This window comes from Miscanthus floridulus, chromosome 17 (assembly GCF_019320115.1).
Source record: "Miscanthus floridulus cultivar M001 chromosome 17, ASM1932011v1, whole genome shotgun sequence".
NCBI lineage: Eukaryota > Viridiplantae > Streptophyta > Magnoliopsida > Poales > Poaceae > Miscanthus > Miscanthus floridulus.
Genome location: NC_089596.1, coordinates 67,504,425 through 67,576,513, shown reverse-complemented (window position 1 = coordinate 67,576,513; position 72,089 = coordinate 67,504,425). Strand labels below are relative to the sequence as shown.

General features: G+C 44.3%; 3 protein-coding genes and 1 pseudogene across 3 annotated transcripts; 1 reads left to right on the top strand and 3 right to left on the bottom strand.

The window, feature by feature from the left end:
• The first annotated feature begins 13,629 nt into the window (after positions 1-13,629).
• On the top strand, positions 13,630-14,157 carry LOC136515741 (uncharacterized). The gene is made up of 2 exons (XM_066509249.1): positions 13,630-13,717; positions 13,814-14,157. Exons 1-2 carry the CDS (start codon positions 13,630-13,632, stop codon positions 14,155-14,157), a joined length of 432 nt encoding a protein of 143 aa, XP_066365346.1.
• Positions 14,158-24,525: 10,368 nt separating this feature from the next.
• Positions 24,526-27,913, bottom strand: LOC136515740 (uncharacterized; annotated as a pseudogene).
• A 5,135-nt stretch (positions 27,914-33,048) lies between these two features.
• LOC136515739 (uncharacterized) lies at positions 33,049-33,549 on the bottom strand. Its single transcript, XM_066509248.1, has one exon. It carries the CDS (start codon positions 33,547-33,549, stop codon positions 33,049-33,051), a length of 501 nt encoding a protein of 166 aa, XP_066365345.1.
• Positions 33,550-39,436: 5,887 nt separating this feature from the next.
• Positions 39,437-46,578, bottom strand: LOC136518890 (uncharacterized). Its single transcript, XM_066512585.1, has 14 exons — positions 46,451-46,578; positions 46,263-46,364; positions 46,112-46,147; positions 45,944-46,011; positions 45,616-45,713; positions 45,385-45,436; positions 43,691-43,783; positions 43,111-43,221; positions 42,515-42,704; positions 41,573-42,015; positions 41,089-41,198; positions 40,848-40,906; positions 40,430-40,617; positions 39,437-39,746 (listed from the first exon to the last, which is right to left on the bottom strand). The coding sequence occupies exons 1-14, from the start codon at positions 46,506-46,508 to the stop codon at positions 39,558-39,560; spliced, it is 1,797 nt and encodes a 598-aa protein (XP_066368682.1). The 5' UTR covers positions 46,509-46,578; the 3' UTR covers positions 39,437-39,557.
• Positions 46,579-72,089: the final 25,511 nt, after the last annotated feature.

Here is a 72,089-nt window from a genome sequence, read left to right as displayed (position 1 = left end):
AAGATCAAGTGGCTAGTACATCATCTCAACCCAATGATCAAGTAAATACAAGCAATCAAGTTCCAATGCTCCAACCAATAAATATTGCAAGGGATCATCCATTGGACACTATCATTGGTGATATTTCAAGAGGTGTGCAAACTAGATCAAGATTGGCTTCATTTTGTGAGCATTTCTCATTTGTGTCATCCATTGAACCAAAGAAGCTAGATGAAGCATTGAAGGATATTGATTGGGTGAATGCTATGCATGAAGAATTGAATAACTTCACAAGAAATCAAGTATGAGAATTAGTAGAGAGACCAAAGGGACACTAATGTGATTGGAACCAAATGGGTCTTTAGAAACAAGCAAGATCAAGATAGGGATAGTAGTAAGGAACAAAGCAAGATTGGTAGCACAAGGCTATACACAAGTTGAAGGTCTTGACTTTGGAGAAACATATGCCCCAGGTTGCTAGATTAGGAAGTAATTAGAATCTTGCTAGCCTATGCTTGTGACCACAACATCAAACTCTATCAAATGGATGTTAAGAGTGCATTTCTCAATGGTTACATCAATGAAGAAGTATATGTTGAGCAACCTCCCAGTTTTGTAAGATGACAAGAAGCCCGACCATGTATACAAGTTGAAGAAGGCATTGTATGGCTTGAAGCAAGCACCTAGAGCATGGTATGAGAGATTGAGGGACTTCCTACTCTCTAAAGGGTTCATGATGGGACAAGGTTGACACCACTCTTTTCATAAAGAAGATTGGAAAAGACTTATTTGTGTTGCAAATCTATGTTGATGACATCATATTTGGATCAACCAATCAAGACTTTTGTAATGAGTTTGGAAAGATGATGGCTAATGAGTTTGAGATGTCCTATGATTGGAGAATTAAGTTACTTCCTTGGTCTTCAAATCAAACAATTAAAGAATGATATATTTGTGAGTCAAGGCAAGTATATCAAGGACATAATCAAGAAGTTTGGCATGAGTGATAGCAAAGCTATTAGCACACCAAAGGGAACAAATGGCAACTTGGATAGTGATGCAAGTGGAAATATGGTGGATCAAAAATTGTATCGGTCTATGATTGGAAGCCTACTCTATGTGACCGCATCAAGGTCGGATGTCATGTTTAGTGTATGCATGTGTGCAAGATTTCAAGCCTCACCAAGAGAAAGTCATTTGAAGGCTACAAAGAGAATATTGAGGTACTTGAAGCATACACCAAATATTGGTTTGTGGTATCCCAAAGGAGCAAAGTTTGAGCTAGTTGGTTACTCCGACTCAGATTATGTGGGATGCAAGGTTGAAAGGAAGAGCACCTCAGGCACATGTCAATTGTTAGGAAGATCACTTGTTTCATGGTCATCAAAGAAGCAAAACTAGTGTTGCATTATCAACTGCCGAAGCCAAATACATATCCGTCGGTAGTTGTTGTGCACAAATACTTTGGATGAAGGCCACTTTGAGTGACTTTGGAATCAAGTTCAAGAAAGTGCTATTGCTATGTGACAATGAGAGTGCAATCAAGTTGACCAACAATCCAGTTTCAACATGCAAGAACAAAGCACATTGATGTCCGCCACCATTTCATAAGAGATCACCAACAAAAAGGGGACATTTGCATTGAGAGTGTAGGCACCGAAGATCAACTTGCCGATATATTCACCAAGCCATTGGATGAGAAAAGGTTTTGCAAGTTAAGAAATGAGTTGAACATATTGGATTTCTCAAATATGTGTTGATGCACCTCCCCACTTATATGATATGCCTATCCATCGAGCAATCCAAGGTAAAAGTTGATTAGGCATGGCATACATCCTTGCTAAGGACATGTTTAGTGCATCTAGACATCTTTCACATTTAATAGGCTCATTCATGAAAATCAAATGAATTTGATGATTATATGGTACCACTATTGCTTCTATGCTTATTTTGATCTAGTGGTAGCATATGACATGTTTGTGGGCTTGTAAACCTAGTGTTTGATCTAGAAAATGAGCTCTAAGTGTTTAACTCAACATGGTACAAGATAACCCTTATTTGGAGGTGTGAAGAAGCTTGTCCTTGGATCAAACCGAGTTAAATATCTTTGGCAAATATTCTAGTTGAACCAAATTTGGAAAAATGATCCTCACCCCATTGATTGACATTGATAATCTCAACCTATCTACATTTTAAACCTTTGTGGTCATTGATGACAAAGGGGGAGAAATAGTGCACAAAGATAGTGAAAAGACAACAAAGGGGAGAGAAATAAAGATATAAGTGATAGGGGGAGAAATATGAAAAAGGAAAGGAATAAATTAAAATTTTGAGCACACAAGTAGGGGGGAGCAAGCTCATGAGCTTGTATGGTGCATTTTAATGTGCATTTCATATGTTTGCTTGCATGGCACAAGTTTTAAATTTCAAATATCCATGCTTGTGTGGTGTATGCTAGTTGTAGGTTTGAATGATGAAATGAAAAACTAGCATGCATAGGATATCTAATGATTTCATTTCCAAGTGTTTCCAAGTGGTATCAAGCTAACCATGGTGCTAAGGATGGTATAATGATGCACTCTGATTGGTATCACGCTTCAAAGGTCCATCTTTTATACCTTAGCATCATTTGGTAGACATTGACTCCTATATTTCCTATCTAAGCATATGTGCAAGCTACAATCCAAACTCTTAGCACATATGTAGGGGGAGCAATTGCTACCATATGGGATTCATGAAACTTGTCCACATCCTTTTACACATGGTAAATATGCTTGGACAAGCAACATGGATTCAATTGAATTTTAATACATATCTTTGTGAAATGGTTGTCATCAATTACCAAAAAGAGAGAGATTGAAAGCTCTAGTTTGGTTTTGGTAAATTGATGAAACCCCAAGTGCTAACCTAGTTTATCAAGTGATCATGAGATAGGTAGCACGTTCCAAGTGGTGAAGCAAATGAAGATCATGACATGATGATGGCGATGCCATGGTGATGATCAAGTGCTTAGGAATTGAAAAGAAGAAAGAGAAAAACAAAAGGCTCAAGGCAAAGGTATAAATGGTAGGAGCCATTTTGTTTTGGTGATCGAGACACTTAGTGAGTAGTGATCACATTTAGGATCGATAGTCCGTACTATTAAGAGGGGTCAAACTCGTATCGGAATACGGTTATCAAAGTGCCACTAGATGCTCTAACTCATTGCATATGCATTTAGGATCTAGTGGAGTGCTAACACCCTTGAAAATGTTTGTGAAAATATGCTAACACATGTGCACAAGGTGATACACTTGGTGGTTGGCACATTTGAGCAAGGGTTAGGAACTTCACCGGTGGAGTGTCCACCCATAGAGTACGGACAGTCCGACAGGTGCCACCGATGCCCTAGATAGAAAAGACGGAGGTCACTGAAAGTGATCGGACGCTGGCCTCGGTTGGACCGGTGCGTCCAGTCAGTAGAAGCTACAATGACGCTGGCATCGGTCTCTGACCGAACGCTGGAGGGTTGCATCTGGTCCTATTGATGTGGCAGTGCACAGGGGAGTCGCCGTGTGACCAAATGCTGGGTGTGTTCGGTTGAGCATGACCGGACGTGCCCGGTCATGAAAAGTCATCTCTAGATGCTTACTGAAAACTACCGGATGCTAGGGTTCAGCGTCCGGTCACTTTAAGCTACCGCGTCTAGTCGTCACTTGACCGTTGAGATTGGGCGATCGACATTTGAAGAGAGGGGACACGTGACACGCATCTCATGACCGGGCGCTGAGGTCCAGTGTCCGATCAATATGACTGGAGTGTCTGATCACCCCGCGTTGTGCCCAGTGAAGGGGTACAACGGCTCTATTTCATGGGGGCTTCTATTTAAGCCCCATGGCTGGCTCAAGCTCACTATCTTGGCCATTTGCATTGACATAGCAACCTTGTGAGCTTAGCTAAAGCCCTCTCACTCATCTCCATCATTGATTGATCATCTTTGTGAGATTGGGAGAGAATTCAAGTGCATCGCTTGAGTGTTTGCATCTAGAGGCACTTGGTGTTCAGTGTTTCGCTGCAGGGATTAGCTTGTTACTCTTGGTGGTTGTCTCCACCTAGATGGCTTGGACCAGCGAGGATCAGTCGAGCGAAGGTTGGTGATTGTCTCCGGCTCCGATCAGTGGTGATTGTGAGGGGTTCTTGACCTTTCCCCAGGCGGAGAGTCAAAAGTTACTCTAGTGGATTGCTCGTGGCTTGTGTGATCCTCATCTTGTGTTGGTTGTGCGGCACCCTATTGAGGGTTTGGCGTGTGATGCCAATTAGCAGTGTGAACCTCCAAGTGAGTGAATCGCCACAACAAGGAGTAGCTTGCCGGCAAGCAAGTGAACCTCGGTAAAAATCATTGTGTTCATCATTTGATTCTAAGGTGATTGGTCTTCATTGTTATTCATTCTTGTGATTGATTGGCTCCTTCCTCGACACGGCGGTATAACCTTCTTGCTCACTCTCTTTACATTACCGCAAACTAGTTGTCAAGCTCTTTAGTGTAGCTAGTTGTGAGAGCTTGTTAGTTCGGTTAGTGTGGCTCTTTAGTTAGCCTTTGAGGGCACACTAACTTAGTGTAGTGACATAGCTATTGTGTGGATAGAAACTATATCAACTAGAATTGTGGTAGGTGGCTTGCAATTTAGTAGGCTAGCGCAACACTTGCTTCACCTCATTATTGTCTAACCGGTTTGTTAAGTGTTGTTGTAGAAATTTTTAATAGGATATTCACCCCCCCCCTCTAGCCATTAGGACCTTTCACTTACTGCTCCTCGAGCTATGTCATCTGAGATCCCACACTCACGATGACCTACCCCTCGCATGAGCAAGATATCCAAGTTATCATCAAGATTATCACATTAGGGATATTATTCCTTAGCTAGGTTGGTTAGATAGGTCAAGTTGTACCCTCACTAGTTTTAGTAGTTAATTATCCAGGTATAGCATCCTACACGCGCGAGTATGAGTTCCCTTCTCATGCTCGACTTCTACCGTTGCCCAAGCAACTAAGCAATAAGCATTAAGCGTTCCCATTCCATTGTTAAGATGAGAGGCTTCTAACAGATTAAAGAGTTACTCTAAGTGTTATGTGGAAGAGTTCATTATCCAACTCTACACGCAATGCATAACTCATAATGCGACTTGATAAGTATTCAAAGTAGGGTTCATAGTAGTGGGGTGCCTGCTTGTTAGTGTGGCCGATCTTGACGATTCCAAGCTAGCTGGTGATGACTCGCACATGATCCTCATGAAATGAGATATCTGAACCTGAAATAAGAGGATCCGAGGATTGGAGATGGTCGCATGATAGATAGGGAAACTAGGATCTCTACTTAGGACTTAGGAAGAGACATCTACTGTCGAACTATAGTTGTGGGATAGGATCTAGTATTGGTGACCCATTGAGTGCACTTGCTGACCAACCTCACATTCACTGTGACTGTCAAACACTCTAGTCCTGCTGACAGGTACTCCGCTGTGCCGAGGTGAATTGCCTCTGTTGGCTCTGGCGGATGCTCTGTGGGAATCGCGAAGACTCTAGTAGGAATTGGGTGCTCTCGGGTTCTCAAGTCATGGTTTGGTATAATTCATCAGAGGCTCCGCCTGTGGTTATGGATGCATGCTCTGATATTCTCACTCATCAAGAGACTTAGGCTGTTGGCGACTAGGCTTCAGGTTTGGTGGACACTCCGTCCTATTGACGGACAGTCCGTCATTCGGGCGACAGAACTTATGCTCCTAGGGTTCTTGGGTGAAGACTTGGGGATTCATGCCTATATCTTGGGTAATGGCCTTCATGCATGTGCAAGGCATTTCTATGGTGGCTTAGGTGATTTGCTAGGCTTAGGATAGCTAGGCCTGGGTTAACTAGTGTAACTAGTGATTCCTTAATTAAGAGAAATCCTAGAGATAAAGAGAGATTGGGCACGGCAACTTAGCTTGGGTTCACAGTGAGTTCCTTGTCACCAGGATTGAGGATCCGATACATGCCCCTTTCATGATCCATCCATGCAAGAGAGAATGCTTAGATTAGGGTTGAAGGATTGATCTCAAGATAATGAGAAGAGAGGGCTCTTGAGCTAACCATGGGATGAGAGGTTGTTGAAGCTCAAGTGCTTGACCTAGGGCTGATCTTGTTGCCTCCTAGCACCTTGATTCTCTTCTCCATCTTCTTCTCTCTTTCTCACTCTAGTTCACCCTTCCCTTCCCTTGTTCTTCCTTCTAGAGAGAGTGTGTGAGGGAAATGAGGAGAGGATGAGTGGAGCTGATGGTCTGGTGTTGGGAAATATCTCCCACTCATGCTGACATGTGGGCCATGTCCCATAGTGGATGACAACTCACTTCCCATTCCATTTGCTGTCTCTGCATGTTTATTGGATGGTCCGATATACGTAACAGATCGTCTGGTAGTTTCGGAATTTGCTTAACCAAGCTCAGAAACTTGATCTCGTGACTCTTGGATCCACCTTTGATCTTACGGTGACCTACTGGTCTTTCTTAATAGCTAAAACATCGCGAGCTGATTTCTTGGAGTTATATCCTTCTACTGGTAGCCGGTCAGTTGACTCTAGTTGACCAAGTAGTTGATTTGAGACGTTGTCGATTAGTTTGTGGTGATGTCGATGCTTTCCTTCGGTTCGGGTTGCTTGAGATTAGTTAGGGAATTCCATCTGATAGGAACTCGGGTGACCAAAATGAGTCTATGGTGTATCGTAACTCGGGTCGTTACAGTTTCTATTGCCACGGTGATTTGGAGTTGTAATAATCTTATGTTGTGTTGTAATTGTTAGGTACTTATATTGCAACCAGAATTTAGAATGGATGCAATACTTGTTACTATTGCCACGGTTTTTTTTGTTATTGCTATAGACTGATATATTTGGTGGGCCTTTCTTGTGTAGGGCCCAATAGTATTAACATGTACGTGATGATCACCCATCCCATGTTGGCTCGATCGCAGCTCAGACTCCCTAGACAAGGAAACGTCGGCACACTAGGGCCGAGGCCCAAGGTCATCACTTGGAAACGCCGGCGCCCATAATCTGGAGGGTTGGCACGCACCCATCAGCAGTAGGCCGGTGCCCTATGGGTCGTCATGCAAACGCCCATCATCAGGAGTCTAGTAGGCCGGCACCCATCGTCAAGAGGCCGGCACCCATCGTCAAGAAATTCCAGCAAGACACCATGACAATGCCACATCTAAATGTAATTTTTTTTTTTGCGCACAACATCTAAATGTAATTGTTTGATATAAAATTACTTAGTAATATATAAATTTCTTATAAATTAATGAAAATTTCCAATGGCAGAATCACATCAGAAAATATTTACATGATCGTACACATCTCACAATCCGCCTGAATAATCTATTAAATATATAGAAGTGGAATATATAATGCATCGACGGAATTCCTTGTGAGCCATTAAAAAATATCGCAATTTCCTGTGAGCCACTAAAAAAGTTCGGCGGACTTCAACGTCACTACTTTAATTTTTTTGAGAGAATTCCTTATTTGACATCAGACAAATGACTCGTTCCTTTTTTGGCCCTCAAAAAATTTTTGTTCCCTATTTGACACCGAGTTCAACTTTCATTCCTTATACGACACTCCGTTAGATTTTCCATCCGGGAACCGTTAACTGCCCTGTGTAAAGACGATTTTGCCCATATGGTGTTGGAGATGACAGTTAGAAAACCTAAAGTTTTTTTTTGAAAAAAAAGAAACAGAGGCTCTTGTTGTAGGGAGCCTCTGTTTCTTTTTTTTTCAAAAAAAAAACTTTAGGTTTTCTAACTGTCATCTCCAACACCATATGGGCAAAATCGTCTTTTCACGGGGCAGTTAACGGTTCCTGGATGGAAAATCTAACGGAGTGTCGTATAAGGAATGAAAGTTGAACTCGGTGTCAAATAGGGAACGAAAATTTTTTGAGGGCCAAAAAAGGAACGGGTCATTTGTCTGATGTCAAATAAGGAATTCTCCCAATTTTTTTTTGCCCACCATGCCACTGCCATCGGATTGAGCTCTAACGGTGTCAAACTACAGGTGTGAAAAATCGAAAATACCCTTAGGTCTAAATATGTCATTAATTTTGTTTTGAGTATCTTAACGACTTCAAATGGAAACACTCAAAACTAGAAAGTTGTAGATCTCGTCGAGATCTACAATTTTCATATAAAAATTATCTTCATTTAATATCATAAAAAATATGATTTTTCTAAGATATATTAATCATATCTTTTTTTATAGAATTAAATGAAGATAATTTTTATATGAAAATTGTATATCTTGTCGAGATCTACAACTTTCTAGTTTTGAGTTTTTTCATTTGAAATCGTTAAGATGCTCAACAAAAATAGTGGCATATTTAGACTAAGGGCATTTTTGACTGTTCACACCTGCAGTTTGACACCATTAGAACCCAATCTGACGGCAGTGGCATGAAGGGCAAAAAAAATTAAAGCAGTGGCGCTGAAGTCCACCAAACTTTTCCAGTAGCTTATAAGGAATTATGATCTTTTATAATGGCTCAGAAGGAATTCCCTCTTCAGCACTTCTCTTGGCATGAGGTGTCTGAATCCTATCAACTATCTAATCAAGTCGAGCATTTTCTACCATGCGTTCCATGTTGCATTGGCCTATCCGGCTACAGTGAGCTCTCAGTGACCAGAAGATCGTCTACTGCTGATTCCTGGAACGAGCTTGAAGCCTATTATCCAATGGAAGGCTGCACACAGAAAACTATTAGCTGATCAGTACACACATGGAAATACCAGAATGAAACGTTAAGAACTAACGATCAATGGCATTAGGTGATAGATAAGTTACTCATCAAGAAAAATCCCACACGCAAATCTAGGGTAACAATTAAAGGCACTTAGCTATGACACTGTGAACACTAGTTATGTAGTTCCTTTGTACTCCCTCCATTCCTGAATTATAAGTCCTTTTGGCTTCTTTAGATACATAGCGAAGTCGCGGGGTCGAAACCATGGCAAATATGTTGTTCGAGTCGGTGTCCGAGTATAGGGTCTCCGGTGGCTCGGGTGGACTCAGGAACACAAGAATCACGCAGAGAAGACGCAACGGTTTATCCCGGTTCAGGACCAATTCGGTCCCTACATCCAGCAGCTGATGATCCTTATACTCAAGACCACCTAAAATCTGGAGGGTTACAACAGAGTCTAAAGAAAGAGAGTTTGGTAGGGGGTTAGCTCGGTGCTAATCCCAAAGTTGCCTCGCCACCGGTGGAGTCTCCCCCTCGTCGGAGAGGAAGGAGACGGCGGGATGCGGTGGAGGAGAGGCTCTCGGTGCCCCTCTCCCGGTTGCCTTGCTCTTGGTGTAGAGCGGAGGCAGATGGAATGGAATGGAATGGAGTGTCTGGTGATCGAACTAGGATCTCCCCCGTCTAGGTCCGACCTTATTCCCTATATAATGAGATAGGTCAAGGTACAAGGCGGTTTGGGGGTTCTAGTCTATGGTCTACGTGCACTGGAGTCTAGGAGGGCCTTGCAGTGGTGCGACAGTGACCGTCGAGGTGTCTTAGAGCCGAAGAAGCCTAGGCGTCGTCCGACTGCTCTATTCTGACACTCTGCGTGTCAAAGGGTGTCGACTTGGACCGGCCTCCCTCAGGTGAGACCTTCTGGAGTCTTCTTGGTGATGAAGGAGGTCAGCTCCAGGGGCTGACGTGCGGGCCCGGAAGCCCCCGAGCCCCCGAAGGCCGCAGAAAGCTTTGCCTTCTTGTGTCACGCCCTAGACGTGACCCTGTCGGAGGAGCAGTTAGCAGGGGCACACCTTGGGAGCGACGCTAGGGAGCCCCCGGGCATCGATAGCCTAGGGGTTTGTCTTCTTGTGCTGGGGCCTTGGCTAGCATCATTAGCCGGACAGGAGCCAAGGACCGGGCTTGATTGTGCCGTAGATCGGGAGCCCAAGGCTTGGGGAAGCCCCCGAGCCCTAGGCAGGAAGCTGCGGTCGAGTTAGGATTGGTCGGGTCTCTTTGCTAGAGGGTGCGCGTGAGCATGCCCGATGGGCATAGCCCCCGAGCCCCCAGGCGATCCTGGAGGGGTCGGTCGGAGGGCCTTCTTCGTTCGGCAACAATTGGACCCGAGGCTTAACACACCTGTATGTTAGGATCTCGTCACTATGCACCTAGATATACATTATGTTGAGATACATAGAAAAAGCTATATAGTAACAAAAGACAGAACGACTTATAATTTAGAATGGAGGGAGTAATATTCAAGGGAACATTTCAAGTGTACTCCATGGGAAGCTTAGTCTTCTTGTGTCATGCCCCGGACGTGACCCTGTCAAAGGAGCAGTTGGCAGGGGCGTGCCTTGGGAGCGACGCCAGGGAGCCCCCGGGCATCGGTAGCCTAGGGCTTGTCTTCTTGTGCCCGGGTCTTGGCTAGCATCGTTATACAGGCAGGAGACAAGGACCGGGATTGGTCATACTGTAGATCGGGAGCCCAAGGCTCGGGGGTGTGGCTTCGTGGCCTCACCTGGCGTGATGGCGACGAAGGGCTGAATTCGATCTTCTGGTGACCGAACCCTCCTTGGCAGGGGACGGCTTCCATTGGCGAGAGTGTTGTACCCTGCTTGGGGCCTTCTTCACCTAGTGTGATGGATGATGCTCGGCTATCGAGGCAGAGCTGATGATGATGCTTGATCCCTTCGCAAGTCCATGTCATAGGGGTCTTCAACTTGAGCAAGAGCTTGATGGACTCGTCTGGGAGTCGCTGACCGTAGGCTCGGGGGTGCCCTCCTGCCCGATCAGAGCCTATCGTGGGCCAGGTGATCAAGAGCGCTGGGCTCTAGGCTTGGGGCCATCTGATCATCCGGAGCTCCACTGCCCTTATAAGGGCTTGCAATAATAGGTCCCAATCCTCTTGAGCTGGCCTTCTGCGGCCTGACCCTCTACAGCCACAGATCGGGGAAGCAGGGAGCGCGTCGAGGCTCGGATGGAGGCCCTCGTTGGGCCCACTACTCAGCGACTCCCGACCCAACTCCGAGGAGTTAGTTGGTTTTTGAGGGATGCGCCACCCGAGAGCTTGTTGATCGGGGGTCGGGCTGCTCCATCTGGGGAGCCAGCACAGCCCCCGAGGCCATTGTGGGGCCTCCTTGCCAGCGAAGGGGGCAGGCTTCTAGGCATGACTCGTCCGCTGACGCCTTGTGTAGGCGGTTGATGGTGTCTGGGCCATCGTGTCTGATGGACTTATGATGCGCACGCGCCCCTGCGATGTCCCGTCTCATCTAGGGGATGGGAACATCGGGGCCACATGGAGCAGATCTAGTGGAGGAGCCGTGGCACTTGGTGCACGTGGATCTGAGCCGTCGATGATAGCCGGTGGGCTCGAGGAGAGGCGGATCCCCCCAAGTCCCACGAGGAGGCATGCACGAAGTGGGCAGCGTGCCCGGGCCGGCTCGTGTCCACACCTACATGCTCGGGTTATAGAAAGGGTCGGATTGAGAAGAGAGTGGGCGTACCTTTCTCTCCTGCTTCCTCTTTGCTTCTTCATCCAAGCGCCGCCGCACTTACTTGCGCCTCCCCAAGGTTAAGCTTCAATGGTGGAGTCGAAAGCCGAGGGCAAGATGTTGGAGGTGGCCCGAGCATGGTTGATTCTTCCCCCCTCCGGATGGAATCTGCCAGATCCGGAGGCGTCAGAGCCCGCGCCCAGGGAGTCATAGGTCGTCTCCTTCGTACCCTTTCACCTCATCGGGTTTGGGTCCCCACGCATCCGTTCGTGGGGAGGTTCCTTCGCCACTTCGGGCTACGGCTTCATGACCTGACGCCGCACGGGTGGCGCACAATGCAATGTTCGTTACTCTCTGTGAGTGCTACTTGGGCATTGAGCCCCACTTCGACTTGTGGAGGTGGATCTTCCGCCTAAACCTAAACAAGGATGGTGACGGATCCATGCAATGGATCGGCGCCATCACCATCCAGCTGCGCAACAATCTGAAGTTGCGGTACCTAAAGCTTTCCTTCCCTGCCTTGAAGAATGGGTGGCACCAGAAATGGTTCTACCTCTCCGACCCCTCTGGGTCCCTTTCGGCCTTCTCCCCAGACCGCCTGGGGTCGGTGATGCCTCCATCTTGGAAGAGCTTGCCGGAGGGGCCTGCCCTCGAGGTCATTGAGGGGCTGCTAGGGCCGGATCACAGACCTGAAGGATGTCGGGCTGACCGGCCGGATGGTGCTCTGGGAGTTCTTGTTCCGTCGAATCCTCCCGTTGATGGCAAGGCCGACCCCGATGTGGGAGTACATTGGGGTAGGGGACCCATCCGCGGTGGCAGAGGGCAATCTTTCGGAGGAGTCTGTGGCCAGAGTGGCGTGGATGGTGCTAGGATTTGCGTCGGGGGAGCCAGCTATTGGTGAAAGCTCGGCTCCCTTCTCGGTGTATGAGCCAAGACCTAATGACCTCCCGTATCTAGGGAAGGTCTCCATTCCCCCAGCCCTGGGGGCCAGGGAGCCGAGGCCACCTTCAGAGGTTCTTCTTCGTCACCGGGAGGCACGTCCCTTACGTTGTCCTTGCGGGAGTCACTGGCCACCCGGTCCATCGAGAAGCGTCCTTGCTTGAGTTCCCCCAGGGTAGGGGCGCCCTCGTGGAAAAGGCGCTATGCTCTGAGGCTCTCTTCAAGTGGCAGGTGAGTGCCTTCGCTAGTTAGGCCACCTCTGCTGGAGGTGGCTTGTTCATGGCTTGATGACGTGGGTGTTGACATGCAGGGAGTCTTCCTCGGCGGGGGTTTCGGGCGATGCGACGGCTTTGGTCCGGCCGCTGGTGCTAAAGGTGTGCTGTGGCCTGCTACTGTTGCCTTGGGTGAATGGAGCGGCGACGCTAGACGTTGCCGCGGTAGGGCCGGTCGCTATGGCCCCAACGCGCCAGGCGGGATCTGACGCCACGAGGGGAGGCCCCCACTCAGGGAGCTTCCACTCCAAAGCGGAGATGGACTATGAGGAGGCCAACATCGTCGGCCTCCCCCCACCCCCGGGGCGTGAGGAAGCCGGCTCTTCGTCAGCGGCTACACCGGCTCCCCTTACAGCCGTCGGCGGGGGGGCACGTTTTGGACGATGGCCCCAAGACGGACGCGTGGTTGGAGCTGATCAAGCGGCGCGGTGCCTTCGATGAGCTGGTCGCCTTCTTCTACAACTCCTTCGCGGTGATGACAGGCCACACGGGGGAGTTCTTCAGCCTTCAGCAGGGGATGTAAGACTCCTATGGGGTGAGTGTCAGTTGAATGAGCTCGACGCCATGGCCGGTGCCATGATCTAGCCTAAGCTCCTTTGTTGTCGTTATCGCAGGCACTGCAGGAGTTCTCCCGGAGGAAGTCAAACCTCGTCCGGGAGTGGGAGGTCACTCCGTAGGCGCTCCCCTAGCCCTCCCGAAAGAGGGCGGGAGGTCCTTGCTTGCTTCGCTTCCCAACCCCTATCCCACGCCTAGGTGAGCGGGTGATGGCACTGACTAAGGCACTCGTCCGGGAGTGTGACAGCGCGCGTAGCGCCGTGGCGCGGTTGGAGTCCGAGCTGGTGGCGGAGAGAGAGGCCAGGCACGCCACGGAGGCGAGGGCCAAGGCATCCTGGTAGAAGGCTGCTGAGGCGAAGGAAACTCGCCTAGCGGCTGAGGGTATGGTCATGGAGCTAAGGGGCTCCCTAGGCCTACTGGAGACCGCGAGGGATGCTACCCGTTTCAAGCTTCATGGGACCCAGCAGCTCGTGGCAGGTGCGTCCTTTCCTCTCCCTTCTTTCCCTCGCCTTCGGGGCGGGGTCTCTTGCTCCGGGCTGCCATGAACCTGGTTCCTCTCTTTGCGTGGTGTAGGGTTGCGGGTGGAGCTGGTGGACGAGCACGGCAAGGCCCTCCAGTTGGAGGAGGAGGCGAAGAAGGCGCGGGGGGAGTGCGACCGCCTGTGGAAGGAGCTGCAGGCGAAGACGAAGGTGTCGGTGGAGGGCCAGGCCGCCCTGGCGAAACGTGGACAAGAGCTGGACGCGACGCGGGTAGAGCTGCAGAGACTCGTTGCTAGTGCTGAGAAAGCGAGCGTCGCCCTGCTCCCGCCGCCACCCCCAGAAAGAGGACACGACCTCACCGAGCGGTGCGCTTTCTTGCAGTGCACGTTCCGTGAGTTGTTAGGGGCGCGGTCTGCCAAGGGGCCAGCACCACCCTGACCTTGACGAAGCTTTGTCTCCCCGAGGTCGACTTGGGTCCCGTGGCCTCGAGCGTCCCCAAGGAGACCTCGGACAAGTAGATGGAGGAGGCCGAGGATGCGGGAGCCCCTTGGGTCACTATGGCAGTTGGCATCATCGACGATAGGTTGCTGCGGATGGACGAGTATCCAAAGGAGGAGGATGCGCCCGTCGACTCCCCGGTGTCTCCGTGACCTGCGTAGAAACTCGGATGTAAAACTCGTTGTTGTAATCCCAGGGGTATGTTCCCCTTTGAACAATCATGATATTGAGTGCATGCTCGCCTGTCGAATCATTGCGCTTTCGTGTTGTTCATGCTCCATGCTCTGTTCATCTTAGTGGGGAGCGCCCCCGGTGCTTGTTTTCCTTTCTGAGCCCGGTGGTCGTCAGTTGTTAGCTCCGTTAGCCTAGGTCGTGCCCATGAGGCATTAGGGCATTAGCTTATCCCATCCGGTGGACAGGGAAGGGGGGAACAGAGCGGTTCTGCTCCCCGACCGTGAGATCAGGGCGAGAAGGTTCATGGCCCAAAAGCAAGTCAACTCGAATAGGGTGGGCGTGTCCCCCAATCGACGATTTGGAAAGAAAGGAGCACATGGAAAGGAGCTTAGTGGCTAGGGGACTGTTGATGCGGGACCCACGGGATACACCGTAAGGAAGACAGGAGATCTAGTTTGATTAGGATTCCTCCCATGTAATCCTAGTAGTAATACTACCCTGTAATCCTACTAGGACTCTACATTGTAAACCGACTAGGACTCTGGCCTCCTGACTATATAAAGGAGGGCAGGGCTCCTTAGGTCGAGGAAGAGGGTTAGGGAGAATGCAACACACTTTACAATCAATCCAACGCAAAGGCTAACGCTGACTAGATGTAGGGCTATTACTCAATCACAGTCGAGGGTCCGAACCAGGATAAATCGACTGTCTCTTGCATTTACCATCGAGTTCTGCATACGCTGAAGCCCGAACAAACTGCCCCAGATACCCTCATGGCAGGCTATCGGTGGTGAAACATCGACAGCTGGCGCGCCAGGTAGGGGCGTTCGGCGAATTTGCATCCGAGAGCTCGACGGACCTTGACAACATGATCTTCTCAACGGGATCAACCTTCATCTTTGGTTCATGGATCTGCGAGGCAAGCGACGATGGCAAGCTCCAAAGCCGTCTCCTCGAAGATTCGGATCACCTTGAAGACCTTTTTATTTCGATGACTACGACAGATCAACTCGCCGGAAGATTCGCACAGCTCGTGATGTCCGATCCAACTCAGATTTTGTGGCTTTGCACATCCGACTCAAACTCAGGCTCCACATCCGAGATGGAGTCTTTACTGAGTTCTTTTGAGAAACCAAGTTCTTTTTCGGTGGGGCTCCAGAACGCGGCCTCGACCTATCAAGAAAACAACTCGAAATACACTCAAAGTCTTTTCAAGAAGTCGGGTCCTTTTCTGTTCGGACTCCACAACATGGCAAAATCTTAGCAAGCATGGCCCGAAGGATCCCTTGATCCGGTGCTCAGAATGCCACTAAAAGGAGCTCAGGAAGGTCTCGTACTAACTATAAAATCTCAAGACTGCATCGTCCACTGGCCAGGTTCTGTTCCTAAGGACAGCGGTACCCAACTAGTAGGCACGACGACGATAGCAATTCTACCCTACCAAGGAGACTCGATCTGCGACCTTGAAGCCTCTACTAAAGTCATCAACAACTCCGACAGTGTGGAAACCAACACCGATAACAGAACAATTCACACACGAGAAGTATTCATGGTTCGCCGTCCTCGATCACTATTGGTCCCCCTAGAAGCACCCGACATCAGGTCATCGGATGAATCTAAGTCCAACATATCACCCCTTATCCAGGGGCATGATGGTGAGACCGAGAATCAGAAGCAAGCCAGAGAAAGAAGAAACAAATTGAAACAAGGACGCCAATGCCGTGCTAGGCAGCGCAAGGAAGCTTGGATCAAATATGAGTCAGACCTGGCTGAGTACGACAGAAGAAAATCAGAACAAGAAGTCGAAGAAAGACGCGCGGCGAATACACCCTACAATAGGATTCGAGAAGCACTAGAAGAACTCAGAGCGACATCACTTCCTAGTGAAAAATAGGAACAGCTCCGGGACCTCCTCCGGTCAGCAGCCCTAAGGACGCATGACGGAAGGACCCGCTCAAGACTACCTGCTAGGTCAATATCTCATAGGAAGGAAGATCAAAATCAAAGGAAGTCCGCTTTCGAGAGACTTGGACCAAGTGGAAGTCACAATAGAGAAACTAGAAGGGACCATAGTCAAAACTACCGAGTCGAACAACCAAAAAAGATCAGAAGCGAAGCACCCATTCAGACATCCCTACAGAACTACTCTCACCAAAATGATAGTTGGCAGGAAGGAGGTGCCGAATCAGAATACAAAGAAGCCAAAACGCACGATAGATTCCCCTGTTTTGCAAACAGACTTGCTTCAATACGACTACCTCACAAGTTCAAGCCGTCCAACCACTCTAAATATGATGGCAAGACCGAACCAAGGCAGTGGCTCAGGATTTACTCGCAGTCGATTAAATTAGCCGGAGGAGACGACGATATCAAGACCTTGTTCTTTCCCATGGCCCTAGAAACCATGCCCCTCCAATGGTTCGACAAGTTAAATCCAGGGTCAATCAGAAATTGGGAGGACTTGCAAAGAGTTTTCTGTAGGAATTTCGCGGGCATCATTACACACCCCATCACCCACGCAGAATTAAAAGGACTCAAGCAGAAAGGGGGCGAAAGTCTCAGAGATTACTATCGACGATTTGGCGAACTACATGCTCAAGTACATGACATCACCGAATGAGAAGTAATCGAAGCTTTCTCTCACAGAATCATGGCTAGGCGGCAATTTTAGGACTTCTGCAAAGAAAATCCGAGAAACAATGAAGAATTCAGACGCACAGTAGAAAAGATGATTACTACAGAGGAGAAGACACAAGAAAGGTTCCTGGATAGAAACAGCCAAGACAACCCGGACAAGCAAAATCATCGAAACATCAGACATCAGGAAAGAAAACGTGGACCAGACAACACCGTAGCGGTGGCTGACAACTCAAGGAAGAATATATGTACAAGCCACAAGAGATAAACGTTCACGATCAATAAAGATGGTGTTCCTCGACAACATATGTCTTATTATGACTTTATCCGAGTTGTTTTCACTAAACACACCGGCCGAGAGCAAAAGAGCTGAAAAGATGCTTGAGCCCGCCGATGAGGGTAGCTAATAAGCTAACACCCGAACCAAAAAGCAAAATGGCTAAAAGTATTCCTAGGCATACTGGCCGAGAGCAAAAGAGCTGAAAAGATGCTTGAGCCCGCTGATGAGGGTAGCTAATAAGCTAACACCCGAACCAAAAAGCAAAATGGCTGAAATTATGCCTAAGCATACCAGCCGAGAGCAAAAGAGCTAAAAAGATGCTTGAGCCCACCGATGAGGGTAGCTAATAAGCTAACACCCGAACCAAAAAGAAAATGGCTGAAATTATGCCTGAGCATACCGGCCGAGAGCAAAAGAGCTGAAAAGATGCTTGAGCCCGCCGATGAGGGTAGCTAATAAGCTAACACCTGAACCAAAAAAGCAAAATGGCTGAAATTATGCATGAGCATACCGACCGAGAGCAAAAGAGCTGAAAAGATGCTTGAGCCCGCCGATGAGGGTAGCTAATAAGCTAACACCCGAACCAAAAAGCAAAATGGCTATGCCTGAGCATACCGGCCGTGAACAAACAGTATTTACACTCAACCACCACCATACAACTACATCTGACAACAGCAGACTACCAGAGAATATGCCAAGATCCAGTTCTTTTTGAATAAAAGAACCTAGATATATGCTCGGGGGCTGCAACAGGAGGCTGCGTCCTGAGCCAGAAGCAAGCCAGTTGTCTGACTACTCGTCACAGTTTCCGACTACTTTGGCTGCGGTGATCAACTACTCGACAGCTCGTGTCCAAGTACTCACAAGCTGATGCTCGGGGGCTACAACCACTGGGGTCTCCTGAGCGCAAAATGTCAGGATCGCACGCTGATTCTACCATGCGGCTGTCAATCAAGCTAAGTCATGGTTTAATATTTTTTCAAATATTCTTTAATCATCATATATCTCTGGATATTATCCATATGCCTCCGCAGCTCTACTTTAGTTGATTTACCTGGGTTGCTGAGGCCTTAATCCGTGAAGTCTACTCGCCGGAAAGGCAACCATTTTCTGGACCACGTCATCAAATAAGGAGCTCGCCCACCACTGGCTCCCTTACTTGGCCACTACTTCATTGGGTGAGACACACGCCCCGCGCTGTCTTACTCGGTTGCTGCTCTACAAGTCGCCAGGACGTCTGACTACTCGGTTGGGGTGATCAACTACTCGACAGCTAAGGTCGACCTTGTTGCGGTGATTTGAAAATTCTAAGGTGGGGGTGATACGGGGTCTCCGGTGAGGGGACTGCCCACCCGAAGCCTTTTGACGGATTATCTAGGTTGCCTTACTCGGATCGGATCATGGTCGAACGAGAAGATTTTGCGTCAGCAAGATGAGCATGAATATGAGGATGCACGTGCATATTTATATGTACTTTCATTACTCAAGCGAAAGAAAGGAAGAGGCATGACATACAGCAGCATGAAAGAAGACATCAAGCACGCAAGCTAATTATGGAAAGTACTCGGTGGCGCAATTGTGTTGACTTGCAATGGTATATGGATAGCTTACTGCAGTTCGCGGGTTACATGGATACACCCTTGAGAATGTCTACAAGATCCTACATATCCTCAGAAGAGGTTTTCAGTTCTTTGAACAACTCATATTCAAGACCCTCCAACTTTTTGTTCCAAATAGCAAGAGGCTCGAGGGCTACACTCAGTGAGTGCACTTTTTCTTCCAAAAAGCGCACATCACTCAGAAGACTTCTTCAAGACAGGAGTTTTCAAACAACATAAGATTCAAGACCCTCCAACTTTTTGTTCCAAATAGCAACAGGCTCGGGGGCTACACTCAGTGAGTGCACTTTTTTCTTCGAAAAAGCGCACGTCACCAAGAAGACTTCTTCAAGACAGACCACTTCAAGGCCTCACGACAAAAAGAACCCGAACCGAGCTATATCCGAGTTCTTTTTTATAAAGAACCCAGGTATATGCTCGGGAGCCCTTCGACGAAGAATCAGAGCAATTTCAAGACAAGACCCTCCAGCGCCTTGTTCCAAATAGCAAGAGGCCCGGGGGCTACACCAAGATGGGAGTACTTTTTTCTTTAAAAAAGCACACACCACATGAAGATCCCAAGAAGCGCTACATGGTTTCACTCAAGAAAAGCACTCGGACGATGCTTGTTCCCGCTCGGCAAGACCTAGAGGAACAAGACAAGGCTTCCGGAGTTCAACCATGAAGTGCTTGGGGGCTTGTCGATGCGGGACCCACGGGATACACCGCAAGGAAGAGATGAGATCTAGTTTGATTAGGATTCCTCCCATGTAATCCTAGTAGTAATACTACCCTGTAATCCTACTAGGACTCTACATTGTAAACCGACTAGGACTCTAGCCTCCTAACTATATAAAGGAGGGCAGGGCTCCTTAGGTCGGGGAAGAGGGTTAGGGAGAACGCAACATACTTTACAATCAATCCAACGCAAAGGCTAACGCTGACTGGACGTAGGGCTATTACTCGATCACGATCGAGGGTCCGAACCAGGATAAATCGACTATCTCTTGCGTTTACCGTCGAGTTCTGCATACGCTGAAGCCCAAACAAACTGCCCCGGGTACCCCTGTGGTAGGCTATCGGTGATGAAACATCGATAGGGACTTAGCTGTTTAGCGCGTCGATCCCTTCGCCAGGTGAGCCCTTTCGCGTGCGGGGCTTCTGCGTCGGAGAGTGCCCCGACCATGACGGAGATCTTGTCGAGGAAGCAAACGCAGCCGCCTGGGGCGACGCCACTTGCTCCGGCGACGAGGCGGGTGGATTCGACCACCGTAAAGCCAGAATCGCACTTGACGTTGCCCCCTACCTGGCGTGCCAGCTGTCGTGGGGTCAAAACCGCGGCAAGCATGTTGTTCGAGTCGGTGTCAGAGTATAGGGTCTCCGATGGCTCGGGTGGACTCAGGAACACAAGAATCACAAAGAGAAGACGCAACGATTTATCCTGGCTCGGGCCAATTCGGTCCCTACGTCCAGCAGTTGATGATCCTTATACTCAAGAGCACCCAAAATCTAGGGGATTGCAACAGAGTGTAAAGGAAGAGAGTTTGGTAGGGGGTTAGCTCGGTGCTAATCCTAAGGTTGCCTCGCCGCCGGTGGAGTCTTCCCCTCGTCGGAGAGGAAGGAGACGGCGGGATGCGGTGGAGGAGATGCTCTCGGTGCCCCTCTCCGGATTGCCTTGCTCTTGGTGCAGAGCGATGGCAGATGGAATGGAATGGAATGGAGTGTCTAGTGATTGAACTGGGATCCTCTCCCCTCTAGGTCCGACCTTATCCCCTATATAATGAGATAGGTCAGGTACAAGGCGGTTTGGGGGTTCTAGTCTACGGTCTACGTGCACCGTAGTCCAGGAGGGCCTTGCAGCGGTGCGCCGTGGACCGTTGAGGTGTCTTGGAGCCGAAGAAGCCTAGGCGTCGTCCGGCTGCTCTGTTCTGACACTCTGCATGTCAGAGGGTGTCGGCTTGGACCGGCCTCCCCCGGGTGACACCTTCTGGAGTCTTCTTGGTGACAAAGGAGGCCGGCTCCCGGGGCTAACGTGTGGGACCGGAAGCCCCCGAGCCCCGGAGGCCACAGGAAGCTTTGTCTTCTTGTGTCACGCCCCGGACATGACCCTGTCGGAGGAGCAGTTGGTAGGGGCACGCCTTTGGAGCGACGCCAGAGAGCCCCCGGACATCAGTAGCCTGAGGCTTGTCTTCTTGTGCCCATGCCTTGGCTGGCATCATTAGCCGAGAGGAGCCAAGGACCGGGCTTGATCGTGCCGTAGATCGGGAGCCCAAGGCTTGGGGAAGCCCCCAAGCCCCAGGCGGAAGCTGCGGTCGAGTCAAGCTCGGCCGAGTCTCTTTGCCAGAGGGTGCGCACGAGCGTGCCCAATGGGCATAGCCCCCGAGCCCCCGGGCGATCCTGAAGGGGTCGGTCGGGGGGGTCTTCTTCGTTCAGGAATCATTGGACCCAAGGCGTAACATACCTGTATGTTAGGATCTCATCACTATGCACCTAGATATACATTATGTTTAGATACATAGAAAAATCTATATAGTAACAAAAGACAGAACGACTTACAATTTAGAATAGAGGGAGTAATATTCAATGGAACATTTCAAGTGTACTCCATGGGAAATAATTGGATAAAACAAACACGGGAAGAAAGTATATCAATATATATGAAATAATTGCACTTTTCCAAGAATAATTGGATAAAATAAACATACAAATCAGCAACAGTCCTCTCACAGATGGTGTCTCCCGTGCTAGTCACCCTTGTTCCTTGTCGCTGCCGCTGCACTCCCCCTCGGTGCTTTATTAACTGCAAGACCACCAAATTCCTCAATAATTCAATGTTTAGTAAATAACTTGAGAGCTCAGGCTTTGCATAAATCAAGGTGGTGTCTTTTCTGTTTTCCATTTTGAATTGACAAATAAATGATGCAATCCCATCTAAAAAAAATGAAATCAAGACCTGAAAGCTGAAACACCTATATATCTCAAATCCTATAAACCAACTTGGTCCGATTACAGATTTGCAAATTTAAATGACCTTAATGACAGTCACCTATGCATTTCATGAGGCATTTCAACGTGGAGGGTTAGTCTCCTAGAAGACCAATGTAACTAGGACACATGCTTGATGTCTCGTTCTATTGCTCCATTAGAGATTTTCATCCATCAGACCACTACTCAGTGATACGATTCTTACTAAACTAGCAGAAGTTGCTACAGGAGTCAAAAAAGTTAAACACAATAAGATAAGCACCGAAAAAACATGGTGTCACTGATTCTCCATATCAATGGTTCAATTTAGTTGTCGCGCTGTAGCATAGAGGTGATCAAGCTTAGAGAATCACATATATTACAGAGAAGTTTGAACAAAGTATATTGATGCCGGCACAGCTTTGAACACCTCAGGTAGCAGCTAGAGTGTGCTTTCTATGTACAGACAAGGAAAGCTATTGAGGTGCAAATGTGCAATGGCTTTAAGCCTATTGCTTGCAGTCACCTAACTGTAAATAAGTAGTCTACCAAATACATGTACAGACAATGGGACTATAGGGACACCAAACTATTCGAAGCATCAGACTCAATATTTTTTTTCCAATCTAAAACAAGGATCCTTACTGTAGTGGAGGATAGACAATGCTTGAGCTAGAAAGCTTCCTGTCCTAATCAGCTGCAACACACCCGGCACAGAAATTATGCCTAATGCAATATCAAAACCAAATTTGACTCATATACAAGTTTTTTATGTATCTTTTTTTTCATTTTGCTTCTGATCAAGAGCCTCAAGTTTTCTTTATGTGCCAGAAAGTTCGATAAAACCATGCTGTGCCATTGCAACTGTGTTTCGAAATGCTGATGTCTACAAATGGACATCAATCAACTTTCTTAGTTGTAATGAACTACACGTTTTCCTTTGCTTGAAAGATCTTTGACATGGTTAATTAATACCATCCGCAGCCAGCACCACCCCAGTAAACAGTTCTGGTTCCTACAAGTGTATGGCAATGAAGAGACATTGGAACCAGGAGGTATCGTACAGTTTTAGGGTAGTATGGCTAGGGTCCCTCCCTCCCCACAACATCAACTTCAACATGAAAGAAGCATTCCATTGACATACTCAAGTGGACTTCGTGCAAGTGTGTTCTGATAGATGTCAAAAGGATAAAAAAAATCACTATGAAAGAAGTATTCAGTTGACACTACTGTGTGCTTCACACCAGGCTGAATTAGAACGGCTGAATTCTACAGCAAGAATATAAGAGCTCCACAACCTAGACTGTCAACAACAACAGTTACATCCTGCTGCTATTTTGTACATAGATTAACATACCCACTCCTTGTTCCAACACATGCTATGACTCCAAGCAATATATCTGAAACAAATGCTATGCTTACAAGCAAATCTTTTAAAAACATGGTATCCCTCAAAGTTATTGCACATTAATGCACGAATTCTCACCATTAGCAAACGTCAATACAAAAATTCTCGCTACGACCACTTAATAGTTTGAACATGGGCCTGACCCATCAATAAGTTCACTGGTTGCGCAAATGTAGAACAAGCAAGATTGTTCGTTTGTACCATGACAGTTTGATTGTAACGAAAGCTATGTGAGGACACAAACTTCTTTCAGCAGGACATTGGTTCAAAATTAACGAATCAATACCTACAATTAAAGTTGCACTTTATCGCCATAAGGTAGCTATTTTAGTTTGCCACACATGTGAAATTCGTTTTCTTTGATTCCACACTGGTGGGTAACCAAACACTGTTTATTTGAATAATAGATCCTACACGAGAGCACCAGCACAATAGGAGATCAATGGTTCAATTACACGGATTCAATCAGACAGATCTATCATGTCACATGGATCAAGACTAGTTCTACTAGATTAACACACAAGCTATTGAGCAGATTGGCACTACTATTGACTACTACAAAATCGATAACAAGCAGGGGTCACAAAGCAGCAACAGAACCTTCCTCCGGTGGGCTGCCGGCTCCAGCTGTTCAAGAAAGCCGGCACCAGATCGGCCCCACACGAGCTCGCCGCCGCCGGATGTGCCACCTAGTGCGGGCTCGCCGCCGCCGCTGTGACGCCCTGCCGCCCCGCACGAGCTTGCCGCCGCAAGATGAGCCACCTAGTGCGGGCAGGAGGGGACGAGGGAAGGAGCCCTCCACCCACCGCACGCGGCACGCGCTGCTGCATCGTCGCGCTTGGAAGGAAGCAGGGGAGGGAGAGGGTAGCCGCCTGGCCGGGCGTGCGAAGAGGGGTGGGAATGTTTGAAAGGAAGAGGAGGGGATATTTATCTTTTTACCGTTAGAACGGACGTCACCTCTCTTTAGATAGGACTCTTAATATTGCTTTTACATATTTACTATCAGAGCATTTGATACATTCTTACCATTTTTTTTTCTGACGTGGCACGCCAACTCGACCTGACAACAAAGACCAGCCACGGGAAATGATATTTTTGCTCGTCGTCTATTTCTTCCATCTCTATCCCTTCCTTGCTCGAGCTCCGGCCATGGCCAACGATGGGGCCCATGACGGTGGCTGACAGGACATAGGGGAAGTTGGGGGCGAGGCAGCCGGGGCCACGCCCTGTAGGTCCACGGCCGTGCCCTACGCCAGCGACGAACATGACGGCACCTGGAGCACGCGCAGGAGCTCGAGGCCGATGTGGTACCCGCCGGGGACAAGGTCGGCGAGCTCGAGGCAGCCCGGTTGCCCCACAGGCCCCTAAGGATGGTCTGGGAGGAGGAGTTCCCGACGACGGCCTCGAACTGGTCCGTTGTGGTGATAACAACATCGGAGGCGAGCGCGGGGGGACCTCCCTCGTGGACCGCACGGCGCGCACGGCCGTTGGGGCGCGAAGAGCTCCCTGGCGGTGGCATCGAAGTCGGATGCGGAGGCCACAAGGAATGCCGTGACGACGATGTGGGCGGCGGCAATGGGGGAGGCAGCGGCAAAGGGCAGGCGAGAGCAGCAGCGGGAACAGTCCCCTAACTGCCACGAACTCATTCATGGGCTTCCCGGCGTTGTTGAGCTCCGTGGTGAAGGCGGTGACCCCGCGCTCCCTCATCCGGGCGGTGAAGTTGGCGGCGCCGCCGGCGACGTCGAAGCCAATCTGGATCTTGCCGGCGCCGATGGTGAGGCGCAGGACGTCGTCATGAGGAACTCGTGGTCGTGGTGCGGCTTCACCCAGTCGTGGTTGTCGACGCCCATATTGGAGGATGGGAGCGCGGCCCGCGGGCCACGGGAGAGGCAGCGGCGGCGGAGCAGCGGCTCGCAGGCCTTGGAGATGAGGCGGTGCGGGAGCGTGGCGTTGCGCGGGGCAGACGGCGTAGGGCGCGTAGGTGGCGAACGCAGCGAGGAGCGCGAGCGTGGACGGGGAGCGGAAGCAAGCGTGCGCGATGGATGCTGGCATGTGGGTGAGCCCCGTGCGCGCATCGTGGCCCAGCGAGAGCGCGTGCGGGGACAGGAAGAGGAGCAGCTCCAGGGGCAGGGTGGTGCCGCCGCCGTCGCCCGCCGCCCGGTACGGGACAAGGCGGGTCGCGTCGATCTTTCGTGCGATGGCGGCCACCTGCGCGGAGATGGTGGTAGGGACGGGGTGCACGTGGGGGGAGAGGAAGGCGAGGAGCGCGAGGAGGTTGGTGGAGAGGATGGAGAGCAGCGCGGGGGAGCAGAGGCACGCCAGGATGGGATGGGACGGGGGGAGGGAGGGCGCGGGGAGGATAAAGATGCTGACTCGGATCCGAACTGGACAGCGGAGCTGGCGTGCCACGCGAGCAAAAATGGTAAATGTGTATCGTTTTTCTCTCTCTGTTGCTAAAAGAGTAGCGTCATACCTAAAGCTGCTATTTGAGGAGTTAATTATCGCGAAGAGGAGGGAAGTTTTCACTTTTCAGTGCGCGAACACTCAATTTTGCACGCGGTTGCACGAGGGGCTGGGGCGCCATGGGAACTAGAAAAGTTTTTGTTTTTTTCCTCCGCCATGGACATGAACTGCTAATAGGCTATGGCCCACTTATATATAGTTACTTAAAAAGAAATATTTTGTATATTGCATTAAGAATGTGGCAAAGTCGTACTTATTTAGGTAACAGTGGTTATCAGTTTTCATTCAGTATCCAACCTTATTCGACACTACGTTTTCAAACTCATAGTCGCAAGGCTCAGTTTGGTAGGCTTCCACCGACTCTAGCTTCTTTGACACATATATACTGTTTGTACACTATTTACATAAACTCTTTTCTCTCTCCTCTCTCTTCTTTCATAGAGCTAGCTCTGTGAGAGGAGAGAGGAAAAGAACTCATGCGAATAGTGTGTGAACAATACATACGTCAGAAAAGCTGAAGCTGGTGGGAACTCTACCAAACGGCGCCTAAGTTGTAAAGTGATTTGATATAGATCCGTATCCAAACTTATTGTATCCTCTTTGACCTCTTGTCCTAAATATTTTGAGACCCACGCACTGGTGGTACTTCGCTCGTGAGAGGTCTAACCCATCACGTATTTGGTTCATGGGATAGGTCTAATACGGTTCCTTGATTAGTTTGAAGGCAAATGAATGTGGGATCAGTTTATCGTTGCACTTTATTAAAATTGACAAGAAAAAATCCATTTGAAATCTTGAAAATTTTGTGCAATGCTTATGGACCCATCAATTTTGAGAATTATCTGACCTAATTTAGTTATTATTAGAATTACTTATTGAATTACCATATAATAAATGTAATAACATCTGTCTATAAACTTGCGTGACAACATAATTTCGATGTATAATCATTGCTAAAAATTTCAAATGATTTTTAACAAAATGGTACTGCACGTGGTTCACAAATGGATACATCTCACGTATAGTTATAAAACCAAGTGAGAGATTTGTGAAGGATGTGTAGTCCCGCTTTATTAGGATTGCCTCAAATCTTTATGGAATGCTTGTGGGTCTGAAATATGTTGTTGTGTAAATTTGAAAAAAAATAGTTACTATTGTAATTATTCGTTGAATTACCATAAAATAAATGTAACAATATCTAAACTTGGTTAGAAAAATCTACAAACTTGCATGATAACATGATTTTAGTGATTAACCATTGCATAAAAATTTCAAACGATATTAACAAAGCAGTAGAGCAGTAGCGTGCATTTTTAACAAATGGATACATCTCACACATAATTATAGGACTAAATATTGTATCCATGGCCCATGCCTATTAAATATTAAGTGTACTTCATTAGAAGATAACATTATTAAGAAATACGAATAAAAAGTAAACTAATTTCTGCAAAAATTTCTATGCAAAAATTAGTTCCAAAGGAGCCCCTTGCTGATTTACTGTTTAAAATCTCTGATTAAAAACATTATGATCTATATCTCTACGAATCCTTTGAACCAATGGTGCTATTTTTTAAGCCGATGGTGATATTTGGCCTGATGTACCAAAATTAGCCATCTGATTCTGAACTTGCCCTGTCGGCTGCTACACATGCTGCACTGATGATCCAGGATTATATTGTATTTGATTAGTAGTAGCACCCTGAATTTGCTCAGACGAATTCTGAATTGCCTGGGCATCATCACTCTTAACTAGTGCTGCTTCTTGATGGCTAGTACCGGCTTGATTAGTCCCCTGAGTCGACGGATGCGGAATATTGTAATAAGCCAGTCCAACCTGATCAAGTGGAAATCCATGAAACACCTCCTTCATGGTATTGTGGAATGTATTCAAGAAACTGTATTATGATTCAGCATTGCATCATGAACAGATTTATTGACAGCTTCTACAAAGAAACGCCTATCATCAGCTTTATTTGTATCTGACTGTCTATGCATCAAAACTCTCGGCAGTGGATATTTCTATACAACTTTATTATCACGTGTTTTGGTGTATGACAACAAACACTTGTTCTGAAATTCCTCTATAGCTTTACCAATAACATCTTTATCCTTAGCAGGCAAGTCTTCATAAGGTAGCATAAGAATGTCCTTGTTGTTGTGAACCGCCATGATGATTGTGGTCCCACCGGGCGTGCCAAAAAGTATGTGATACAAAAATGTGGCGATGTGATCAACACACAGCAAGCCGGAAGATCTGAGTGGAACGAGACCAGAGATCTGCTTGGCTTCAACACAGAACCAGCCGATTTTGAAAACCCAATGATGTGCCAGTCAATTTAACCGATAATTGACAAGAAGAGAAAATCTTATCAGTAATTTAAGGTGAAACATGTCAGTGTTGCACCCAACAGTTCTAAATGTACGGCCAGATAGCCGATTCAATGAGGCTATCAACTAAATAGTCGATATCCATCGTATCCATAAAGTAAAGATCTTTAAATCGAGGATTATCGACTAATATTAAATGATAATGATACGAATCAAAATAACCGATGCTCATGGAACATCAGAAAACATCATCGGCTAAATGGAACTTGATCGATATAAAGCGTTGAGCCGATAAGTTTGATGAAAAGAGTACAACATGCGAACAGATTGACTGTCTAATATAAATGAATCTACAAACAGTTTTGAGTCTAATCTATTATTATGAATAGTGAGGTTCGATCGGATCGATGCAGCTATGATAATGATAATAAATAAAGTCAAAGAATCTATAAAATCATCTATATGTTGACATATTCATGAAAACATACTATATGCGTGAGTATAGGCAAATCGGCTAAAATAGCCGATGCAGACATAACAAACAAACAGAGTACATATCTTGATCATGAACAAGACCACTAATCGATAATTTCTAATCTGAAGTCTTACTAGTGAGGTTCGACCGGATCGATGCAGCTATGGTAGTGTCATTAGATTATATCTCATTAACTAGTGAATTTATTCAAGATTAAAACATATCTTTGGATGCATACTATGTTTGACTGGAATAGAGATAAAATAGCCGATCTAGCGGAATTAAGCCATCAATTATAAGATTTGAAGCATGACCAGATCAAAGAACGACCAATTAAGATGATATGATGTCGATCTATCTCTATCTCAATCGGGTGATTTTGTTATAATTAATAAAACATTAATTATAGCAAGGTCGATAACTAGTGAATCAACCAAAACAACAAGGAAAATTTTACTAATCTTAGCAGATTCGATAACTGGTGATATTATGTTAAACAATAAGTTATTTAACACAAGATCGATAACTTTGATCTATATTATGATTCGTAAGAGATCAATCAGCTGATACAGCCTTACAAACTACGATACAGATCGATAACTAACTTATATTATGGTTCATAAAAGATCAATCAGCTGATGCAGCTTTACAAGCACAATACAAGTCATGACAGTACTCACAAGCAAGCTGGATGTCGATCAGTCGATGCAGCCCTATTTGCTAAAGAACTCACCAAGATCTATAGTACTCCTACTACTAATGCGATGGTGAAAGCCGGAAAGATTGTATAGATTGAGTGTTCGTTCTTTTTTTCTTTACAATAACCAGGGTCTAATATTTATACCCGGAATCTAAATATGAATCCTACTCAAATATGACTCATTACAATTCTTGGAATAAAAGAAAATTTCCTAACTTAATAATAACCTGGACCCCAATTTTCCTTATCTGTAGAGTCCGACACATCATCCTGGCGCCACTCAAGTATAGCTCATTAACACCATCTGCTAATGTCATCCATAAAATAGCCGATTCTGACATCACATCTAAATCAGCTGATACCGATTCACATCTAATCGATTCCTTGATGACACAATTCTAGAAGCTTCGAGTTCCCGCGCTCTTCTTCCCAAATTTTAGTGTAAACAGGGAAACACTTAATGAGAAGGCAAGCAAGTTTAGGGTTAAACCCTCTATCTCTCTTTCTCTACCTTCCCTCTCCTCTCTATGCGCCGCCCCCTTCATGCTGCAATGTCTTCAGTCGATGACCTGCTCATAGAACGTGACCAGTTCCTGGAACAAACAAAGGTGCGTCTCCAACAGTCCCAGGATTACTACATCAAATATTATGATAACAAGCACACAGATCGGTCGTTCCAAGTCGGTGATTGGGTGTGGCTTAAACTGATGGCCCGAGCAGCAATGGGGATTTCCAACCTTCAGAAAGGCAAGTTAGCTCCAAAATACTTCGGCCCCTTTCAGATAAGTGAATGCATCGACTCAGTTGCCTACCGTTTGAATCTACCTGAGGAGGCTCGCATTCATAATGCCTTCCATGTGAGTATGCTTAAACCACACAAAGGAACGCCACCTTCAGCGATCAGACAGGTGCCGACAATGCACGAAGGAGCTGCCGTCCTAGAACCAGACCTCATGCTTAAATCAAGATTATATCGGGAACAACTACAGGTATTAATCAAGTGGAAGAACTAGACGGCTGCAGAATCCTCTTGGGAAGATGCTGAGCTCTTCCAAAAGTTGTATCCCAAATTTCAGCTCGAGGACGAGCTGATTCTTCAGGTGGGGAGAGATGTCATGGTCGGTAAGACCTATGCCAAAAGACGACGACAGAACAAGGCAACAGGCTAGTTAAAGTAGCGAGGGGCAATAGACCCAGCTGTTATAGATCAGGCCTCAATAAGACGATAGACTCATGGGCCAAGCCCATTAGTAATTGTAACCCCCCTTATATATATTTGAGGGAGACACTTAATGAGAAGGCAAGCAAGTTTAGGGTTAAACCCTCTATCTCTCTCTCTCCCTTCCCTCTCCTCTCTATGCGCCGCCCCCTTCTCTTCCCTTCTGCCACCGCCGCTTCCTCTCTGCCCGCTGCTGCGCTGCTCCACTGCCGCTGCTAGCCAGGCCGCCCAGCCCGACCGGCCACAGCCGCCCTAGCCAGGTCGCAGCCACCGCACGGCCAGGCCCAGCCGCCAAGCAGCCGCCGCCGCTGATAAGCCCTAATCGGCTGCTCAACCTCCTCGCCAGTCGCAGAAGGAGATCAAGCGACTGACATAATTGAAAATTGAAAATAGTAACCACCGTTTCCATCACTTTGATAGTATTGTTTGTTGGCTGTTATCTAAAGTGAGAGTTACAAAGATACATATAGGACAGCCATGCCCTATAAAAGATAAGTGATAGAAGGAAAATAGTTCAGATGCCTGAAACGTGATACATGTTGTATGATGTACAGTCCACAATTGAACCTGCACTTTCCTGAATTTTCATAGAATTTCAACTGACCTTGGTTTCTTCCAATTTTCCTTTCCATGTTAAGAGTTTTGTAGTTTGCATTTATACCTTATATCATGAATTCAAATGAACGGAATATTTTGGAGCATGTCCATCTAAGTCTTTTTTTTGTATAAAATGGACCTGCAGTTTCCTCTTTGCTTCTCGAGAAACTACCATGTAAGGACCAATGTTATGTCTCATAACTATTTTTTGCATAGTTCCATCTTTTATTCAGTGACTATGATGACTCCTCCTATGGCCTACAAGTAGCATGCTTATTTTTGTCAAGCTAATCCATATTTGTCTAGATGTGTTTTCTTCCATTTTTCTCTGAAATGTAATCATGATTATATAAGTATAATTTTACTGCTGGGTTGGGCTGATGGCTTATTCCCCCCAAATTCAGCATCATGTGTAGTGTTCCTCTGTTTACGAAGTGTTCTCTTGGCTGCTTGTTTCTCTGTTCAAGCTCTAAAGCAACAATAATTGTGTTCCTGTGTAGTGTCATTCACAAAAGTGTTATTATATATATACAAATGCTTACCCTGGCTTGATTTAGATTTAGTCCATGCTGCTGTTGTCAAAATAATATAATTTCAGTTTTACTGATGCATATGCCAATCTTTGTGATCATCTGTTCAGGAGGAAGCTATAGTTTTAGTCGAGCATCTTTTCAGGAGGAGCTAGAGTTTGAGTAGAGCGAACGAGCGATAGGATTGGTTAATGTCAAGCCAAGCTTTGTTGCAGTGGTAGTCATAGCTAATCAGAATTTGATGTGTACACACAAATGTATGTCGAATACCTTTTGGGTTTGAAAAATGTGTGTATCTAAGCTGAGTCTGGTATGGGATGGTTTCATTCCATATGTGTACAAACAAATGCTTTTTCAATCATATATTGTTGTTCTAAAAAATTAATGGCTTGCTAATATTGTTTGATGCTAGTAAACAAAGCGTTGCAATATAGATTGTCGGCATCATTATTTGGCAATGCCAATATATACTACAGCAACAAATAAATGACGTGGCAATAGAACCTATAAGCAACCAAACTTTTGTCGTGGCAACAAAGGGTTCCACCTATAGCAAACATGATGTTTAGTGTGGCACACTTCTAGCAACCAAAATATTTGTCGTGGCAATAGAGGGTTCCACCTATAGCAACCACAAAGATAGCTTGGCAATAGAGAGGCCACCTGTCGCAACCAAATATTTTTTGTGGCAATAGAGGGTTTCACCTATAGCAACCACAGAGATAGCGTGGCAATAGAGGATCCATCTATTGCAATGCTATTAATGCGTGGCAATAAGGTCTATTGCAACATCCGTTTGTCGTTGCTAGTGCACATATTTCCACTCTTTACATATGTGGTAACAGGTATCTCTGACAACACCGGGTGTGCAACACCCATGGTGGTTGCTTATACTATGGCTTGCAACACTACATGATGTTGCAACAATACTCCATTGTGTTACAATAGGGGAAAACCTATTGCAACACCAAAATGAGTCGTCGTGCAAACTTTAGACCACGGTTACTGTGGCAACGCCTGCCAACAAAATTTTTGTGTTGCAATTTTGTCTATTGCAACTATTTTTGATATATTGCAACACTTTTATGACGTTGCATCGGGGGTAGTGATTGCTCGGTGGTGCAAAACAACAGTTAGATAGTCCTCTATCCCTGCTACGGTGTGCAAAATTAGCAAGCGTCACGGGAACTCGATATATAGGGAGTGTGCAAAATCAGCAAGCATCACGGGAAGTCGATAGAGGGAGTCCTCTCCTTCGTCATAGCACCTTCGTACTCGTACACGCATGCAAACATAGGATGAAGGTAAAGCACAGTTCTTGAGTTGAATCGACTAGAACCAGTGAATACACACACAACTGCAGAACAATCCATGAGACGTACGGCCCGCTTCTGATGAGTTCTATCGGCCAGTTTTGTTGAGAGGGTCCGATGAGATGCATGCACTGGACAATCTTTATACATCGTCGTCGTCCCAGCCGGTGGCCACTGGCACGAAGTCGTCAGGCAGCTCGGACGCAGTCAGGACCCTGACGTTCTCGTTCTGCTCCCACGCGACCTCCATGGCGCGGAGCGCCTCCTCATACTCCGCGTCCAGCTCGGGGTCCACCGGCCCGCCGTCGTCATCGATGATCACGTCGCAGTACAAGTCGGGCCCTGGCGGCGGAGGAACCGCACGGCACCTGAGCCCGCCGTTCGTCTCCACCCAGTACCGCCTTCTGGCGGCGAGCAGCGCCTCCACGGCGCCCGAATCGTCCCATCTCGCGATGCTGCCCTCGGCGTCCGCGTTGAGCCCCACGTCCGGGTTCATTACCTTCTTCCACGGCACGCCCTGCGACTCGCAGAAGTCCTTCTCCCACCGTGGCACCGAGCGCCGGGCCAGCGGCGGGCGCGCAACCAGCACATGGGTGTGGGTGCGGGTCTGCTTCCTGCTGCTGTCCCAGCGGGCCGCCGCCATCGACATCGGTCGATCAGACGATCACGATCAGCCGCGCACGTGTTCAGAGGGCACAGAACGCGGCGGGCTTCTGGCAGCTACTAGTTGCGACGAAGGATGGAGATGGGTGCGGTTGAGAAGGTTTTGTTGCCGCGAACCCTGGGCTCACTATTGCAACGACCTATATATCCGGAGAGAGAGACGGGGCGAGGCACGAGCGCAGTTGCATGGCGGTTGGCGCCATGCGTGTCCGACTCGGTGTCCCCCTCAGCTGTGCTTCTTCGAAATCGATTCCGATTTCATTGTTACACCAACATTCGAATTAGGCGTCCCTCTAGTTTCCATGGACCTGTTCGGCTGGTATTAAAACTGGTTGATAAGCCGGCTGAAGCTGATTTGTTGTGAGAGAAAAATACTATAGATTCTAGCTGATAAGTTCAAGCGAATAGACCACATGTTTAGGATACAACAACGGTTCGGTTAGTCGATTCTAACATTTTTTTAGGGCAGTCGGTTCTAACAAATTTGTAGATATTGAGTAATAGTACAAGAAAACGATTTTTTTGCAAAAAAGGGAGCTTTATTAACAGTTAAGTAAGAGCATCTCTAATAGTTATAAAAAACAATGCATATTTGTTGGGTTTCTCTAATCTTTTCCAAAATCTCGCTCTTACATAAATATAATGGAATTTTGCATTATGAATCTCGGACTATTTTTAAATCACTCTAACCACTTTTATTTTTTTTCTTTTTGTACGTTTACATTGGAAACTATGTCTTACTTTTTATTCTCACGTTCTCCCATCTCTAGATTGATCGATCGATACGTGCGCGTATATTTCCACGCAATTGGATCTATTTTACTAAGTGTAGAAACATTATTGGAGTTGAGATAAGGAGTTGTTGGAGAGCCATTTTTTTAATGTTGTCAAAAAAAAATTAAGATTAGAAGTGGGTTTTGGAAGCTCTTGGAAATGCTCTAATATCCTTACAAACGAGCACACTCAGGAAACAAAGAAAGGTAAACTCGATTCTCTCTTAAACTAAAAAGGTAAATGCGCAAGCTCGTGCGCGACTTTATTTTGCTTCCTACTAAGAGGGTGTTTGGTTTGGACAGCTAAACTTTAGTCCCTCCTAAATGGTTTAGTCTCATTTAGTTACTTCAAAGTTGCTAGAGAGGACTAAAGCCCTTTTAATCCTATTTAGCTATAGCGTTTGGATAAAAAATAACTAAATAGGACTAAGTTTAGGAGCTCCTGGCTGAGCCAAACAACCCCTGATCCTAGAGGCCTCCAATCGATGAAGATGGCGACCAGCATGAATAGCTTCCCGGATCAGAGGCCACACCATGGAGCGATTGGCTTTGCACCTTGAGATTCTCCACAGCGCCGGCACTATTTAAGGATGAAATGGGCCTCAGGCCACCGAGATGCAAATTTGGATGCCACCAAGACAAGACATGCCCTCCACTTCTTCCGCGTCCCTACAGTGAAAAATCGATCTCCATGAGAGGTTAGTAAAGGTTGCCCGTCACTATTCCTTACGATTACTACGACTGCAGCTTGCCCTGATAATAAAGGCCCCATGAAAATTAATTTTGTAAGTACAACTCTGCAGAGGAATCCATCTCACACAAATGCTTTCTTAAGTGTGTTTGCATTTCCTATCGGTGGTTGTCAGATAATGGACAGATAGGACATGTATCGTGTCAAGAAGATAACAGAAGATTCAATGGATAATGTAAGGGATTAAGTTGAGAAGTGCTTTGGTCTCGTCCGTTTGTGATGAATGATTGGCGCTAGAGTTGAGAAGTTTGAGGTTTTCACGATTGAGTTCATGTTCATATGTGTTTGATTATGCTAATAGCTAACTGAAAGTGTCGTGTTGAATTTGTCGTGCAACATGTATCCTGGCTTGTGAGTGTATAGGTGTCGGATATGCCAAGACAATCGATGACGATGGAGAAGGTCAAGTGTGGAGTATGTGCACGATGGAGAGTGGACGAGAAGGCTTGGACCAGGGGAATAGAGGCCGGAGATCGGATCATGTACGGCTCACATTGGTCATAGGAAGAGCAAAAGTACATGGGTATGTGGTGGAGATGGCGTCGACTATGTCAAGGACAAGGTTGGACCAAATCACAGTGATGTCTCATGAGCACTTGGTGGACCGTTGGACCAAGAACATGGAGGTCGGACACACGTCTACATCAATTAGTCACGCCTAGTGAGGCATGCACGAGGGTTTGACAGTTTGGTCCTAAAAACCAAGGATGGAAGGTTTGATGGTTTGGGCCTCAAAACCATCGGAGTAGGGTTTGCTAGTTTGGTCCTCAAAACCAAGCGTGGACGGTTTGGTGGTTTAGGCCTCAAAACTATCGATGACGGGTTTGACTTGTTTAGGCCTAAAACCGAGGAGTGGCGGATCGGCGAACATGTGGTGGTATCTCGAAGCTTGCATTGAGGCGAAGCAATGTCGAGAAGGCATTGGGTCTGAATTCTGGTGTTATCACCAAGCGACAAACACCGAGGAAAATGCTCATTCTGAGGCGAGGGCTTGATGAAAGCTATGCCCTTTGTTTCTTTGATGCAGCCATTCGTAGGAGTTGTATAACCTAGCTTTAGCACCCAGAAAGATTATCTAGTCAGTATTGCCAGAGATGCATGTATTACTGCTTCCCATCGTCAGACTAGTCGGGATTTGGTTGAGGAGTATGTGGCTCTCAGAGTTAACCCGCTCGATCGTTCCGTGGCGTGGACTGAGTTTGAGGAGATCAACAGTTACAAGCGCTACAATTTCAAATGACCGAGCATTTTTCAGATGACCAAGCCTTTGTTAGATTCGTTGAACGCGTTGTCAGGGATATTTGTGGCCCGTACACTATAAAAGAGGATAAGGCCAAGGTCTCCGTGCAAACACATCGTGGATATGTGCCTATGTGTGTGTTAATGATGAGTGATTATCAAGAGATAATCAAGCCTTAGTTTAGTGTTGGAGACTAACCATGGCTTGAGTGTGGTGTGTGCAATATGTCTCTTGTCTTGTGGTGTGCAGGTGTGGAGTACAAACATGGTCGACGGCAATGGAGAAGGTCAAGTAAGTTCATGTCGATGGACTGGGAATGGTAAAGGACAGATATGAAGGCTTGGACCGAGGGACCGAGGGTCGGAGGACTGACTGTGGGTGGCTGACACTTGGGGAAATCGACGAGCAAATATATATGTGGAGATCGCATAGACCGTATTGACCAAGTCAAGCGAAGGCGCAAGGACTTGGTGATCGGGCGGTCGAGGAAAAGTGGTGAGTGGTGACACGTTGAGATCATGGAGGAAGCATAGATGATACGCAACTCCAGCTGGGTTTGGCAGTTTCATCCCCAAAACCGCGGGCGGATGGTTTGCCGGTTCGGGCCTCAAAACCCAGAGTGGATCTCAGGGCAGCACATGGCATCACTGGAGAGCTTGCGTCGAGGCAAAGCGTCTTCGTGAAGGGATCATGGTCGTCCGATGCTTAGAACTCAACTTGGATCATTATGCCCTAGGGTTAAGAGGTTCAAGCAAAATATGTAAGGGCAGGCTTGGAAATGTGTAATAGATCTATAAATAAGAGGAGGGCTACCCCAAGCCAGTCATCTCTTAATTGTATCTTTCAGTCTCTAGGTGTAGATCCAAGACTAGCCAGAGTTGTATTGCTGAGAGGAGATCCGCAGTCAAGAGTCTGAGTCCCTCTGTCTGTGTTTCCCAACCAGAGTGGGTGGATGAAGGGTGAGGCTAGTCCTTATATAAACTTGATCTATTTGCAATAAGGAACATCAGTTCTCTGAGTTCAAGTTTTGGATTGTCTCTTGTTCCTTCTCTCTTCCCCTCTCTGGTGGCCGGTTTTAATGAAATCTTCGATTTCTTCGACCTGAGTTTTCTTGGTTGTTTTGGCTTGATCAACACGTGCTATGACCCCTAAGTAACATCTCTAGCCACTGGTTTTGGCGGATTCTCACAAGCACAGAGTTTTGGGTTTTTGCCGGTTTTTGAGAAAACCTTGATCTGGGAGATGGTTTCCTAGATCTGAGTTGATTCTTTTAGAGTTTGGTGTTGATACTTTGCAAACACGTTCACAAACACATTGGGAAGGTGCATGCAAAATTTCACAAAGTTTGGATGTCATTTGGTTGAGTTTTATCTTTTTCCGACTTTGTTTCGAGGTGATGTCTAGGCAAACTAGGCCAGGCCGACCTAGCACCCCCGGCTAGGCCGACCTTCACTCCTAACTAGGATGGCTTTCCCTGGTGGGTATCGCGCAACCCGTCCAGACCGATTTTGCATCTAGGCCAGGCCGACTTTGCTTTTTCCGCTAGCTTTGCTTCCGCAAGTTGTTCTGCTGTGTTCTCTTAGTTGGTTTGGGTTCATCTAGTCACCAGTTAGCTTGTGTTAACTCCGTTTGGTGATTTCGGGTTTTTGAGCGCTTTGGGTTTGAATTGGGACATAGGCCAAGTCTCTCTCGCTCCGTGAAGAATTTTTGAATTGGCTCCTGTTCAACCCCCCCCCCCCCCCCCCCCCTGGTCGCCTATTCGGTCCTTCACTCGGCACTTGGTGCGAAAAACAGCACCTAAACCATGCGTTTGATGCCCTTGGGATTTCTTATGCGGATCGAGTTTTTAACCCAAGACCGTCCCAAGGTGGCAAAAAAATTTGATGCAAGATCGGAAGAGGAAAATGTGACCTCATGATCGCAAAGCCTTTGTAGAGGTCTGTTCAAGCACGGGATGCATCTAAAGATGCCTTGCGAGTTGAGGCGGCTAGAATAGAAAAAAAAAGTGTCAAGTAGAGGTTGGCAACAATAATTATATAATGGTGAAAGAGTTGTCCTGTAGTCCTAAATTTTAGCTTATATGGTTGTTGTTTCACGAAACGACCTCTTTCTCTCAACACCCTCTCTCCTCCACATCATATATGAGACGACCTCTCATAGAACTTGACATATTGTACCTACCCTTAATAGATCAAATATATATTGAAAGAGCATTTGTATATTGATTGGTAGCAGCCCTAGATTAGGCTCTACTTCCTCCATTCCAAATTATAAGACGTCTTATAATTTGGAATCGAGAGAGTACTAGATTAGAGGAGATTATCCCTTCCAAGTATGTACATTTCCTATGTATATTTGCACTGCCCATGGCAATAGAGAATTTATTCTTCCATTTTTCTTTAACTACCTTCCTTGACATCCAACTACACCATTGTGGTGAAAACCCTTCATTCTCAGTGTTTGCCGGAGAAAAGGTCATCTCTCCTTTTCAAAATCTAAATTTAGAAAGACCTCGTTAAGCTTTTAACGACACATCTCATGTACTATTTTCATAGTAACTCCTATATATGCCTTGAAGACAAGAAACCTGTTTGAATGTGCCTAATGATATGATTAGCGACCCCAGCAATACAATTGACCCCAACTTTCGTAAAAGGTAAGAGACATAGGTTTATAACTCTATATTGCTAGTTTCTCTTGGCAACATTGTTAATTGGTAGTAAAGTGATAATGCGAGTAAGTGGAGGGAATGTCCCTTAATAAAATTGAAAAAATAAAGCCATCAAATAACCCTTAGTGACCTCCCAAAAAAACTGATAGTGATTTATTTGCTCCAATTAGAATAATACCTCTTTTGCCTCCTCTACAAACGTTGCAATTAGCACTTATTTCATTTTGGAGTTCACTCAGGGGATGTTATCCTTTTCAGATTCTATCATCGACAAGTGAACATATATATCAAGTGAAATTATAGTACTGATGTGGATTTTGAACACCAAAATTCCATACATAAACACCTACGGAAATTGGAATAGCTCCACCTCAACATTTTCCATTTAAAAAGGTAATCGTTTTCACAGGATGATAACTAGTTTGATACTGCTTCAGATTTTGTAACTAGGGAGATAAGAAAAATCTGTATATCTACAGAGAACGGGGAGAATAATTTATATCCCAACCGAAGGAAGAGATGTCTTAGAAAAAGGACTTGAACTGTAGGCACATCACAGAGATACAATAAACTGAGGCGCCTCGAGGTCAAGTTCCTGTTTCATAACACAGCTCATGAACCAGTCACTGCTGAATGTTTTGATGCCACTTTTTGCTGCAACCAATGCAAGTTCTGCCGCCTCTTCACAGACCAAAAATATTGTCTGGGACGGCTCATCTAACTCACTCAGTTTCTTTATGATCTGCCAAACATATAGACATGAATTTTGTTAAAAGAACATAAAGGGCGTACCCAGTGCAGAGAGCTCCCGCTCTATGCGGGGTCTGGGGAAGGGTGTCAGTGGCAAGCCTTACCCTCGCCTGTGCAATGCGAGGAGACCGCGACTCGAACCCGGGACCTTCCGATCACAGGCGGTAAGACTCTACCGCTTACACCAGGCCCGCCCTTCCGTTAAAAGAACATACAGACGTTAATAACTGAAACTCTAAAAGATAGTCTAGAATGAAGCGGTGTATTAATCATGCTTCTTACTAGAGAATTAAGCAAGCAAGAATGTTGCATGCCTCATGCAGTATTTAGTGATTAAACCCCGAATTCATATCAAGTTGGTACACTTATTTATGGGTCATCTTTATGTCCAAGAATCATTTTCTCGTACCACATGGCAGTCCTTCACCCAAAAAAACACATGCCTAAAAGTTTCACGTTTGAACTACTTTTAATAATAGCCCTTTAAGGATGCCATAGCACAAATTCATGTCTCAGATATTAAGAATTGCATGGAGGTCTGGCCCTACTGGGTTACTGTTTCAAGTTCACAAATCATCTGGAACTCTGGATAAGTTGTTGATTCGTGCCACTCTTAAAAAGCCTATGCACGCATTTAAGATGCTATAATAGAACAAGGCAATACAATGTGGTTACCTTGCCTCCGGTAGACTCAATAATGGCTGAGAGAACATCAAAAGAGGGCTGGATGTGCTTTGACAGACAGAAAGTATAGCCAGCAAATAAGGAGTTAGGCCTTTCTTTAGCTCTCATAACTGCATCTCTAAGTTCAGACTTATATTGCATCCTATATTCTTCATCTTCCAGAACATATTGTGCTTCTCCTGCAAAACAGCAGAAAAGTCTAAGAGAAGCCAAGGGGTCCATTGTGTTTTGTTGTCCATTTTAAGAGCTAACGTTCTTTTACAAAAATAACCAGGACATAGATATTTCGCTCCAACAGAAGCCCAGGGGCTACCGGGCTAACGAAGACCAGAAACTGCACCATTCATATTTTCTTCGATGTACAGACATTTGCAATGATATTTATCTGTATAGTCGACTTTGAACTAACCTACAAACTGCCCTTCTCTGAAGCTTTCTTTTAGCCAGTTTGGGGAAATTATCCAAGCACTGCAAGGAGCATATGAATTTATAAATTAGTTAAATAACCATAAAACAGGAAAATCACAATATATGAGAGTTAAAGCACTATATTTAATGCCCACCAGATCTCGGTCAATAACAAGATACCATATTTTGTTACAGGTTAAAACAAGCTAGTCATTTGGTTAACAAACGATAAGGATACGTACCCAGAGCTCAAAGCAATACAGAAATTCATAGTCCTGCGAGCTTTTCCGGTAACAACATGTGTGCATGAATGTCCATCGCAAGTAACAAACCCCCTAAGCGTTTCAACGACCTGGGGCATAATGATTTGCTTACTATACTTCAGAGGCAGAAAATGGAAATGTGTTGTACTGATGAAAGAAGAAAACAATGTGGGCACGAGAATAAAAAAATAAAAAGAATAGACATGCAAGTTTGGATGATCACAAAAAAAGCTTAATGAAAAAAGTTTGAAAAAAAATTATTGCCATGTAACAACTCCACAACTTCATGTAAGTCTAAATCTCATCTAATGACATAATTAAAAAAAAAGGAAATACTACCTGTTGAAAGAGTATGCAGCTTTTTGTACCAGAAGATTGCAATTTATTTTACTGTGTCAGTGACCATATTCATTAAGCTTATTTGAGCATAATGTGAATTACATAAACATATCGTGTATAGTACCTTTGTAAGGCATGCCTTCTTTTGTTCATCTGCAATATTCATGAGCATAATTGTAGGGCTTCCATTGGAATAGATAACGGCCTTGTCATCTTGAGACATTTTGCTTTCAAAATTACCTCCCATGCTAGGAATGTGATGTTCTTTAGGAATTAGATGAAGTGAATTTCCAGGGGAACTGCACAAATTATTGTCATGTGCACCAATTTGATTCATGTCTTGGCAATTGTCACCATCATTGCTACATCTTATTCTTTTTGACTTTAGTGATGATGACGGCATTTCATACATACGTTTCTTTGGCTCTTGCTCAAATAATGAACTTTCACCATAAGCATTGCAAACTTTATTTGTTATCACCTTTGCAGTCTTTCTGACACGGCGTTTATATGTCTGCAGGACCATGTTCTCAGATGAGAGAACATTGGTATCACCAGGAGACATACCTGCAAAGAACTTTGTAAAACAGTAGAAAACATAGGAAACTGAATTTGTTCCAAATGCACCAAAGTTACAGTGTTGGGTTGGCGTTTGTACCAAAGCCAGTAAGCTATTAAGGCTATGTATCTGTCTATTTTCGTTAATAATGATCAACAGTGATATACAAGATTATTATTGACTAAAATTCAACTTCACTCTCACAAGCAAATAAAAATTGATTCTCCATATAAAAAAAACTTCCTTCACAGATCACAGATAATGTAGCTATTTTTCAAGCCTTGTGTGTTTTCTTGGATTGACTGATCACAGATAAATTTGGAAAAGAACAAAAGGGAAAAAGGATGCCCCTGACTATGGTAGACCTAAAATTTTAGTATAAGAAGCTTGCAACATGTACCTTGCATCAGACTTAAATTTGCCATGACACAGGCTTCAGAAACAGCATATTTGTGATTCAAAAACCTAAAATGTTACATGATAAAAAAGTGTGGAGTGTAGGCTTACTATCTGATACTACAGTATGGAGTGATGTCTGGGGTTTCTCCCATGTTTGCATGATTGGCAATTGCTTCTTAAGGTGTGCGACCAGAAGTGTTGACCCTCCAGGAAAGCATAATGCTCTCTTTATATCAGCCCTTACTGGAATCTTTCGAACCTTACCTTTAGTATCCACTTCTCCAACAGATACAAAACCCTGCAGTACATTCAAGGTACAAAACAAAGACACATCAGCACAACATACTGGTACTCAAGGAAACATGATAGTAGGAGCCTAACAGATTTTTTTTATTTTTGGTTTTTTTATCAGGAAGGAGTGTACAATTTGTACATATTCCAGACTGGTATAATGCATGCACTAACATAACAAGTTAAGTATTTGTTTCCATCAGATTGCCATGTCACCCTGCTAGAATACCCTATGTCTGAAATGTAGCAAACATTCGATGCTTATTAATTGGAAAAGCTGGCTTTATTTCTCCTCTAAACCTATATTTAACACAAGCACTGAATTACTAAGTAATACCATCAGCAGATCACATTAACTTTATGCACCTAAAGAAGAGGTGGGAAATGGTTTATCCAGTAACTCTTTTACTTGCCTGTTTTAGCCAAAAACCCTCAGAGACCTTATCTGCCCAGCAGAAAATGGATGTGACACCAACATTCTGAAGCCTCTGCGATAGTTCCTTATATAAGAGCTGGCCAATACCCTGAGTTGAACATCAAAACAACCAGTGTCAGCCATGAAATGTTTCGAGTAGAGAGAGTGGATAACTGCATGCATTCAAAACAATATTCTGTTTCTTGCATTAAATACCATAATTGTCAGTTAACACTGGTAATTCATCAAACAAATTGAGTTTTGCAGGAGGTTCATTTAAAGAGTCTGGAATCTCGATTCAAGATAATGTACTAAATGATATTCAAGTAAAATTATTCTCCTCGGCATCTAACCATGTAAAGTAGATTTACTGAAATGAATTTAAAATTCAGAAGTAAAAGGAAAGCATCCATTACTGTCTGTATAAACATACAATACCCCTAAAAATTTTAAACAGAGGAAACAAATATGTGAAAATCTCAAGTTGTGCAGTGATGTGTTACAGTTCCTGGTAAGCAATACTGACCTTTATTAAAGAATCCAAAAAAGATTTAATGAAACTTGCAAAGGACACGTACCACACGTTGATAAGATGATCTCACAACTGCCAGAGGTATTTCAGCATACTGAGTGTCAGCTGGCACAATCTGATATGATACAGTAGCTATGACCTGCATGAAAGTGTAGTTGTGAAACCTGGTATGATAGTTTGAGTAAAAGCAACTAGGCATAATATTTCATTTCTCTACCCATACTATCCATGGTAGGTACACTTTGTTTATGAGGAGAACGATAGGAATCACTATTATGCGGTTGACTAGTTAAGCGCAAGCTTGAAGGAAACAACTACAATTGTGTCCTGTGCAATCAGAATGTTGAAGAAACAGCTCTTCATCTTTTCTTCACATGCCCTTTTAGTCAGGCTTGTTGGCAGCACCTTGGTGTTCAGTGGAACCTTGTGATTGATTTCTTTCGTATGCTGTTGCAAGTGAAGGGTTCTCACACCCTTTTTTCATGGAAGTCTTCATCATCAGTGCTTCACAAATTCAGAAGCAATGGAACAACAACATTTTTAGTAGAGGCCAACCATCCTTGCTTGGAAAACAGGTTTCGTTGATGAAGCTTGCCTAAAAGCTCACAGGATCTCTGAAAACAAGCGCGCTCCCTTCCTTTCTTGGATAGAGCTTTGTACATAGTTTGGTCTATCCTACCCCAGACTTCCTGTTTCATTTGTTGTTGCTTTTCTTTTTTATTCTATTTCTGTTGTACAGTTGGTTCTTTTTGCTTTAATAAAATCCTAACAGTGGGCCCCCCTGCTGTTTTTCAGGTAAAAAAAAAAACTAATTATCTTATAACAAGTTTCCAATAGAAACATACCAAAATTCAAAATCCATGGTAAAGTAACTAAATTAATTTATAGTTCTTCAAAGCTATTCACAGAAAGTTAGGTTGTTAACATTCAAAAATTAATGGTGTGCACTAGACATAAATTTACATGCAACAGAGGTCATGCTAAAGTTAACAAAGAAGTGGTATAAAAGTAGGATAATTAAGACATTGTGAAAGGGAAGATGAATAGATAACGCCAATCAAATTTTAATGCATAAGATCAATTGATTTGTAGACTACATCAATGTTTTCAAGCTGTTGAAGAATCTATGATTAACCGTCTAGTAATACATGGGCAATAACTGGACAGAATGGCTCGATTAGGGGCGCTAGTGAACAAACCCAAGCGACTAGTCATCAACTAGTGCAACTAATCGTGGGTCACTATACAGATGACATGGTGTTGCCTCTCAGTTTCAAGCACAGGAGAGCAGGAACTATATGTTCAATTAAAAGTTTAAAACCATGTAAGTTAAGTAACCAACTCATCATTCACTGATGTCATTATCCTTGTAATCTCATGATATACAAGATGTATATGTTCTTAAACAATTTCATGCTGTACAGTATTTGATGCTACATCGGACTAGTTGATTGACTAGGTGACCAAGTGGACAAGTCAGTCATCTAATCACTTGATGAGCCGACTAAGGCTTAATAACGTTGGACTCTAAATATATGAACTCTCTGCTTGATTACAGCATGTTAATTTTTATCTCTTGGTTTAGTTTTTGGCAAATATATGTTTAATGAGATACCCGAAACTTTTATATGCTATAACGATACCAAACAAATGGTCAGACAAAAAAGTCCTGACTAGTGTTTACACACAATGGAGTCAAATGGAACAGCACGTTGATAGTAAAATGGTAAAGATGTTTACCTCTTCATGCTGTGCCGCAGAGCTAGATATCAGAATTAGAGTCTTGTATTTCCTGGGCAACAGGAACATGAAATCAGGATACTAATTCTTTATACTCTCATAATCAAAATATGATAGTGCTGTCAAGGCAAAACTCCAGTGAAAACTTTTATCAATACCATGAGTCATTAGTCACAAGTGACATCCCAACATTATAGAAATTTAGATAAAGAAAGAAAGATAAGTTTGTACCCATTAGTTGTGCATTTTTCAAGAAACCCTGACTTTCTCCCGGTGTCTGCAGCATAGTCCATTGTAGGAAGCTCTTGCTTGTAAAGCATTAATACTTCCTGGAAATATCAAAGGAAGAATAGATATGAGCTATCATGCATTTGCAAGAAAAATGGTGAACTGGCCACTATAACTTGGCACGCATATCATGTGTAACAACTCATAGTCACAATTTTCACTTTTTCTGAATGCTATCAAACCAAAGGAATGTAATTCTGATAATGTGTACAATCCTTTTCTTAATCCACGATGCCGGAATCGTTAAAACAAACGTTACAAACTTGATTACCTGATGCAAGGACTTGGTTTGGCTATCTGCATCGCTTGGATTGAGGAGGATGAACTGACAGCCCTCACCTACACATAAGATACAAAATTAGATGGCAGGAGCGAATCGAATCAGCACTGAGTCCAAATCAAAGATAACTGGACCGCAGACATCCCAGCAGTCACTCACCGACGCCATTCGAAGCGCTCCTCTGATCCGCAGAAACTGCACGAGCGTCGTGACACACCCCCAAAAAGGCAGTGTGAGCGGAGGAGTAATAGTTTGCACGAAACTACGAGATCGAATAAAGTGCGTGCTCCTCATCCTCTAAGCAACGTACCAGAGACGACGGCCTTGGCGCCCCTGGGCCCGGAGATTGTCAGACCCTGCTCCGTCGTCTCGCACCGCAGTCCACTCCCGCGGATCTCCACCTTGCAGTTGCCTGCCCAAACAAGACGCATATGGGCTTCTAAGAAAACCCAAGCAAGGAGTTAAACGCGATCGACCGTGGGCGGAGATCAAGCGCACCGATCGAGAAGGCGGGGGCTAGCTCTGGCTCAGCCTTGGTCTTCCGCGGCCTCCCCATCTGATCTGGGAAGGAACCTGCTACGCCAGTCGCTGCCGAGGATGGATCGGGGTCTGCGGGGTCTGGAGGAGCTAGGACGCCGCGGCTATAGGATGGGTCGTGGCGGCGGGTTGGATTGGATTGGAGTTCTTCGTGGGAACTGGGAAGCGAAATGTGAGGAGGATGTTGCAATGGAGTTCGGGCGGAAATTTTTGGGGTGGCGGGAAGATGGGGAAAATGGAGAGGGCGAACGCGCGCGGAGTGGATTTTGTGGTTACGGAGGTCAGTCAGTCATTCCGAGCCTGGGCTGACTACTAAGGCCCAGTTTTGTCAAGACCGCGTCCGTCAGGCACCGGATATTCGAATTTTGTTTATTTATTACCACCGTACAGTATCCACTAAAAAAAAACTACCGTACAGTATAATTTTTTCATTCTCTTTTGCAAAAATAATTGTCCGAGTCAATAACTTGCATAAACGTATTCTTATCGCCAGATGAAACGGATTTAAATATGCGTCAATTTATTAGTTGATTGAATTTCTCTTTTGCGAATAGCATATCTTTGTATTGATTATTTTGGCACTAGTGTAGTTTTTAATAAAAAATTATCAACTAAGATATCATCGAGGCTATAATTTTCTATATAAATATTATCTTCATACAAGGTCATATGAAAAAGTTTATGCACTTTATAAATCGAGGGTTATTTATTCACTCCCCTATGCAGCATATCTCTAAAAGATAATGATTTTTTATATTACCTTATATGGATATAAAATTTATATATAAATTATAGTGCTGATGATATCTATGACTTTGTAGCTCATAACTTTGTTGTTTGATACATTGTTCATAATTGTATTTGTGTATATAACAAATTAATTATTTTAACATTAAATTGGCTTCAACAAGAACGTTGTGTGCTACAAAGTTATGTCCCTCGAGCTCTACATTTTCATATAAATTTGTCTTCATCAGAATTCATATGAAAAATTATGATTTGTTTGAGTTGGCAAAGTATAAATCATGTGTTTTATATTAATGGTAGGAGTGTATTTTTTGCTTTTTATTTGTATTATTATTCCATAAAAATAGAATTTTATGTCTATACCTAATAATAAAAAGGCAAAATTTCTTCCTATTTTATGGTTGCATTTTTTTTTTTGGTCTGGTCTACGCGCACGCTATCGTGTCCGACGCAAATAGGGCAGGGAGATGTAATCGTAATTTTTCGTCTCGCCCCTGACCGTCCAAGACCTGGACTCCTCTAAGTTCATTGCCTCGTCGTTCCTCTCGCTTTCCCTTCCCGACTCGGCTCCTGGTCTGTGACTCAGCCTCACACAAACCACAGCACCTCACGGTATACCACCGTAAATTCGACTCCAATCCAAATCCCAGCTCCAATCGAATACACTTAGACAATAGACCAAACAATATAATCAAAAACAAACAGACAAATCGAGTTAACACTACCTCATATCTTTATATCACTATCGATTCAAAAACCCCTTCACTGTCGGATTTTGAGCCGACAATGGCATACCAGCAATGATGGGGGTTGACATCACTGCCGGTTGCTTAAAACCGACACTGATCTACAGGCAAGAGTGTCGGTTCCTGGCTCCACCCGGCAGTGTCCAGTTGAACAATACTACCTGTTTGTAGCCCCAACCGACAATGATGATCAAAGCAACACTGTCGGCTGGTGGCTCAAGCCGACAGTGTTGAGCAAGCCTACATTGTCGACTGGTATCTCAAACCGGCAGTGTTGAGCAAGCCAACACTGTCGGTTGATGGCTCAAACCGACAGTGTTGGTCTAGCTATCGCTGTCGGCTGGTGGCTCAAACCGGCTGTGTTGGCTTCAACAACACTGTCGGTTTGTAGGTCAAAGCCGACAGTGATAGCTTGACTAACACTGTCGACTCGTGCCACGAACCGGTAGTGCCTTCTTTACCATCACTGTCGGTTTTGTGCTAACCGGCAGTGATCTCTTTTTCGTATTTTATTGTTTTATAATTTATCTTATTTTATTTTATTTTATTCGTGAAATCGGTTTCGCTTTATATTTGCTACGTAGACGATAGATCCATCAACATTAAACATTACAAATATTACGGTTATAGTTCAAATGTACTTATCAAGATCTCGATCCCTCAAAATAAATAAGAAATTACAATAGTCTAGCGAGCCGCTCTATCCCGTACTGCTCCTTGTACTTCACGAACTGTGCAATGGAGAATGTTTCGTTAAATTCCAAGCACTCGATAGGATGAAGGCTGCTAGCTCCGATGATAGTGCTAAGATCTCCATGTCTAACAGCCTTTGGTGTTTAAATTTCTTGTGCTGTCATTCAAAAAAGAGGATATCGAAAGGCACAAATATAAGAGATAACAATAGATTGTTTTGTTGAATTAACAGATATAAATAAAATAGGGATTGTACACACCATAGCATCTGCGTGCTTTGATTTCATGCTGAGGTAGCGAAGCATTGCCCACATTACGTAGAACCCGCATTCTATGTTTCCCGTTGGCTAGTTTATGGTCTCCAATTGCATTGGTGCAACCTAGAATAGGACCTTCGTCCCACCAATCATTTTTCCCTGGACATAATACCACATCATAAAGTGTGAAAAATGGGGCAACATTAGAATGTGCTATGTGTGATTACAAAATAATATGTTATTAAGTTCACTTACTCATTCAGCACTTTGATTAGGGATTGAGCAAAGAAAGTTCCTTTTTCCTTAAGTCCCACACCTTGATACGATTTTTGCGAATATTGATAACAATGAAGACGAAATGGTTGCTGCAATCACAAAATCCTAGTTATTAACGAATAATCGTAACTAAAAAAGAAACATAAAAATAAGAGTAGACAACACATACTTGAAGTTGTAGGCTAGAAGTATTTTGGTTTTAATTATTCATCTTGAAAGCTTCGAAAATGGCAACCAATGTTAATCTTCTACTTTATTTCCCTCCATGCCTCCGCATGTTTTCTCGTTGACTAGCTTGGGGTCCAAGAAGGCTATATGACCATTTTTTGTTTAAGCAATATTTTGCTACACACCTGCATAAATCATGGGAAATATTCAAAAGTTAACTATTTGTGTATCGAGAGAATAGTTAATTATAATATCGTGCGTGTAGGGTACTTACATAGTCTATAGCGTCAATATTTGTGTATCGAGATCGTGTCTCTGGTATAGCTGAAACAAGCACTCCCAACCGACAAAGTGCTTCTCTTCACGAGGATAATGAAAAACAAGAGGGTGACGGATAATAACTTCATATAATATTCATGCAAATCACGCATATATGTTGTCAAATTTTTAAACTCATCCTCGACCACCAAGAAATTGCCTCTTTGATACTGGATTGTCGGTTTTGCCATCTCTTTTGAATCATAATAGATGTCCATGGCATCATCCACGGTTAATCCAGGGTTGTCTTCGATAATCTTGTTTATCTTCCTTTGATCTTCATGGTGTATTTCTTCGACTATTAATTGATTGTTCATTTTCTGTGTTTGCCTATCAAATTCGGCCTGCACCCTCCACTTAGGCAATGAGGCAAATAGATTCTAGAATCTAACAGCATCTTCCCTATTGCATTTTTGTGGCTTTTTTGGTTCAGCAAGTTTGTAATGCTGCCACTGAATGTCCTTTTCTTTTTTTGTCGGTCCGCTTTGGGAGAATTAGCGACTAAATCCGAGGACCTTTTCTGTGACTATGAGGGTGAATTTGATCTTGTTTTGTGCTGAGGTGGAGGAGGAGGAGGAAGAGAATTTTGTTTTCTCAGGGCTGATGAAGAGGGAGGAGGAGGAGGAGTCTTCTCTTTTATCAGGGCTGATGAAGATGGAGGAGGATGATGAGGAAGAGAAGAAGACTTCTGTCTTCTCGGAGGTGATGGCAAGGGAGGAGGGAAGGCAGAGTGATCTCCTCAGTTGGGAGATGGTGAGTGATCATCTTTGGGCGGCGAAGGTTCACAGTCGTCCTCATTATCCAAAGACAACCGGTGATCAAGCTTAATGAAGCGCTTACGCCAGGGCACATGAGCGCCCTTGTTCTAAACAAGACGTTGCCTGTCTTTCTGTGTGGGGTAATCAATGTGTATCTTGTTATACTTCTTATCAAGTATATTATCAATGCTGATGTGGGCATACCCCGGTGGAATTGGGTGGCCATTAATGGTCCTGTCTTCCACAGGCCGGGCCTAGCCAACTATCACCTTGTCAGTTGTCCATTGCTAATGGATGTACGACTTGACATTGATGGGTTCGGTGATGCTGTCCACTAGATGAGGCGTATTCGCCTCTTCTTCATCGAGCGGGGTCGATCCACAGCTGCTACGACCCCTGAGCTATGGGCTAAAGCTAGTCGAAACAGGGGTCTGGTGGTACTCCTGATCCCATGGACTGCATAGCTACCTTGGCTCGTTCTTGAATGGTTGCATCAATCCACCTTTCGAATCTGTCTTCAATCTCTTGCAGCCACATCAGTGTCTCTACCTCTTGTGCTGCTCTACCCCTTGAGCGGCTCCGATAAGTGAAAGATTCTTCCTCAAATGCTAATTTCCAAGGAAAAAGACTGGCTCCTCTAGTGCGACTAGGGTGCTCCTTGTTTTCGAGTGCTTGGGTGAGCACATCATTCTCCCTATTAGAAGTGTGGGTCCCTTGCCTCACCTCATTATTTACCTCGGAGATCCTCTGGACGAGGCTGCTCAGGGGCTAGATTTGTGGAGCTAAAGCTCCCATCCATGTCGTGGTGTACCCCCCCTCGCCATACAGAAATATATCAATCTAGGCTCCCAATTGACAGTCTCACGCTCAATGCCAAGCCGTTCCAACATCTCAAGTTCACTTTCATATTCATCCATCTTACTGGCGTAGCCACGAGAGCCAAAATGATGAGGATTCATCGCTTTAAGCGAGTTCTCCTTATTCTTCCTGCTCAGTTACAAGTACTCCTCGGATTCCCTGTATTGCTTGAATTTCTACCAGAAGTCCTTCTGCTTGGTGTACCTCCACCATCCCAATTTGGCTCTTTACCCTCGAGGATAAATTTCTTGTACAATGTCCCCTTAAAAGTCTTGAAGCATGTCCTCATGATTTCTTTTGCTTTTTTCTTGACTTGCTCCTTATCATAGTCCTATGGGAAAGTGAAATACTATGGGATATTGTTCTCCCATATGTCATCCTTCTCACTTTTGAGAACCCTCCATGGGTCATCATCTTTCCCAATCCACTTCTTGTACTTAATTGGGATGTAGTCCCTTACAAGTGCCCCAATGACTGTATTTGGACGAAGCTTTACACGGTCTGACCGGCTCCCCGAATTGGTCAAACTCAGTGATGTGCTAGTGTGCATTCCTACTAGTAGGAAGTTGTGACATGCCTCACTTGGTTTCTGGCCTTGCTGCTACATGAACCATCTAGCTCCTCGGCCGACTGAACCTCTTGCTAGAGACACCAAGTAAGCTAAGACCCTCTCAATTAATTAGCGTGTGTGGCTACCTAGTCACATGATACCTAAGTTACCTGGTCATCTTGGGCATCTTGGTCATCTTGATCCAGCTAGAGACAAGTGGTAGGGCTCCATGGTACCATGTTCTCACTGTCCTAATTGACACCGACACCGTTTATTGGATCATGCGGCTCTCCCATCCCAGCGATATCAACTGCTTCTCCTTGTTGCCTATTGGTTCTTTGGCGATGGGTTAATGAGCGACAAAGAGTTATGGCTATGACATGATCGTGGTCAGTTTTGGCTACGTACAACTACTAGTAGCATTTGTGCATATAATGCAAAGTCTACTAATAAGTCCACATACTGTTCATCTAGAACAAATTCATTGTTTGATTGGCTACATACAACAAAGTCCACATATTGTTCTTTGAAACAAAGCCTACATCAACTTCCAAATTAGAAAAGCAATGACCATAGCCATAAATAAAAACATGACATCTTTCCAAGACCAAGGAGCAATTCTTCTAATCTTCATATCTCTAGCGGGTGGCTTCTCTTCAATCTCTAGTGCCAGCTGATGGCCATGGTTTGCACTCCTTGCACCATAGTAGGCCCTCAAAGCTTCAACTTCTGTGTTGTATTTTTTGTATAAATTACCTGGGTAGCGGTTGACTTGAGCATAGTAATCTTCCTAAGTAAGGTAGATCTTAGGCACCTGACCAACATGCACTACATACCATGCCATGGTTGCCTATACATTTAACCAAATTAGGTTGATAGTGCTATGTCATTCAAACATGTTGTAGACTAAGCAAAGTTGTAGACTATATTCAAATATTCAAACTTCAATTTCCAACACAACTAAATCATGAATTTCAACATCTAACTCATTTCAATCCCACTTTGAGCACTAGTATGTCTTCAACCATGCTTCAAATGACCATAGTGTTTTAAGCTAATTTGTTTGCCATAGATCAAAGAACATTTGCTACTAAGGAAATTTAAAGTGTTTCTACACGAAATCTTGAGAAAAAGGGATAACAGGCTGCTGTTATTCTCACGGGCATTTCAACGGACACCTAAGGGGCAGTGCCGAACGCACTCACCATGGGGGGCGATAGCAGCTCTCCGCGCGCTCCTAAAGGCCTCGGTTCACAGCCAGCTTTAGCAGATGCATGCGTGAACGAGGGCATGGCTGGCGTGGATGACTAGACAAGGACGCGAGCGACAGCGGTGGTCCGATGGTGCTCCAACGGTGTTGAGGAAGATGAGGGCATCGGTGTGGCTTGAACGGCATTGGGCGGTGTCAAGGAAGACACGGGCATCGGACGATGGCGCGGGGAGCGGCACGGTGGCGCTGGTGGCAGCACGGCGGCATGGAACACTTTGGTGTGGAGGACCACGGGGTGGGACACGGCATCGGGCGGCTTCCTCGCTAGGGACGATAGGGCGCACGGTGAAGAATGGCCGCCGGCGTGGAGAATGAGGAGGGGCAAGCGCAGCGGGCGATGGCGCAGGTGTTGGCGGTGCTTCGCCAGTGTGGAGGAAGAGAGCAGCGTGGGCATTCGAATGGGGGCAAAATATTTCGGCAGCACACGCTCAGCCTATATAGCATAGGCGCATCACTGCCGGTGGCCAAGCCAAACCGACAGTGATGAGAGCTCATCACTGCTAGGGCAAGCCTCAAACTGACAGTGATGAGGTGCAACATTGTCGGTCCTGCGTGCACTTTATGTAGACTGTTTCAAGTTCCTAATGAACTCGTACAAGTAGCATAGCAGTTCAGGCGCCGCACTCTTTACCCCAAGCCTCGGGTTCGAACCCTGTGTAGCGCAGGCGAGCCAAAATTTTTTGTTTTAATTTTTAATAACCTAACTACTTTATTAATAAATAAAATAAAATAAAAAACTAAACCTAACGCAATTACTATCCTAGCGTAGCGGTTAAGGCACTACACTTTGGAGCCCGAGAACCGGGTTTGAACCCCAGGCGAGCCAAATATTTTTAGTTTTGTTTTATTTTCGAATATAAACTAACTACACTATAATTAAATAAAAGAAAATAAAAAAAACTAAAGCTAATGCAACTACTACCATAGCACAATGGTTAAGGCACACTTCTCTAGACCCTGAGACCCAAGCTTGAACCCAAGGGTGGGCACGATTTTTTGATTTTTTTTTAAAATACAGCTATCACTGTCGGCTAGGATGAAAATGGTACGGATATTTTCCGACCGTATTTGAAACCGAATCCATTTAGAGGGGTTGAGATCTGTCTGTATCCGAGTCCGGATATCCAACATTCGATACCGTATCCGTATCTGAATACTCAAATCGCATATTTATGATGTCAATATCCAATCGTATCCTATCCGACATAGTTGACACTATCCGTATTCGAATCCGAATCCGGACAGAAATATGAAAATAAATATAATATCGGTGATATCCGTCCGTATCCGATCTGTTTTCATCCCTACCTATCGGTTTTCAAAATAAAACTAGCAGTGATAGTTATCATCACTGGCGGTTTTGGCCCATCAGTGCCGGATTTTTTAACCGACAATGATGATTATATATAATTTTTTCATTTTTTAAACTAAATAAATTCACGCATTTATATTCCTATTGCACTTATGTCCAAATGGCTTGAATTTTTTTACAAACATGGACACCCAAATTATGGCCCCACACAAGATCTTAGATTTTTCTGATCATTTTTCTTTATTATTATATTTTTCTTTGTGCTAAACGGGACAAAAAAGTCCCAATTACATATTGGACACATTAGAATTTTGCATCCACCTTGACAAAAAAGTAGTGCCTAGGGCACATAAGACCCTGTATAAAAGTTTGGCACCATTCCGGATCATTTCGGGGGTAGGCACAGTTCAACCTCTAATTAATCGGTGACGTCGCGCAGAAATTCAATTAAACCAGAGAAAGTACCAAACCATTTTAGAAAAATCTCAAACTTGGTGTTTCCTTCACTCGTGACATGTGCAAGCCTGAGAAAAAGTTTTAGACCAATACGACATCGAAATGCATATAAACCACTAAAACCTTGGGAACCTAGGTGTTTAGTCATTGTCCATTAGACGTCTTCTATAGGTTTGTGAAGCAGGTATGTACCGCCTATATTCAAATGGCTTCAATTTTTTGCAAGCATGTACACTCAAATTATGGCCTCATACAAGATCCTAGGTCTTTCTGATCATTTTTATTATTATTATTATTATATTTTTCTTTGTGCTAAATGGGACAAAAGAGGCCCAATTACATGTTGGACACACTAGAATTTTACATCCACCTCGACCAAAAATTGATCCCTAGGGCACATAAGACCCTATGGAAAAGTTTGGCACCATTCCTGATCATTTCGAGGGTAGGCTTAGTTCAATCTCTAATTAATCGGTGATGTCACGCGGAAATTCAATTAAATCGCAGAAAGTACCAAACCATCTTAGAAAAATCTCAAACTTCGTGTTTCCTTCACCCGTGGCACGCGCAAGCCTGAGAAAAAGTTTGAGACTAATATGACACCGGAATGTAGAGTTCTTGTTGCACAACACATGAGTTACATGAAAAACACAAGCCAAATTAAACTTAAATCTTACAAATTAAACCTAAACAAACACTAATTAGGGGGTGGATGCACAATAGCATACATTTGCATCCAAGCATGATAATTGATGTCACGGATTGTGTAATCACAGCTATCAACGAAGGTCAATGCCTGTATGAGTGCACTCTCTCATGCCTCAAAAGTCTAGTGACATGGTCGTCCATAGATGTAACCTAATGAACAACCATTGGCCCTGTTTGTAATTCTTAGGCAAAACTGGCATCCTTTAGTAGTGTGCTGGCCAAGGTTTCCAGTACAGTACTCCCAGTCATACCCGAGTTGCTCGGTAGCTTGGTCTAAAATGGCCAACAAGCCACATGCAGCATAGGTACTGTCATGGAGCAAAATCTGCAAGCGGGCAAAACAAAAAATGAGAGATCATTATTATAATAACAACAACAAATAACCACTACTCATGTATCAGTGACATCGACTTTACCACATGTATATGGTTGTAGCTCGCTAAGTATTCGCTTACTTGTGGAACGGGGACATCACCAGCATGCAAAACTTCTATCTTGAAGTGCGAGAAATCAGGCACCTGATAGCAAATGTGCTAAAGTGCCTCCAAACAGTTGCGCATGGCAGAGAACTGGGCGCTTGTCCTGCTTGGCATCCGTGATCCCACCTCGCTAGATAAGTTCCTGATGCCCTGATGGTAGCCTCGAAAGGATGTAGAAGCTTAGTTCACACGTCCAAGTTTGACTATTATCAGCAGATGTCGTGTTCTCAATGATGTCCGACACCGTGAGCAAGGTAAGGCTGCTTTCAGCCACTCTATTGGGGATATCGTCTATGAAATATGCAACAATGATATTATTTAAATGAATCCATACATATTATGAAACAACACTTATTATGGAAATTAAACTATAATTATTAATTAATTAGCATCCAAAAATAAGATGTTAGAAAATATTTTGTATAATAGCTGCATAAGGGTGGTTTGGAATGGCCATATCAGGATCGAATGGATCATCGCCAGGGTGGAAACCTGGTTCTTGTGGTGGGGGAGGTCCGTTCATCCCACCTAATAAAATTTAAGAAATATGACTATAAATATATATTTCATTATATAAAATGTGCCAAGTAAAATGTCGCAAACTAAATAAACATATATCGATGCATATACATAGCTAGAATATGGAAGAGGAGAACATATATATTGCATTATACCTAATAAAATTCAAGAAATATGAATAGAAATATATATTGCATTATATAATTAAAATATATCAAGTAAAATGTCACAGACTAAATAAATATAGATCGATGCATATACATAGTTAGAATATGGAAGATGAGAATATATATATTGCATTATACCTAATAAAATTCAAGAAATATGAATAGAAATATATATTGCATTTATAAAATATGCCAAGTAAAATGTCGCAAACTAAATAAATATAGATCGATGCATATATATACATAGCTAGAATATGGAAGAGGAGAACATATATATACCCCCTTGCAATGAAATATTCAGGAGCCATGACCAAATCACGTAGAGTGAAGAGAGTGAGAAGTGAGAGTACGTGAAACTAAGAAATGAGAGTGAAGTAAGGGTGCATGCATGGGTATGTGTATGTTCTGGTGGTTCCTTTTTATAGGGGGGCAGACACATCACTGCCGGTTTTAAAGAAAAACTGACACTGATGGTGACTATCACTGCTGGTTTTGTAGGAAAACCAACAGTGATGTCCCTGACATCATGTACTTCAATGCATTGTGTGCATGCAGGAATAAATATCATTGGTTATGAAAAAATGATTCTGTGATATTTATTTAATGCTCAAATAATGTCAAAAAATTTCATATCAGTTGCATAATTATTAGGGCACAATATTTATGTAAAATATCCATACATGCATTGCCATTTGAAGAGACAAACATTAATATATATATACAAAAATACAACATAAAAGAACAGAAACCTTAGAATAAAATTACATATATGATAATAAAGACCCGACACTAAAATTAAATATACGATAACAAAAACCTATTTTCGTCTAGGTTAATGTTACAATCGAAGTGTACAAATACATTATAATATAACCACCTCAGAAACATTCTTCTAGCACCTAGGTAAGGTCAAATAGGCGCCAGAGGATGCCGGAGATGGCTAACGAGCTACGCCTTTGGGAGACGAACGGAGAGGTTGCCAGGCACTGTTGAACCCATGCCTCTCCGAACATACAGTCTAGAGCACACGGGACGGTTGCCGAGCATCGATGAACTCATGCCACTCTAGACAAACAGGCCAGAGCACACCGCATAGGATGGATCCGTCAACCTCGCGGCGTCCCCATGCTTCAACGTTGCCCTATCTTCACACTACTAGAAATATCCACTTCTATGACGAATAGCTTTCATCACTGAAGGACCCAAATTCATCATAATTTTACTTTTATGATGAGTTTATGATGGAAAATGGTTCATCATAGAAGTCGCGTCATTCCTTAACTTCTATGACGATTCGAGAAATTCATCATAGATGTGGATAGATCTATGACGAAAACTAACCGTCATAGAACTGCTTTGGCATGCGTGGCAAGGGGGCATCCACGTTGGCGGTTGCTTCCATTGGAGATGATTTCCATGTGTACCTGCTATAGCCGGTTGCATTAGAGATGGTTCGGGTACGTGTCACCTTGTTATTGGACAACGATGCCATCCCTGGTTCTTGCACATTTTAGGTTCTTAATGGACCACATGTTGGGCCCCTATTGTTCCATATGTCAGTTTTCTATTGGCACACGTGTCGTGTTGTGGTTGGGTGACATGTCATTTCTTCAATGGACCATGTGTCGAATTTTTATTGGTCCACGTGGCCGTTTCTTATTCGACCACGTGTCACAGTGCTGTCTGTCCATGTTTTGTTTTTTTATTCAGCCATAGGCTTGATGACTTTCTTCCACGTGTTGGATTTTTATTAGCCTAGGTGTCATATTTTTATTTGATCATGTGGCTTGCCTAGGTTCTACCACGTGCCTAACAAATCAATACCAAAGTTAAACACGAACGTCTTACTCCAAGTAGCAAGACGATTTAGAGGTACTAGTGTAGAGGAGGAAGCCGACAAGTTTGACACTCTGTCCAACCAATGTACAAGGCTTGCCGAGTACAAGAAGTAGAGGGAACCACTACTCTGCTATTCCTCTCACTCTTTACTCACTCACTCCCTACTCTAGTCTAGCTAGAACCTAATGGAAATGTAGGTGCTCTTGCTCTTCTTCTCCAAGTGTATGATGATTTGAAATGTGAGGAGGGGGTCTTCTTATATAGCCTTGAGTATGATGGTTTTGGTGAGGTATTTTTGGTAAGCACACATGCAACCATCCTTGGGGGCATTAATTGCACCGCCTCCTGAAGAGTGGACCCAAGAGGTGGCAAGGGGGTGTGGCCGCACCTAGGGTGTGCCCGTACCCTAGTTGGTGCCTCCACACACCGCCTTCGCTAGGTGGGCTCTTGGATGGATTTGGACCCCTGCCACGTTGGTGTTCTGCCTAGAAATGGAGTTGGATGGGCTGTCTTGGGCTTTGCTTTGTGTTTTGCTTGAATACGCCTTCTCAGTTGCGCATTTTAGTGTATTTTCACGTGTTGCCCCGCAAAACACATATGTACCAAAACTTGTGGAGAATGTTAGTTATAATCCCTAATTCTAAGCTTTGGCATTCATATTTGTTTCATTTTGTTTGAATATTGGCGGTAGAAGTATGAGTTAAGCACCACCAATAAAGATTAGCAAAGACATGTTTGTGTTGCAAATCTATATTGATGATATCATATTTGGATCAACCAATGAAGATTATTGTGAGGAGTTTGGAAAGATGATGGCAAGTGAATTTGAGATGTCCATGATTGGAGAGCTTAGTTACTTCCTTGGTCTTCAAATCAAGCAAATGAAGAATGGAACATTTGTGAGTCAAGGCAAGTACATCAAGGACATGCTCAAGAAGTTTGGAATGGATGATGCTAAAGCTATTAGTACACCAATGGGGATAAATGGAAGCTTGGATAGTGATGCTAGTGGCAACATGGTGGATCAAAAGATATATCGGTCTATGATTGAAAGCCTACTCTATGTGACTGCATCAAGGCCGGATATGATGTTTAGTGTGTGCATGTGTGCTAGATTTCAAGCCTTACCAAGATAAAGTCATTTGAAGGCCACCAAGAGAATATTGAGGTACTTGAAGCATATGCAAAATGTTGGATTGTGGTATCCCAAAGGAGCAAGATTTGAGTTGATTGGATATTTGGACTTCGATTATGCGGGATGCAAAGTTGAGAGAAATAGCACATCAGGCACATGTCAATTATTGGGAAGATCACTTGTGTCTTGGTCATCAAAGAAGCAAAATAGTGTAGCACTTTCAACCTGCCAAAGCGGAGTACATTTCGGCCGGTAGTTGTTGTGCTGAATTACTTTGGATGAAGGCTACTTTGAGTGACTTTAGAATCAAATTCAAACAAGTGCCATTGCTATGTGACAATGAGAGTGCCATGAAGCTCACCAACAACCTGGTTCAACATTCAAGAACAAAGCACATAGATGTCCAGCATCATTTCATAAGAGATCACCAACAAAAAGGGGACATTTGCATTGAGAGCGTGGGCACCGATGATCAACTTGCTGATATTTTTACCAAGCCACTAGATGATAAGAGGTTTTGCAAGCTAAAGAATGAATCGAACATACTTGACTTCTGAAATATGTGTTGATGCACCCCCATTATATGACATGCCTCTCCTTCGAGCAAAGCAAGGTAAAATTGATTGACATGTCATTCATACGTTGCTAAGGACTTGTTTAGTGCATCTAGTCATTCCTCACATGTCTTAGGCTCATTCATGAAAATTAAATGAATTTGATGCTTGTATGGTACCATTATTGCTTGTATGCTAGAAATAATCTAGTGGTAGCATATAACATGTTTGTGGGCTTGTGAACCTAGTGTTTAATCTAGAAAATGAGCTATAAGTGTTTAATTCAACATGGTCAAGATAACCCTTGAAATGAGGTGTGGAGAAGCTTGCCCTTGGATCAAAGCAAGTTAAATATCTTTTCCAAGTGATCTAGATTGAACCAAATATGGGAAAATGATCCTCACTTTACATGGTTTCACACTAACCTATCTAAAATTTGAGCTCACCTTTTGTGTATTTGATGCCAAAGGGGGAGAAGTAATTCACAAAGATAGTAAGATAGGGAGAGCAAACAAATGAAATGACATTGTAAGGGGATCAATTAAAATTTGAAGCACACAAGTAGGGGAGCAAGCTCATAAACTTGTTTGATGCATTTGAATGTGCATTACATATGTTTGCTTGCATAGCACAAGTCTTTAAATTCCTTATCCATGCTTGTGTGGTGTATGCTAGTTGTAGGATTGATTGATGAAATACAAAACTAGCATGCATAGGATGATAGTTAGATGTGCCTTGCTCACTTTTCAAGTGGTACTAGAGCCTTGCTTATAATGTCGATCTCATGAGGTATCTAGTGTTTGTGTTTTGCAAGAGCAATCTAACTAACCATGGTGCTAAGGATGGTATTATTGGCTACTCCGATTAGTATCACGCTTCAAAGGTCCATTCTTTACACCTTAGCATCATTTGGTAGACATTACTTCCCCACACTTCCTAATCTATGCATATGTGCAAGCTTTCAAATCCAAACTCTTAGCACATATGTAGTGTAACATCCCAGATGTTAAAAATAGTTAAAACTTGATCATGAGTATCATTGTGCTTAATCACCAAGTATTGTTTCATTAATGCATTGTATGTTTCAAATAGTAGCATGTCTATGTTGCATAAGTGATGTTTCATTTTATAGCCTTGCTAGGTTGCAAATGTGGTGTTTCATATGTTGCATATGCTATGCTCTATTTGTTGCATGAAATGTTACCTTTGATATCAATTAAGAAACTTTGTGAAGTTATATATGAGAATTTGTTTAAATAAATAAAACTTTGTTAATATAAACTTTGTTATTTAAAGTATGCTCTATAATATAGAATCAAAGTTTGTTAGGGTTTTCAATTCAAATATGTTTAAAATGGAACTCAAAGATTGAATTTAAGGTTGATTTTGAAACTTAGCCAACTTCTGCCTAAGTCCCTGGAATCAGTTTTAAAGTTCAAACTTTGGTGAATTATTAAATGAACTTTCATAAATAAAATTTGTTCAACTTTTGATTCACTGATTGGTGTGATGTTTAAGCTTTGATAATGTATAATTAGATGGGATGATGGATTAGTGCTTGACCTTCAATTAATTGCGCAAACTTGCTTAACCAAAACAGTTTTCAAAACCTCAAACTGAACCTGGGGTTTTAGTTTCACTGAACCCATGTTTGCAATTCACAATCTCAAAATATTTTGCTCTTTTGATCTTGCACCTTAAAGCAAAGATAGAGAAAGCTTGTAGATGAACATCTTTTGTTCTTGGGGTTGTTTGAGTTGCTGAACGTAATCGAGAGAAAATGGAAGGGAAAGATGAAGTTTCAATCAGCTACAGTAAGTCGACAGCAACTGCCACGTAGCTGCTTCACCACTGATGACCGCCACCCTTGCTCACCGCCTTCACACGCATGCGATGCGCAGCTGCTTTCGTGGATAAGTCCAAGCAGCTGCTAGCCGCCTAGAAGTTTCACCCGCGTCGATATAGCCCAAAGTCAGCCGCCGTCTTGCTTCTTCTTTCTCCCCACCACCGCCGAGTACCTCCACCTCGCCGGCGCATTTTGTCGTAGCTGCTCCATCTTAGCCCAATTGGCCATGCTCGCAACTCCACCTCACTCTTATGCACCTACTTGACCCACTCGTGCCATCTCTCCTCACTAAAATTGGCCACGGGCTGAATTCCCACCACGGCGGCTCGCCATAGCCCCCGAGCACCACCTCACCATGGCCAGCTTGTCCCACTGCACCTCCCTCCCTCCTAGCGCTTGTTTCGGCTCCGCCTTCACTCGGTGATGCTCATCGACTCATCCTTCTTACTCTACCATGCAGGGCGCACCAGAACGTTGCCACCTTCTCTCGTTCATGCCACCGTAACCACCCTCACCGTCGGTAGGCACGTCCGCTTTGCCCCTGCTTCAACCAAGCAGCGACCCAACATCATGGTGAGCTTGCAGTACCTCTTGAACCCTTAGCCAAACCCCTACCATGTTATAGTTGTCTGTTCATTACCACACCGCTGCACCGCCAAGCTGCCATGGCTACGGCTGTGTGTGCACCTAACCCTAACTAGTTCAACCGATAGCGTAGATAGGTCCGTATGGCCACCCTGAGCGCGCTGGTGGTCTTGCCATCGCCGGAGACCTCGTCATTGACGAGCTCCACCATGCCGGAGCACCACCACGCCACCACAGTCATCGACATGGTCGCTGCCATGCCCTAATCATTCATCCATCACCACCAGCGTGTGCACGACGAAGAGAGGAGTCAGTTGGGCCAAGTCTCGTCGCCGGCGACCTCGCCGACGGTGAGTACCTACCGGTCAACGGCGGTGTACCCACAGTCAGGCGTGAGGGCATTGTGCCGCTGACCCCAGTCCCGTGCGTCAGTGGCTGGGGCTAGCTACGCGTGGGTGAGAAAATAATTTCAGCGTAGAAAATGTTTTATCCTTTTTCAGAAAATGATTAAAAGTGCAGTTTCTTGCCAAATTCATAACTAAACAAATAGTGATGATAAAAATGTGAAACTTTTTGTGTAGCCTTCTTATATGATGCTCTACCTAGGAAAAATATGAGTTGATCATTTTAAGTAATTTTGTTATGCTTAAAAATTACCTCTTTTAATTAATAAATGGACCTTGCAAGATTTTTATAGACTTAAATAATTATGTTTTAATCATGAATTTTTTTGTATTTGCTTTACATGTTAATATCTACCTTCACAAAAAGTTTTGTACTATTTTAATGAAAATAAATTGTCCATTTAATTCAAATGCCTTTTATGGATTAATAAAAATATAAAAATGATTTCTATAAATCCTTAAATGACTTTGATGTGATTTTGGGATTGATTGTGGACCTTGGAACACCAAACCCCTATTGTTCCTTGACAACTTTATTACTTTCCATAATATGTTTATCATCAACTTGTTATATAATAAATAAATGGTCTAATTAAATGCTTAACTAGTAGATGCATGCTTATAAGCCTTGATTGCTCCTGGTATGCAATAGTTGAGTAAGTTGTTATGCTTTGTAGATGTTTTTCATTCTAATCTTGTTAGTCCATGTTAAGTTATGCCTTTCATGATAGATAACTAATTCACTTGATGGTTAATTAACTAAAATGCCTTTATAATAATAGCCCTAGTTATTTAGTGAAGGAAAGTTGTACTCAACTTTCTTAAGTTTGTTAAGTTTCATTCATGCACTTGTATGCCTCTCATCATGCATCATGGCATGTAGTCCATCATGTTAAGTGAAGCATCATTTATTACGTGTAGTGTATACGAGAGTGAGAAGACTCGTCTTGACCAAGTTTCGAAGAAGGTCCATCCACCCATGGAGTTGGTGAATCCTATGATCCTCTATAGAACTAACCTTCTCTGCAACACAGGCAAGCCCCAGAGCATAAACCTTTCTCTAATATTTATAAATCTTTATTACACTTTAAGTCTTGTGAGATGTGCATTAAGTAATTAGGAGTTGGTCAAATACCGTTGCTGCATGATTACCTTATTATTTAGGTATTCCTAGTTGTACCCCATTAGTTTGAATAGGTCAATATCTCTGATGCTTAGTAATGCTTAGATTTCAATAGAAGTCGAATGATGGTTTCATCATTCGTGAGAAATAGGTTTTACCTTGGTTCTTCTCGGCTCCATTTATGGATCGTGAGAATACCATGATAATGTTAATGTTAAATTGAGATCAGGCGGACTCTTTGTTTGCGTCAAGTTTGAGTCTTGGTGTAGTGCCCGGCCTATGTCGATTAAGGACCATTCGTTGTAGGCTTGCTTGTTCGAGACCTTGTAGTACTAGCCACATACTCTGGTAAGCCTGATATCTTGGCTATTCCATTATGTGAAAAGACAACTACGCACTGAGAGTGTGGAGATGGTGAGAGTAGCGTGTACACATCCTATGAATCTATCACGGACGAACGACGCAAGAAGGTGGAGTATTGTGCTCTCGGGTAGTGCAGACCGGTTCACGTTTTGGAGGATCTGAGTGAAGGTTGATATATGTAGGTCTCGAACCTGCATATGTCATGTGGTAAGGAAACCCCAGTTGGCCCTAATCGATTCAAATCATCATGCTCCTCGGTTATGGAGACTCGATCAACTACCCTACATCGTAGTTTAATCTATGAAACATGGTTACTTTGGATGCGAGATGGTATAAAATGAGATGAGATGATTAATGAAGTGATTAAGCTAGATCAGGTGCAAACTGGATACTACTGATAACTTAACATGAAGCTAAAACATTGAAAGTAAGGATCCACTTGTAGTAAGCTTTTCTACAAAACTTACTCTTACTTCAAACTTTCCTATAAGCCCGCATACCCTTGGATTCTTTTCTTTTAGTCAGGTAAGACTTGTTGAGTACCATCAAGTACTCAGGGTTTGTTAACCCCTATTGTAGGATCTGACTTGTGCTACAAATTGAGGTCATGTCGGTGGACACGACATGATCTGACGTTCTCTTCTACCTTAGGTGCCTACCTAAGTTGCTTTTGTAGTTCTACTCACCTTTTAGAATTTAAGTTAAGTTTTTACTTGAACATGTTTTGTAAACTAATATTATAAGTCTCCCCCACTTCGATGTAAGTTATTTTTAACAAGTGTTGTAATGTTGTGGTAACTCTATGTTGATCCTGTATGAGTTGTAAAATATGGATGATTCAGGGTTCCTCGAGGACACCCGATAGAAAACCTGAGTTATCTGGCTCTGGTGTGCAGTAGTCAGAGGCCTTTGAGACAATGATAGGTGCACATGGGCCATATAATTAGGGTGGTTCTGCCACATGTAGGGGAAGCTAATGCCACCAATTTGGGTTTATGAAACTTGTCCATATCCTTTACACATGGTAAAATGCTTGGACAAGCAACATGAATCCAAGGAAATTTTGTTGAATATCTTTGTAAAAAGGTTGTCATCAATTACCAAAAAGGGGGTGATTGAAAGCCCTAGTTTGGTTTTGGATAATGGATAAAACCTATGCACTAACCTTTGTCATGAGTTGTGATATGAGCTAGGTTGTTGCAAAAAATGATTTCTATAAATCCTTAAATGACTTTGATGTGATTTTGGGATTGATTGTGGACCTTGGAACACCAAACCCCTATTGTTCCTTGACAACTTAATTACTTTCCATAATATGTTTATCATCAACTTGTTATATAATAAATAAATGGTCTAATTAAATGCTTAACTAGTAGATGCATGCTTATAAGCCTTGATTGCTCCTGGTATGCAATAGTTGAGTAAGTTGTTATGCTTTGTAGATGTTTTTCATTCTAATCTTGTTAGTCCATGTTAAGTTATGCCTTTCATGTTAGATAACTAATTCACTTGATGGTTAATTAACTAAAATGCCTTTTATAATAATAGCCCTAGTTATTTAGTGAAGGAAAGTTGTACTCAACTTTCTTAAGTTTGTTAAGTTTCATTCATGCACTTGTATGCCTCTCATCATGCATCATGGCATGTAGTCCATCATGTTAAGTGAAGCATCATTTATTACGTGTAGTGTATACGAGAGTGAGAAGACTCGTCTTGACCAAGTTTCGAAGAAGGTCCATCCACCCATGGAGTTGGTGAATCCTATGATCCTCTATAGAACTAACCTTCTCTGCAACACAGGCAAGCCCCAGAGCATAAACCTTTCTCTAATATTTATAAATCTTTATTACACTTTAAGTCTTGTGAGATGTGCATTAAGTAATTAGGAGTTGGTCAAATACCGTTGCTGCATGATTACCTTATTATTTAGGTATTCCTAGTTGTACCCCATTAGTTTGAATAGGTCAATATCTCTGATGCTTAGTAATGCTTAGATTTCAATAGAAGTCGAATGATGGTTTCATCATTCGCGAGAAATAGGTTTTACCTTGGTTCTTCTCAGCTCCATTTATGGATCGTGAGAATACCATGATAATGTTAATGTTAAATTGAGATCGGGCGGACTCTTTGTTTGCGTCAAGTTTGAGTCTTGGTGTAGTGCCCGACCTATGTCGATTAAGGACCATTCGTTGTAGGCTTGCTTGTTCGAGACCTTGTAGTACTAGCCACATACTCTGGTAAGCCTGATATCTTGGCTATTCCATTATGTGAAAAGACAACTACGCACTGAGAGTGTGGAGATGGTGAGAGTAGCGTGTACACATCCTATGAATCTATCATGGACGAACGACGCAAGAAGGTGGAGTATTGTGCTCTCGGGTAGTGCAGACCGGTTCACGTTTTGGAGGATCTGAGTGAAGGTTGATATATGTAGGTCTCGAACCTGCATATGTTGTGTGGTAAGGAAACCCCAGTTGGCCCTAATCGATTCGAATCATCATGCTCCTCGGTTATGGAGACTCGATCAACTACCCTGCATCGTAGTTTAATCTATGAAACATGGTTACTTTGGATGTGAGATGGTATAAAATGAGATGAGATGATTAATGAAGTGATTAAGCTAGATCAGGTGCAAACTGGATACTACTGATAACTTAACATGAAGCTAAAACATTGAAAGTAAGGATCCACTTGTAGTAAGCTTTTCTACAAAACTTACTCTTACTTCAAACTTTCCTATAAGCCCGCATACCCTTGGATTCTTTTCTTTTAGTCAGGTAAGACTTGTTGAGTACCATCAAGTACTCAGGGTTTGTTAACCCCTATTGTAGGATCTGACTTGTGCTACAAATCAAGGTCATGTTGGTGGACACGACATGATCTGACGTTCTCTTCTACCTTAGGTGCCTACCTAAGTTGCTTTTGTAGTTCTACTCACCTTTTAGAATTTAAGTTAAGTTTTTACTTGAACATGTTTTGTAAACTAATATTATAAGTCTCCCCCACTTTGATGTAAGTTATTTTTAATAAGTGTTGTAATGTTGTGGTAACTCCATGTTGATCCTGTATGAGTTGTAAAATATGGATGATTCAGGGTTCCTCGAGGACACCCGATAGAAAACCTGAGTTATCTGGCTCTGGTGTGTAGTAGTCAGAGGCCTTTGAGATAATGATAGGTGCACATGGGCCATATAATTAGGGTGGTTCTGCCACATGTAGGGGAAGCTAATGCCACCAATTTGGGTTTATGAAACTTGTCCATATCCTTTACACATGGTAAAGTGCTTGGACAAGCAACATGAATCCAAGGAAATTTTGTTGAATATCTTTGTAAAAAGGTTGTCATCAATTACCAAAAAGGGGGTGATTGAAAGCCCTAGTTTGGTTTTGGATAATGGATGAAACCTATGCACTAACCTTTGTCATGAGTTGTGATATGAGCTAGGTTGTTGCAATCCAAGTGTGGAGCATGGTGGCACTCAAGTGATGGTGATGATCACATGAATTGATAAGATGGCCACATGTTATGATGTTCAAGTGCTCAACTTGGAAGAGAAGAAAGAGAAAAACAAAACCCTATGGAGATCAAGGCAAAGGTATAAATAGGGATTTTGTTTTGGTGATCAAGACATTATAGAGAGTGTGATCACGTTTAGGATAGATGGTCGTACTATTAAGAGGGGATCTCAACTAGACAATACGGTCATCTAGTGCCACTAGATGTTAGACTTCATGCATTGTATTTGGGCCTAGTGCACATCAGAGAGTAAGCAAAAAACATTTATTGAAAATGTTTTTGAGAAATGCTAACTTGGCTCTAACATGTTTTGAGAAAACCCTTTGAGAGTTAGCATCGCTTGCGGAGAGTAGCTCGAGTTGCTGTGGATCAAATCGCAACAAAGTTTGCAACTTGGAGAGCTAGTGGTGGTGCCTAGGTGGCACTGCCACCCCCTATCCAGTGCACTGCCACCCCTATGGTGGTGCCTACTTGGACATGGCAAAGAGCAGCTGCACTAGGGTGGTCACCGAACATGTTGATGCTCACAGCTAGGTGCACAGCGGTGCACCGCCATGGGCACCACCGCCCTTGTCTGGTGCCACTGCCATTTTATTCCCGAGGCTGGTGTTCTAGAACTTGGGCTGAGGGGGCACCGCCCTAGTCATCACCATGGGGACGGCGGTGCACTACCCTAATTTTCTAGAGAGGATGTTTTTGGGGACTTAGCTAGGATGGTCACCGCCACCCCTAGGGTGGTGCCACTGCCATGCCTTGTCTGGTGACCAACGGCTAGTTTAGCCATTGGAATTCGACTGTTGGGAAGGTCACTTCCCTATCCGGTCCTAGGCACCGCCCTGTCCAATGATCTCGTAGAAATAGCTCCAAGGGGTACAATGGCTCTATTTGCTTGTGTTGCTATAAATAGAGAGTGTGGCCAGCCTTGGCCACTCTCTTGGCACTTCATACACTTGTGCACACCCTTTAGGAGCTAAGCAAACACAATCCACTCACTTGCACACTTGATTTCATCATTTGAGTGAGATTGGTGAGCCTCTAGTGCATTGCATTGAGTTGCATCATTTTGTGGCACTAGCTGGAAGCTTTGGGCTGGTTGTGATCTTATTACTCTTGGTGTTTGCCGACACCTAGATGGCTCGGTGATTGGAGGATCGTTGAGCGGAGTTGGTGATTGTCTCTGGCCTCAATCAGTTGCTTACTTGAATATGTTTTGTAAACTAATGTTATAAGTCTCCCGTACTCTGATGTAAGTTATTTTTAACAAGTGTTGTAATGTTGTGGTAACTCCATGTTGATCCTGTATGAGTTGTAAAATATGGATGATTCAGGGTTCCCCGAGGACACCCGACAGACTACATGAGTTATCTGGCTCTGGTGTGCAGCAGTCAGAGGCCTTTGAGACTGATAGGTGCACATGGGCCATATAATTAGGGTGGTTCTGCCACATGTAGGGGAAGCTAATGCTACCAATTTGGGTTTATAAAATGTCAGGGATGAATATTAGGGTACCCAAAAAGGAGGAGCTAATGACCATCAATAATTGATTCATTTGCACAATCAAGAGTGTGACTATGCCCGAGGGCTGGCTCTGCCTCACCCAACATCTAAGGGTTGGTTCCACCTCGCTCAACCCCCAAGGGTTTTATCGACTGGATCCACCTCGCCCGACGTCTGAGGGCCGGCCTCGCCTTGTCCGAGGTCTGAGGGCTGGCTCCACCTCGCCCGAGGTCTGAGGGCTAGCTCCACCTCACCCGACATCTGAGGGCTAGCTCTGCCTTGCCTGATGTCTAGGGGTTGGCTCTGCCACACCTGAGGTCTAGGGGCTAGCTCGCTCTGCACGTGACTCCTTTACGACAACGCACGGAGCAAATAAGGCAAGGCGCTCAAAGTCAACCACAATACTAAGGACCGTACCCTACACACCTATAGGATAGTACTATTAGGCCATGCTAGAAGGGTGCTTTGTGACCTTCTAGGCATGTCAGAGCCCCAACAGTGTTGTAGGCATCGACATTTGCCTCACAGTGTTGTGGGCGCCGTCATTTGCCCTCGGGCATGAATCCTTACGGAAGCTAATGACAACCACTATGGTCCAAAAGAAAACTTGCATCATCCACAGTAATGGATGTGCGGTCACTATGCTGGCCACTCTATGGCCATTGATCAGCACCCTAGTCCGCTGCATCGCCCACTAGGGTGGGATGGGACTTGACAACCCGCTGACAATGCTAGGACATAGCGTTGTCAGTGGACAGACGCCCAGCGTAGCCCTATCAGGATCAGCAGATAGGTGCCCAATGTGGGGCTATCCTTGCCACCGCCTACCATGTCAGCAGGGCCCACACAGAGGAAAAGGAAGACCCGGCGTCCTTGGCGGACTTCCTTGGCCTTTAGTTTTTCTCTTTTCTCCCATTTGTAATTTCTGCTCTCCCTTGGCCTATAAAAGGGAAAGCAGGGCACCCCACTAAGGGGATCGATTAATCACATCACACATCATGCCACATAGTTGAGCAGCAACCAAGCTCTCAACACCCATTTGACTTTTTCATTAGAGACTTGGGACCGGTCCCTCACTCGCCTGTTTGTAACCCATACTACCTAGTTTTCAGTGCTAATAACAAGAGCAGCAGCTATGAACTGGACATAGGGACATTCTGCCCAAACCAGTATAAACCTTATGTCTTTTAGTACACCATCTAGGATAGATGCGCAATAAACCTTATGTCTTTTAGTACACCATCCAGGCATTTGCATGTTCTGACATTAACATCAGGTTGTGGATGGCTAGCCATGGAATCAGCTAGGTCTCAGGCACACATGTGCGCTTTGAGGACCTAGACTTCATTGTCATGGTGGAGGGAGAACTAGCTTGGGCACCCATCGTCGTTCAACCCTTCCACTCCGCCGGCCATGACACGATCACCAAGATGCTCGAGGAGCTACAGCTTACCAGGGGAGAGGCATTCTCCCCAGAATACATTATCCAGAGTGCCCCGATGGTGCTCCTGTTCGGTCTCTGCAACACCACAAAGACCATTGGCCACCTTGTGGCCTAGCGCATGCTCCCGTCCCCCGTGAACAACAAGTTCATGGGGGTGATCGAACATGTCATGGAATCTTTCCATGACCTCCTCATAGAGGAGCTAGAGTCGCCCTCTGGCTCTGACTCTAGCAGGGGGAGCCATCACCCCTCTCATGAATGCTTCATGATGGGTACCCCCGAGGGACATGTCAAAAGTGTCCCTAAGGAGGTGGCTGCCTCGGTGAATGACCTCGACAATGAGGCCAAGGGGGAGACCGTGGCCCCACCTCACATGAGGGTGGAGCAGCTGAAAGCCTAACACCGAGAGATCAAGGAAGCGCGACTCTAGCTTGAGTAGGAATGCGCAGAGCTCGATCAAGAGATCAAGCGCCATAAAGACGATGGGCGCGCATGCGCTATGGCCCGTGACATGAACTGGAGGATGATCGCCGACGATGAAGCCCTCCCTCGCTTCGTCCAAGCAAGCCAGAACATCGCTGCTGCGGTGGCCTTGCTCCATGGTCTTCCAGAGGTCACGACTCCCATGGATCATTAGGCCTACCATGAGATTCGCACGCTCGAGCATGCGGCAACGCAGCAGGCCGAGAGCTCGTTGTCTCGGCAATGTGAGCTTGACACCAGCCAGCACACACTCTCGAAGCACCCTAGCAAGGACATGTCGGTCCACCAGGAGCCACAAGGCCATGGGCAGCGCACCATGGTCCCAGTACATCAGCGTCTCGGTCACAACCGTGATGCATGCAATACCCTCGACGCCCGCAGGTGTACCTATGATAGCTCGAGAGAGGGAGCTAGCCGCGGCTATCATCCTCGTCATGGCAGACTCTACAACAGCGGCAAGGACCGAAGCCTGAGCCCTGGCCTATTGGGGCCTCAAGCCTTCGACCGACACATCCTCAACGCTGCCTT

Coding starts and splice junctions, on each gene's coding strand:
- LOC136518890 (XM_066512585.1), bottom strand. CDS start 46,508: ATGGGGAGGCCGCGGAAGACCAAGGCTGAGCCAGAGCTAGCCCCCGCC. Junction 43,222..43,690: donor GATCATCTTATCAACGTGTG/GTACGTGTCCTT, acceptor TGTTCAACTCAG/GGTATTGGCCAGCTCTTATA. Junction 42,016..42,514: donor CCATACTGTAGTATCAGATA/GTAAGCCTACAC, acceptor AGTTCTTTGCAG/GTATGTCTCCTGGTGATACC.
- LOC136515741 (XM_066509249.1), top strand. CDS start 13,630: ATGGAGCTAAGGGGCTCCCTAGGCCTACTGGAGACCGCGAGGGATGCT. Junction 13,718..13,813: donor GACCCAGCAGCTCGTGGCAG/GTGCGTCCTTTC, acceptor TGCGTGGTGTAG/GGTTGCGGGTGGAGCTGGTG.
- LOC136515739 (XM_066509248.1), bottom strand. CDS start 33,549: ATGGCGGCGGCCCGCTGGGACAGCAGCAGGAAGCAGACCCGCACCCAC.